The 72,089-nt window shown below is 40.7% G+C and overlaps 2 protein-coding genes across 3 annotated transcripts; both read left to right on the forward strand.

The window, feature by feature from the left end:
* The first annotated feature begins 5,686 nt into the window (after nucleotides 1-5,686).
* On the forward strand, nucleotides 5,687-16,528 carry LOC118839285 (orthopedia homeobox). 2 transcript variants are annotated; one of them, XM_036746745.1, is made up of 3 exons: nucleotides 5,687-5,857; nucleotides 7,210-7,619; nucleotides 14,056-16,528. In XM_036746745.1, the coding sequence occupies exons 1-3, from the start codon at nucleotides 5,821-5,823 to the stop codon at nucleotides 14,584-14,586; spliced, it is 978 nt and encodes a 325-aa protein (XP_036602640.1). In that variant the 5' UTR covers nucleotides 5,687-5,820; the 3' UTR covers nucleotides 14,587-16,528. The 2 variants fall into 2 exon arrangements, with proteins under 2 accessions (XP_036602640.1, XP_036602650.1); XM_036746755.1 differs by lacking the exon at nucleotides 5,687-5,857 and adding an exon at nucleotides 6,362-6,768 and having other exon boundaries at nucleotides 14,056-16,524.
* A 36,807-nt stretch (nucleotides 16,529-53,335) lies between these two features.
* LOC118834930 (60S ribosomal protein L38-like) lies at nucleotides 53,336-53,590 on the forward strand. Its single transcript, XM_036742365.1, has one exon. The coding sequence runs from the start codon at nucleotides 53,378-53,380 to the stop codon at nucleotides 53,588-53,590; it is 213 nt and encodes a 70-aa protein (XP_036598260.1). The 5' UTR covers nucleotides 53,336-53,377.
* Nucleotides 53,591-72,089: the final 18,499 nt, after the last annotated feature.

Here is a 72,089-nt window from a genome sequence, read left to right on the forward strand (position 1 = left end):
CTTTGCCTTTGGATCGGTAGACGTTTAGGGTCACCCGTTCCCTTGCTAAAATAGCTTCCCCCCTCCCCCCAAAAAAAGACTGGTTTCATCGCTCTGATGGGAATTAATTGAAAGCAGCCTGAGCCTTCCATCTAAGGTAACCGATTCGGCAGCGAAGGTTTCCACACACAGCCTGTCAGCCATCAGACAGTTTGAAGAGTTGCCACAGACTTGACCGGGAATATTTCCTGAATCAAGCTGGGAGATGGGCATGTGGGGAGGATGTAGGTATTTGGGATAGGGGATGGGATTTAAACTCGTCTTTCCAAATGTCCTCAACCAAACTGGACCAGGGCGTCTGTGCAGTTCCGGTGGGTGCCTTAAAGGAGCCCTGCGGCAAAAAAAAAGAAACAAAATCCAACACACGACTTCACCCTCTATTTGCCTAGCAAAGTTCGTAAAGTTGCTTTTATGGGAAGTGGGTATTGGTAACTAAACCCCCCCTTCAAGCGCATCAGTATCTGCCCCCAAGCTCTCCCACCACTCCCACATCCCAAACCCTGTAAACAAACAAACAAAACAAAACCCACTATCCCTACAGCAAGCTGTCTCTAGCTTCCTAACAAGAAGAGAAGAAAAGAGTATGCTAGTTAGAGACACTAACCCCAGCAACAATTCTCGTTGACACCCTACGATGAGACTTTTTTTTTAAAGAAAAGTCATATTTTCCAAAGTGTGGTATGTTGGCATACCACTGTGGGGTTGGCATGGGGAGGTTCTGTTCATTTCCTCCACCCCTTTTTACGTTTCTTCTCCTCTCTCCATCCAAAATATGTCTCCTCAGAAAAGGAGAGAGCCTGACTGGCCGTGTGGGCTTAGGTTAGTGTAGATCTTGAAAAGTAAACAGTAACGCGCACGCTACTTGATTTGTTTTCTGTAAGCAAATAACACCCAAAAGCATGGCTGTAATTTACAACGAATTAAAATTGATTCTTTTCATCAGGCAAGAAAATAGGAAAATGTGAGATCGTTAATTATTGAGGGAGGCGCTCCTCATTAAAGGGAACAATGTTACAATTCAGCATTTAATAGCAGGAATGTGAATAATAATGCACCATATTTCAGCCTGTTGTCTGCAAATAGGAGAAAGCAGTTTACAAACAACTCAAGCAGCCGAAAGTTACATTTAATAAACATCCCAGGCTTCTGTAAGTGTAAAAAGCAATTAGAGCGCTGAGCACACAGCCCATTTCTTTCCCAAGCCTATTTTTTTTCTTGACAAAGGATGCGCAATGAACGCATAAATACAATTAGAAGGAAATTTAGAATTACAAACCTATCTCAGTAATTAGTATAAATCCATCTTTATGACATTAGGAGCTCAGCCCCTCTCTCCCCGTACACCCCCATAACGTTTTTAGGTCCAGTTCCTAAACGGAAAGGCTGAGCTCAGCCTTTGCTGAGTATGCTTTACTTATTTAAGTACAGGCAGTGGCTGCCTGTACTAATCTATTATCGCACCATCCATCTAAACTTTGATCTAAAAATAACGTACATAAAGCCCAGAATCCCCCAAACGCTTAAGTTCTCCACCTTTGCTCAGGCACCCAAGTCCCAGCAGGAGGGGAAGCAGGTTGTTTCGCCTTTAACCACTCCGTGAGCTTCGTTAAAAAGGAGAGGTGGGGGGGGGGGGGAAGAGGGAGAAAAAATGATTTCCCTGTGCCTAGCCCCTTGACAGGCTCTTGTACAAAATTCAATCTCTATTTTTTATGAGAAGTAAACTGTCTAAATAAATTTTATTAGGGCAACCAATATATTTTCTGGTAGTTCCCTTTGTTCCACTTTTACGTGTGTGTAACAATCTAAAACCTATTTATTGAGGAAAAATCACTGGATCCGTCATAGAAAATCCTTTTACTTTGCTTTGAAGTGATTTCTGAAGACATTCTTGTCATTCTGAAGATTTTGGGGCCATTGCGCTAAAGCCTTGCCTTGTTAGGGGCTTCAGCTCCCATGATCATGTGGGAAATGCCTTCAATTATCTACGAAAATAGGCCTGACTGGCTCTTTTCTGGCTGCCCCGAGAACGTAGAAAGATGACGGGGAATAAAATTCTTGTAAATACATCTCAGCCACAGCACAGGTGGATGCAGACATTTGACAAAACGAGTGGAGGAGAGGGAAACAGCGCGGGAACGCAGTTTTACACCTAGACTATTGTCATATTCTTCTGACGTGCCTCCTGTCAGCTCCTTTTCTTTTCCTTCTCTGCTCCTCCTTTCCCTCCCCCATCCAACCTCCACCCTTAGCGTGCCCACCCCCACGCCCGCCACTTACACACCAGTAGACTTCCCTTCCTTCCCCCCCCCCCTTGTCTTTTTCCCCTCCCTGAGACGATTGTTCTCTGAAGTCTTGGAAGAAATGATTTAGTTTGTTTATACTGCTATAAAAATCAAGAGCAGTTGAAAAGTCATAAAATGAAGCGGGCTATCAATCACGCCGCAACATTGTTATTCAGCAGTTACTAACAGAGATGGATAATCCTTAGATTTCGTCCCATTGTTATGACTCTGATGTGTCTTCACATTAACTATTACACATTTATTTATCGACCTGAAAGATACAACAAAGCAGAATATATGAGCGAGTGCAGGAGCGGGTGTGTGTCTGCGTGGCTGGAAACTTGTTCGAGACTATGGAATTCGTGCAATACACAATATCTACCCATCTGTACACACACTTGTGGAGATGGTGTGATCCTCTCTCCTTTTCCCAACCGAGTGAAGCCCGGTCCTACTTCCCTCCCTCCCCACCTGCTCCTGGGTCACAGAACCCCTTTCCTCAGCTCATTTTCCCAGCCGAACACGTCTTCCTATTCTTTGCGAAAACAAACAAAAAATAGGGGTAAGGCCATTCTTCCTCTTCTTCCTTTTTACCCTCCCTGTAGCTTGCTCACCCTCGCGACACCCAGCTTAAGATCTACCTCTTAAGAGTTGTAAATGACCAGCAAGCTTCACATTTAACGAAAGAGAAAAGACTGGAGCCCAGAGGCACTGGGAGGCGCACTACAGCCTAGACGCCACTGTACCCCCCCCCTCCTCCCAGGGCTAGCGTGGGGCTGGGCCCAGCTTTCCGCCTTGGCACCTCCACCTCAGGGCAATGCAGGGCACTTCTCTGGATTCTGCTTGGCTGGGGCTCCTACCGTGCTGGTGCCCGCAGATACGGCTCCCTGATCCTTTCTCTCCTTTTTCTTCCTATTTATTGGGGAAGGGCGGGGCAAGAGGAGGTAAAAATCGAGGCCAGTTTTTTTTTTTTAAGTGGGAGACTGGGGAGGGACACTGAGCTACTTGGGGGGAACTCGGCGATTCTCTAACCGGGCGAGCTGATCTTTCTCTAAAAGTACTCACAGGCACACATTCCAAGAGGGGAGGTTGTTGAAACTAAAACAATAAGAGAAGAGCAGCCACCCAAATAAACAGCTGATAGGCACTGTTACTCAGCGACCAGCTCGGGTTCGAGTTCTATATCTGTGTGTGTGCGCGTGTGTATATGTGCTTCCCTCTCGGTCTCCCCAGCTTTATAAAAAGAAGCAGCGGCAGCAGGGTGGCCGCGGCCCTGCCGTCTGGTTCAGGGGAACCGCCTGCCATCTCTGTAAGCTGGAAATGAATCAATGTGGTTGAGGCCCTGAACACTCCTATGCTACGAGTGAGTGCGTGAGCGCGCGCGCGCCTCCGAGGCTGGGGGTGGGGTGGGCAAAGTGTAAAGACCTGGGGGGGGGGGGGGGGTGGTGGCGGATAAGGGAACAAAACTGCCCCAGAGTTCGCTCTGTCGCCTCCTTTGTCTCCTCGATCAGTCTCTGTCGAAACACATAGTGGAGGAGATACACACACGCGTACGCGCAACACACACACACACACACACACACACACACACACACTTCCTCTCGCATCTGGTGGAAGGCAGCATTTTCAATGTTTTGTGTAAGTCAATTGGACGGCGAACAAAAAAAAAGCCATTTGCTCGGTATTATTTAAAACAGACTTCATAGGACCACCCTTTTGTGGAAGCTTTATTTGCACTAAATGAATAATCTTAATTGCATCACTTTCGAATTAAAAATCAATGTTAATCAAGTTGGGAGTAGTAAATATCCGTTTTCATTGGGCCTGGGTAGAGGGCATTTTTCTTGTTTTGCAAATAAAAATACAAGTCAAATAACTTTAAAGGGGCATTATGTTCTGCTACAAATACAATTGAAACGGATTGTTTAGGAGCGGATCAGAAATGGTACAGAATTTTGCACTTAATTTCCTCAGTTATCATTTACAATAAGACCCTCTTGGCTTGACAGCCAAGTCTAAACAGTAGTAAATTAGTACAAATTTATACTGATTTTACTCTAATAATCGTAATAAAAGCTTATAGATTTGGCACTAATTACATAAATGCCTAATGATCTTGAAAATTACTCTGGTTAGAAATATATTACTAATCTAAACTTTGTTGTTGGCTGGCTTTGAAAAATCAGAACATTAGAAATGGTTCGCTTCACTTGTGCAAAGCACTTTAAATTGTTCAAGTAGTTTAACATATTCAAGAGGAAAATAAAAAGCCTTTAACTTTATTTACGGCCTTAAATCGAGTTTGGAAACAAGCTGAACTTGAAAACTTTGACCAAAAAGACCCCTACTCCAATCCTGGGAGGGGTGGCTGGAGTAGGGGCGGTGTTAAAATTTCAGTCAGGGCCAGGGGAAGAATTGGGGAGGCGGAAGGAGGGGGGAAGAGAGGGCTAGTGGGAAGGCTTGTGTTAGCTCAGCGCTGACCCTTGGAGGCCCTACGAGCTGAGTCTGGGAGCACCCGAGGAGCATAAAGACTGAAAAGCAGCGTGCCAGCTCGGCTCACTGAGGAGGAGGGGGCTGGGCTGGACCTAGAGTTCTGTAAGCTGGGGGAGAGTAGGCGCATCCTCGCCACCTTTCTCCCCCGACCTCGGAGTCCCGACCTCAGGCACAAGCTTAGGGATCGAGCAAGGAAAAGTTGCGGCTCGAGTCTCTGGGGAACTCCGAGTGTCTTCCCTCCGACCTCCCCACCTCTCCAAGTTCCCGTCCAAAAAGTGCGTTTGGACTCAGGCCCCTGGCGTCCGAAAGTCCCCCCACCTCCTGCCCCAAACACCGCGGTTTCCGAATCTCCTCCAGTTTATTACGTTGGATTTGTCAAGTCATTGAAGGGTCATTCCCGACAGGATCTCCTTCCCCAGCACCTCATTCACACATCCCCTGGTCTTTCCTCCCCACCCCCACCCCCACTAAAAAAAAAGGAGGGGGATAAAGACAAGAAAAAAGGAGCAGGGATGGGGGGGGGATCTTGGAGGGAGGGTGCAAGGGAAAAGAAGATGGTATCAGAGAACGTGTTGGGAAGGAAAAAAAGATAAAAAGCGCAGGCCAGCAGCCCTGAGATGATGCCGTTGTCGCTGCAACTGCAGCTGCTGAGTTGCTGTTGTTCGTCAGTGTTGCTGCCGCCGCCGCCGCCGCCGGCGCTCCGGGCTGCGGGCGGGCGGGCGGGCGGAGTGGGGGACTCTCCGGGCTCTGACATTTGCAGGCTGCCCTCCTGATTGGTCCCCTCGCAGAGCTGCTCACGGGTTCATTCAACTGTTAAGCACCTCCCCGTCTCTCTAAAGGACATTATAATGCAAGAAGCCCCCTTTTTAACCACAAACCGAATTTTCTTTCATTTAGGTGATCTATATATATCTATATCTTATAGCTTATATCTTATATCTATTTTAAATAACTTAAAGCCGCTAAAATTTGGGGGGGAACAGCTTTCGCCCTGGAGCGGTGCGCGATGCTATCTCACGCCGACCTCCTGGACGCCAGGCTAGGTGAGTGTGTTCCTCTCGCCCCGGCAACCAGGAGAAGCCAGGGCAGGAAATTGTCAATTTGTTCCTTATTTTACCTTAATGCGCCCTAAATGGGCTAATTTCTTTAAAAGTAATTGTGCTGCATTAAAGTTTAATTTGATTTAACATCGTCTTTAAAAAAATCTATGGAATATGTAGATTCAAAAAAGGAGTTGGAGAATGTTGCTACTTTTTCTTTTCTTCCTTTTTCTTTTTTCTTCTTTTTCTTTCTTTTTGCTTTTCATTTTTTTCTTTTTGGGGAAGGGGAGATCTACACCACTGATAATTTGTTTGGGGCTTTTCCCTCCTTTTCTGTTTGTTTTAATTTGAGTCAGTCTCTCTGTCTCTCTCTCTCTCTCTCTCTCTCTCTCTCTCTCTCTCTCTCTCTCTCTCTCTCCATCTCTCTTCTCTTTCTCTTGCTCTCTCCCATCTCCCTCCTCCCCTCCCAACCTTAAAGAATAAGGTTAGGTTTGTCAAAAATCTGGCAAGAAGGAGAAGGCAATGAAGTGGAGGCAGATTTGTTTAGTCTATGCCTTCGGAAAAGTAAAGATAAAATTTACTTTCACAGGCTGGCTCTTCCACTTTCTGGAAGGGACTCCGAGATCCTGCTGGCTAGGAGATTCCTGCCTGTCTTTTCACTGAAGAGAAAAGTTGAATTCTTTAAAGTTTGATTCACTGTCCTAGAAGCCTTGTCAACTTCGGTTGTTATACTCGTTGGAGGGTTCCTGGCTTTTACTATATTTTCCATTATTGCTTAGGTTTTGTTGTATGTGGCTCCAATTTCCAAACCCATTCTCATATCTGGGAGGAGATAAGATTAGTTGGGGTTGAGGTTAGGGCTGGGGTCTCAATTTGTTCCCGAGATGGAAAGGTTTGGAGAGTTTCGTCAGAAGGTGAGAAGTGTATTGGCCGTGGGGGAGAGTTTGCTGCTCTTTGGAAATGCAGGTGGGAAGAGCGATGGAGTTATGTTTGGTTTACTGTTGCACTGGGGATGCGGTTTATCAAAAGGGCCTGGGACATGTTTTATTGCAGGGGATGGGAGTGTATTTTATTACAGGAGATACGGAGGTATGTGCTGTTTATCACGGGAGATGGATCTAGGGAGTGGGGAAGGGGACATGAGGTATTAATCCAGCTTGGGTTTCCAGATAGTGGACAAGGCAAAGCTGTTGAGAACTTTGATGGGCTGGCTGGAGCTGATGCTGGTAGTAATCAGGCCTTTAATGGGAGGAGAGGATGGGGGGTTACGCTAACTGGGGTGAGAGAGGCAGGAGAGGGGTCCCTGTCTCTGCCTCTCTGGGAAGGTAGTGATGCCATTTCCTTTACTTCCTCAGGTATGAAAGATGCCGCCGAGCTATTGGGACACCGGGAGGCGGTGAAGTGTCGGCTGGGCGTGGGGGGCTCCGACCCTGGGGGTCATCCGGGAGACCTGGCCCCCAACTCGGACACGGTAGAGGGAGCAACACTTCTCCCGGGAGAGGACATCACCACGGTGGGCTCTAACACGGCCTCACTGGCGGTCAGCGCCAAGGACCCGGACAAACAGCCGGGGCCACAGGGCGGGCAGAACCCCAGTCAGGCTGGACAGCAGCAAGGGCAGCAGAAACAGAAGCGCCACCGCACTCGTTTCACCCCCGCGCAGCTCAACGAGCTGGAGAGGAGCTTCGCGAAGACTCACTACCCGGATATCTTCATGAGGGAGGAGCTGGCCCTGCGAATTGGCCTCACCGAGTCCCGAGTACAGGTATGTGGGGCCTTGGGGATTGCGCTGCCTTTTCCTACTGGGGAAGTCAAAGGGGGCAGAAAGTAGAGAAAGGCGGTCTCTTGTTCTTTCTCCTCCTCCCTCGTCCCTGGCTGCTAGCTAAACGGCTTACGGGATTTTAGGTCGGATTCCTCCCTCATCTACTCCGTCCCAAGCTCAGGGTCACCACCTTAGCTTCCCAACAGGCACAAAAACAGGAATTCACTCACAACCTGCCCTCGGCCCTTTATCGTACGTCCAAAGCACACGCGTGACACTTTAATGTCTGAAGACAGAAGTGCGAGTCTTTCTGAATTCAGTTCCATCTCGCTCCTGTGGAGAGAAAAATCCAGATATTTTCCTTCAGGCTAAATCAGCTGGCAAAGTCTTACTCTAGCTCCAATTATATACACATATGTCCCGTCCTTCCTTCCCCCATCCCCACAGACAATATCAAAGGTTTGTTTCTCTCTTTGTGTGTTTCCAGATTGATGCAACAATAAATATGGTAAACATAGACACATAGGAAAGGAAAAATATTTGGCCCAGAATTAATTCCTTGTCAACAAATAATACCCCGGCTTACATGGAGTGTGTATTTCTCCTTAGTGAACTACACAAATACATAAGGACACATAAACCCCAGCTTTGATTCTTCATCGAATTTTTACTTTGATAGTTTACAGGGATCATGGTGGCAACTGGAAAATGGACCTCCAGACCCTCCATAAGGGCTTAGGTTTCTCTCCTCAACATTCATCCTCTCTTTTTTGAACAACAGCACTTTGTAAGTGATCAGAGACCTGAAGGGTCTTGGCGGTAGGCTGTGTGTGGTCAAGAAATAATGTTCACTTTTGAAAATATTGGCAGTGGAGATCACTACTAACCACCAGGCCAACGGAAAAGCATAAATAACCTAGATTATGTTTATAAGATTCCTAAAATGTTTGAAATAAAATAAAAGCCTAAAAGCAGTGTTAGTTCCCAAACCCCGTAAAGGATATCGTGAAACTCAACTCCCTTATCTTATTCACGAGCTCTCCAGGGTGCTGAAAAGCTACACTAAGCCGGGGTGTCTTCCTTAGGGTAAATTGGGGTGGTGAGCATCAAATCTTCCAGGCATTTTTCAAACAATCTAAATGGTTCGTTAAACCAAGGTCAGCTGCTTTGAGAAATCTAATTTTAAAAGGTCTCGATTGTTTCAGATGTGGATGTTGTCCAGTAATAGAAGAGGGAGGACGAAGGCAGTCATAACATCGATATACCTTATGTGTATATGTAGGTATATGTGTATGTTCATATATACATATATATACATACACACACACACACACACCTATTACCGTATTTTTTTAATTGCCCACAGAAGGTATTCTAAAATACAGCAAATAAATGTCGTCAGAGGCCTGAATTGGACACAATTAATAAGATAGTGTAAAGGACACAACATAATGACAATTTTTTTTTGGATACTCAAATAAATCTAAGTAGTTTTCCTTCTAAACTCTCACAGGCCTGAACCTACCCTCATTAAAATTACACATTCAAAACCCTTTAATTTCATTGTTCGGTGACATTACTAATGCGATTTGAATTTTTTACATTGGACCAACTTCTTCCTAAATCTAAGTTTGAGTATTCACAAATATGATTTTAATATTTCCATTAACGCGAAGATAATAATAGCCAGCTAAATCGCTATCTTGATGTTTCACAATGACAAAGTTTGGCGGTTATTTTCCCTCAAGAGAAACAGTAACTATATATTAATTTTTGTTTTTAAAAGTAAGATACTTTTGCTTAACCTAGCCACGTTGACGATTAGTTTAAATTAAAATACAGATTAGAATCACAAATAAAATATAATTGGACAAGTGACTTTATGAAAAAAGAAAACGAGGTCTATTAAACTTTATTGGGTCTTCCAAAGGTTAATGACAGCGATTTCTATATTAGGAAAGTTATAAGTGAAATAAAATATAAAATATGTAATGGAAACAGTTATTTTCCAAAAGTACACAAAAGAAGTACGTAGGAAGAAAGAGACAAAGTACTCTAATTGTCTCAGCATAATCTTAAACCAAAGATAATAGCTTGCAACTGCTGATAAAAACAATTTAATAGAGTGGCAATTTCAATATTTTTTAAAAATAATGTTCTGTAGTTTAAAAAGTAATCAGATCAACATAACCTTCTTAATTAACATTTCAAAATGATTAACATTATGTAATGTAATGCAGAAATAATTTATGTGAAACGTATTTACTTCACAATTCACTGTACCATTGCTCCTTGACCAAATTCAAATTAAATAGTAATTGGTTTATGTTCTTATATGATGAGTACTTTATAGTTTTCTTTATAGTTAACAGATTGCTAGTGTTCTTTCAGTATGTGGGCCACCACACTGATTAAAGAAGGATCTAAACATTTAATTTATTGCCATTGTATATGTTTTAAAATGCTTCTGATTCCTGAGCAAATTGTTCCGAATACTATATTTCAACCTACATTTAATTTATATTACACTTCTAGGCAATTATTAAATAGACTTCTACTCATATGGAGACCAATTCCATGTCTGATATCTCTCCCCTTTTCAGGCTGGTGTAATAAAACCATTCCTTTTATAGCATGCCATTATTAGAAACCAATTTCAGAATTATTTATAACCTGGAATGGCTTATTAAGCAGCAATGCGAGAATCATGCAAATTACGCGATCGAATGCAATATAATAAGCATAATCATTAGTCTCTAGCACGGATTAATTAACTTTCAATATTTTATTTACATAAAAACCAAATCAGTGAAATAACTTCAGCACAGTCAGGCTTGCCTTTCAATATTTTATACGAACCAAAATAATGTGCTGTAATTCCATTGACCGTGTCCCCCAGAATGGCCCCTGTCACCTGCCACATCTTAATAGGGGACAAGCTGAGAGTATTTTCTAGTTTTCTAATGGAATGAGAAATTGCATTTTCTTCCTCTCCCAGCACTATTAAAGTGTAATGAATTCGGCCCAGAGTTCACGGCTGGCTGATCGAAATGAACCTGAGATCTGAGCTTTAATACAGCTCTCCAGATTTCCTACCAAATCTTCACATTAATCATTCGCTGGATTCCAATGAGATCTTCATAAAGCTTTCGCTTCTGGAAAAAAAAAGTAATATCCAACCCCCCCCTCCCCCCATTTCTGAGCCATTTATAGCTAGGGAATTAAACGGGCTATATATTTTAAAATACATTTACAGTATGTCTATATTACTGTAACAGCAGATATCATGAAAATAGATTTTTAGATTCCAACCTCCATTAGACCCTCACTGTTGTATTAAGCATTTTCAGGGAATAGTTGCATTTCCAACAGAGTACAAAGTTGGCCAAGGCTTACGGTTAATATATGTTCTAGACTTGTCATCTGTGCATTGTCAAAAATCTCCCTCAGGTTTTCTCTGCATTTTAATGTCATGCACTAGTTTTCAACTGGAAACATTCATATTTTTTAAAACATATGCGCCATAGCTTTGAACTGAGGCGATCAAATCTGATGGAGATTCTTTCCAACCTCAGTAAGCCGTGAAACCATAATAGATCTTGCAGCCGCCATTTAACTGTTAACCCTAAAACATAATTGAACACGATTTTTAGATTATTTATATAATATTTAGTTCCTTAACAGCTGTTCATTTTGCTAATGGCTGATCTTATTTGCTGATCTGCATATATGGCAGTCAGTGACAGACCACTGCAGATTTCGAATCAGAACCCAGCAGTGTAAATTCCCCCTCCCTCCCCCAGCTTCTGGACTTTTAAAAATATTTCGGGATCCTCTAGTCGAAGCCAAGACGAATTTGTAGAGCGTGAGGAATTCATCTTCCATTTATGTATTCTCGGAAGAACTGTGAGGAGCAGGACCATGTATTTGTGTAGTGTGAGTGTGTGTACATGCACAGAGAGGGAGATGCAATCACCTTGAAACCAAACACCAGTTCATCCTTGTCTCATTCTCTCCCTCCTTCCCCTTGCCTCCGCCTCCCCCAAGTTGGGGTTAGAATTCAATTCCCAGAGCCAAATGTTTCGCACCGGTTTGTTACGGTTTGGAAGTCGACCTTGGGGAACTAGGTCGGCAGGATCCTGCCCAGTTGTCAGAAACTCGGGAATGAATGAAACACGAGGGGTTTCCAGGCTTGCTACGAGTCCCTGAAAAGGAACCCTCCAGTCCCCCGCGGCTTCCCCTGTAACCTACTTCCTCTGAGTAACAGGCCACAGACAGCTCAATTCTAGGCCGGCCACATTGATCCCTTTTACTATCAAAGTTTCTGCAGCTTCATTAATCCGTCACACCGCCAACTATCGGGGCTGCAGCACGGAAGAAAAAGACCCTCTCCAAGGAGGGTAAGCAGTCATCATAGTAAATGGGACAGAGATGAGAGAAAAGTAACAAAGGATGGTCTGGCTACCAGACCCCATCCAAAAGGCAGTTTTCTGAAACGATCGTCCCTTATCTAAATTGTATGAGCTCTAGGAACTCCAGATTGCAAAACAGTTCAGTAGTGGAACTTCAGAGCATGTTTACATGCAGATCAGGGGCCCTGTGTCCATGTCACCTACTTCAGGTAGAACAAAGACAAGTAAGGCTTTATGGAGGGTAATCCATAAGTGGATGAGGGTAGACTTCTATGAATACAATTGCTAAATTATGTTTCTTAAATTCTAAAGTAAACTCATTCAATCCTACAACCCTATCCCACAGATTTTTTAAATTTCTACATGGTTAAAAGTGTCCAGATGACACCTATGCATAAGCAAAGTCTACCAAGCATCAGTTGACCTTTGGATTAAATAAATGTAAACCAAGTTAGTAAATCCCAAAATAAATATCCTAAAATAGAAAGATGATAATTAGTATGATGATGATTCCCTACAGAATCCTGGTGCCATTTTAGTGACTTTGGCATCTGCACATCAGTATAACTGATTAAAAGCTGAAATTCTAGGACCTACTAAGAAGAAACAAAACAAAAGTCCGCCACTTTTGTTTGGGGTATTATTTTCACTAATCAAATGTTCTTCATTGGAAAGAAGGAGGCGTTTGTCAAAACAAAATCACACACTACTGACAACTAGTTCAAGATTGGATCACAACCTTCTTTTATTTGCAATACTGGAGAGATAAATTTACTTTCATCCGATGACAAAGGAGTGACTTTAATGAACTGAAGCCAGGCCTTAGCTTTTGGAACCCCTACCTAGCTCAAGAAAAGAGTAGAGACCTGAAGGCAAATCAGTTCAAAAGCTCTGAAAATAGATTATAGGGCTCTAGAGGACCCTGAGAAAAGGTGCAGCAGAAGTGGTTTTTTAGACACAGATGTAGACTAGGTGGAAAAGCTTGGGGCAGTGGCAACAAACATTATTGGGGCAACTTGGGGACACTGGAGGTCACAGTGGTTACACAAAGAATAATGTGAATCAATGGCACTTACTTTCCCACACTAAACCTTGCATTAACCTATCCATCCGTTCACTCCACGGTTAGACTATAAGGGTTTTTCTTTTGTCTTTTGTATCTGGCCATTGTAACCTCAGCTACCTTTTTTCTTCAAATTTTAAATTTCTGAGCTTTCCGGAAATGTTATACTATGTATAACCATAACTTTTTTATCGTGTTAGAAATGTATAGCTGCAATCCTCTATTGCTTTAGAAACATTGCATGAATATAGGTTTACATATGGTTTTCAATATATGTACAACTAAGGAATATATACATGTTCGTACAATATGCTCTCTTTTTCTATGTAGACCTATCTAACACAGGGCTGCTCCGTTCAAGCATGTATTTTCTGGGTCATGATAGATATACTTTGTGCATACGTTTGCACAGAACATATATAAAGCCACTACACCCATCCCCATAAGGCAGGGTACAGTGGTAGGTATTTATTTTACTTACGGAATATCGGCAGGATTAGTACCAACAGAAACATGCCTGCATGGATAATGTGGAGTCGTGTCTAGTAGAGAACCTATACTCTGTGTAAGTATAGTGTCAACATTGCACAAAAATGAGGGGGAGTGAAGATAAGGGAGAGAGAGAATCAGAAATAGTGTTCTGTGTGGCTCTACGTATTTTTAGTTAAATGCCCCCTTGCCTTTCTTTGTATCCTCACGCTTAGCAAGGTGCTTGGTACAGAAAGGCTCTTGATAAATATTTATTGACTGACCGACCCTTGAGCCCGTGACTGCCACTCACCCAGTCTCATCTCTCCGAATTGGGCTGCGGGACGCCCGTCTGGTCTGTCTCTTCCTGCCCTGCTGGCGGCCTCGCTAACTTTGGCCTCTGTCTCTGTGTCTACCTGTCCGTCTCCCTTCCCTCCCGCGTTGTGCACTTGTCTTCCCCTACCCAAATCACTCCCCGAACCCGGCCCCCTTGCAGGTATGGTTCCAGAACCGCCGCGCCAAGTGGAAGAAGCGCAAGAAGACGACGAACGTTTTCCGGGCTCCCGGGACGCTGCTGCCCACACCGGGCCTGCCACAGTTCCCCTCGGCCGCCGCGGCCGCCGCAGCCGCAATGGGGGACAGCCTGTGCTCCTTCCACGCCAATGACACCCGCTGGGCAGCGGCTGCTATGCCGGGCGTGTCGCAGCTGCCGCTGCCGCCCGCGCTAGGTAGGCAACAGGCCATGGCGCAGTCTCTGTCTCAGTGCAGTCTGGCGGCCGGGCCCCCGCCCAACTCGATGGGCCTGTCCAACAGCCTGGCGGGTTCCAACGGCGCCGGGCTGCAGTCTCACCTCTACCAGCCCGCCTTTCCCGGTATGGTGCCCGCCTCCTTACCCGGCCCGAGCAATGTCACGGGCTCGCCCCAGCTCTGCAGCTCCCCGGACAGCAGCGACGTGTGGCGGGGCACGAGCATCGCGTCCCTTCGCCGCAAAGCACTAGAGCACACAGTGTCCATGAGCTTCACCTAATGCCCCCTCTCCCGGACCCCGGGCCCAAATCCCGACCCTGCTCTCCTCCTCTTCCCCGATGGCCCAGCAGCACCTCACCCATCTCCTTTCCATTCCTCTGGCCTCCCCCCCGATCCCACAGCAGCTCTCCTACCCCCATCCCTGCGCCTCTTTCCTAGATCTCCCCAATCCCCTCTCCTGCTTCTGCTCCCCCCAGTCCCCCGACTTTTCGGTCTCTCCCCGCCTCCTTCCCTTGCCTATCCTTGCTCTCCAGTCCCCTCTGCTCACGAGGCCTCCTCGTCCTCCTCTTCCATAAGCTCATCTCTCTCCTTGACTTCTTCTTACTCCCTGACTTCTAACTCCCTTCCTCCCTCTCCATGCCGCATCACCCTAATCCCCCACCCCCGCTAGAAGCCAGTTTCTTTATCCTTACCGTCTTCCCTCCTACACTTGACCCTCCAAATCAAATCCCTCTGTTCTTTCTCCACTCCAGAATGGTCACCCTCTTTTGGGCAACTTCTTTCCCCCATCAGCCTCTCCAAGCCTTTGCCCTTTTTTTCAGTTACGCCTTCTCTTCTTGAAGGAGTGTTACCACCGTCCACATTTCCTATTCTCACTATCATGCCTTACCTCCTTGTCTCTTTCTGGTTTTTCTACCCACATCCCCTATACCTTCTCATTACTCCCCCTAAGTTCCCTCTTCACTGCCCTCCTCCTCTTCACATTCTCCTCCTTCATTTCCCCTTTTACTCTTCCCTGCCTCACTCACCTCCCGCTACCCTTCTCCTAGCACCCCGAGAAATGCATTATTCCCGCCATTTTACTTACCAGGGAGTCGACTCAGGATCTGAAAACAGACACCAATGGACTGGTTTGTGGGCAGAAATACACACACACAAACGCAAACACAAACATACACACACAAAACACCTAAGTCACACAACGACATGCTCAAGGGACAACACAATATTAGGGACTTTTGTCTTAAAGGAGGACAAGTGTCTGCTACCGTCTGCCTCATCTAAGGGCCTAATTGATCTAATTTAATTTTTTTCTGTCTTCTTCTTCTTCTTCTTCTTCTTCTTCTTCTTCTTCTTCTTCTTCTTCTTCTTCTTCTTCTTCTTCTTCTTTTTCTTCTTCTTCTCTCTATTCACCTGCTACCCCACCTTTCCACCCAACTACCTACCCAGCCATTTCTTTGGCTTGCTGCGGAATATTGTTTTCTTGTCTTTTTCTTTTTTCTTTTTAAGCACAACAATGTGGGAGTATAATTAGGAAGTTTCTTAACAGGAAATTGCCACTTGGCTAGGAGGCTGGAGCAGACTAAGAAAGTTACATGATGCATATAGGGGAGGTGATCTCACCCATTTTGATAAGTATTTATAAGGAAGAATTAAAAAAAAAAGTCCAAGTAATATTTCCTTTTGTAAAAGCAAAAGCCACATCCCTTTTCTGGGTCTTTCAGGTTTGGCTTTCTGTTGGTTTTGTTTGACTTTTCTATCTTTGTTCTTTGCCAGTCTGTCTGTCCCTCTTGGTTGTTTTGTTTGCTGTTGCTGTTGTCCCCACTGCACCTAGGCTAAGGCCACTGGCCCCTGCTGAGGGAGCAGGTCCATGACCAGGCTGGGTGCCTGCACATGGACACCTCCAACCCTGCAACTTTGTACAGAGAAACACAATCAGCTTTTTCTGCATGTGCTGGTCAAATCCAACCCCAGAGAACAGAAGCTATTTCTAAGAATGAACAAACATGTGAAATAGGATGTTTTGTGTAGATAAAGCATTCTTGTTACATACTGGTCAATTTGTGATATGTTTTAACTTATTGTCTGTGCTAATTTATTGAATTTGGTTTTCTTAATAAATGTTTGAGCTAATATAAAGCATATTATTTGACTTTTCCGGACAACTTTATATCGAGTTAAATGTAAATGGATAAAATAAAATCATTTTCAGTATGTGATATGGAGAATTATGGTTTTTGGTTTCGCGTATGAGTAAGTGGTGTTTGGTGGCCAGGGAAGGACTTCTGGTGTGAATCTCATTCAGATTCTGTGGCCAGAAATTTATCAGTTTTGCTTTGCTTGACCTTCGCATTTGGGGCATTTTATTTAGGACAATCACGATATTCATTGTCAATACACTTTGTTTAAGCTTTCTAGTTTCTAGGCTGGAGCATAAATCAAAGGAGATTTGCATGGGAGCAAAGAGATCGATTAGTTAGGAGGAGCCTGGAAACAACAGATAGATTCCTACGAAGAATGGAGCCTCTAGCTCTACCCTTGCCAGATTCAGAATTAGGGGTGGGGGTTGGGGGAACAGGATGGTCAGACTAGGGACTCAAAAGAGTTTCTTCAAGGTGAAGAAGTCAGTCTGTTATCTTAGGCTCAATGATCAGGGTGGCAGCAGGTGTGTGTGTGTGTGTGTGTGTGTGTGTGTGTGTGTGTGAGAGAGAGAGAGAGAGAGAGGGAGAGAGAGAAAGAGAGAGAGAGAGAGAAACACGGAGACACATGAAGACAGAGACAGAGAAAAAGAGACAGAGAAATGTAGGGGAGGGCAGGAAGGAAATGGTAATAAAAGAGAGCTTTAATGAATGGATGGAGACAAAAGAAAGGAGCTTTGAGATCTCTGATCTTCAAGGGTGGTAGCCGGCAAAAGACACTCCTTGCCTTTAGCAGACTCTGTTTCATTCAGGGTCAGAAGGGAAATGCCTAAGCTACTTAATTCTTCAGGGTTTTGACCACATCCAAGTTAGTCCTTGAGAGCCCAGCTCAGGGGCTCAGGTTTCCCTTTGCCCTTCCCAAGGCCCCAAGTCCTGCTTCCTGCCACTGGTACCTGCTAAGTATAAATTCTCTGTGTAAAGGGTGCCACTGTAACAGCCTTCGATACTGGTGCCTGGGAGGGGCAAAGGGCTCCTGGCTCAGAGATCTGCCCCTCTTTAATAAAACTACCAACCTAGGCAATATTTCACCACAGGGCGCTAAGTGCCTAGCCTTTTGTGTAACCCAGTTTTGCACATGGTCTCTTGCCTAGGGACTGGTTACAATTCTGACCATCCAGCAGTAAATAAACACCATTGGTTATAGCCTCAAACGATGGCAGGCTGTAGTGGGAGGGAGAGGGATGAGTTGGTTTAAAAATGGAACTTCCTAGCAGGCTGTGTCTGTGAGGCCAGGCTATCCAGAGAGGTCTATGTCACCTAAGAGAACTATACCTTAAGCTAAATCAAATTCTTGCCTTGAAATGTGTAAGAATTCAGAAGAGGTTCTTTTTCTCACAGAAAATTTCTTTATTTGGCCACCATAATGGTAAATCCTGAAAAATGTTGCTGTTTCTGAATGCTTTTCTCCCATTTATACTAATGAACTACCTGTGAGTATAAAGGACTTCTTCATTATTACTTAGTTAAGAACCTCAACTAGTGAAATCTACTCATTTTTTTCTTAAAACAACCACATCCATTAATGTTATATTACACTTGGAGGTGGGGGGGGGGCAGGAAGGTTGTCTTTGGAAGTTAAATTGATAGATAAGTGTCACAATATTTCAATTCTCCACTTTCTGAAACATTCTTGATTTGTGTTTCATTAGGAAAAGAGACTTGTTTGCATAATAGGGGGATCACACCAATTTGGCACTTATTCCACAATCTTTAATTCTTCAGTGGGTGAAGTATTGTTTTCTTATTTTTACATTTCAGCTTACTACCTAATGTCTTCCACCTGTGCCAGCACTTGGCAGTTGTAGTTTTTAGTTGGAAATGATGTGCAGTGTGATCTCAAATCACATTTTAAAGATCAGTACAAATCACAGATTGCTTCATCCAGGGAGCATGGAAGATTGTTTACAGGAATGCTAATTTTACAGCTTCTTTATGCTGCTGTAAAGCATAACTTTATGATGTCGGAGTGCAATAAAGAATGGTAAATGGGATCTTTGAAAACATTGGATTTCTCCAAGGCAGGGAAAGTGACATCTCTGATTGGGAAAAAGGTTCCAACTTATGACACTGATGAGAAGCTGCAAATCAACAAAAGTGATAGATGTTTCAAAAGAGCTTTATATTTTGAAAAATAGTAATTATTTCATCAATGTTTTAATGAAAGTTCACAGCACTTTTGGCTTGACCCAACTTTGAAATAATCTCTGTTTCCATGGTGATAGATTTTCATGTTATGGATCTTGAGCATTTCTAAAGATGTGTGTTTAAGTATGTATATATACATATACATACATACAAACATAGATACATACATACATATATAGTTAAGGCCTTCTAACCTAAACTCTCCAAGTTGATTGAACTGCTCCTGTTTAACAAAGATCAAAAGCTGAAGAATGAAAATTTCAATCATATATTACAGGTTAAATGGGAACAGTTTAAGTATGAAAGGTCTCTGCCTTTGAAGAAAAAAACCCATCAGACAATAGAATGATGTTTTGCCCTATTTTTATTCCTCACTAACCATTCTGACTCAATACTATTAAAGTTGTATAAATAAGTGATTACATTACATAAGAGAATAAAGGCAAAAGCATGAGGAAGAATAATTGAAATGAAGCAGGTAAATAGAACTTAAAGGTGTCCTACCCTTAGTGAATTGTACTTTTTTTTCATGCTGCACAGTCCATTTGGATATCGAATGGTGTTACTAAAGCACTGGCTCTGTAAAGGCCCATTTAGGAATAGCTATATGATGACTGGCTTATTTGAATGTAAATGTTGATCCTAGAATCTCTGTTTCCTTACACATAGATTCGGTAAACATCATATACATGGCATGCAAGCAGACTCTAGCAATGACGTTGAACTTGTTGCTTTGAGGGGAGGTAGAAAAGAGAGGATGTAATAAAGCAATGTACCCCACCAAAGATGGCAGTTGCTGACTAAAAAACCAGGAGCTGAGCAACTAAGCTCAGGAAGGTAGGAGCTCAGAAGATACAAGATCGTCTGGCTTTGCTACAATATATTCTATGCCCTCAATGATTGCTTTCCCTGAAAATGAAAATGTGTTTTAATTTGTATTGTGGACTTTAAATTTTCATTTTTAGGGTAAAAAAAATTAGCCCATGAAGATGTGTCTTGTAGTAATGGAGGTAGTTAACCTGTCAGTTGAAAGTATGTAACCTTCCTTTTCTCCTTTTCATGACACAAAGGTAATCTCATCTGAGGGCATTTATGTGAAGAAATAACAGCATGGCATGGTGAAACTACTGGCTCATTAATCCTGGCATCTACTTCCTACAGGGTTCCTTGATTAGTTAAATTCATTCATTGGATATTTCAGAGTTTTTGATTTGTCACCATTGGCTAGGTTCACTGAGTTCAGGCTAAATTGAGCCAGAAGCAATGTTTATTAGTAATTTTGTAGTACAGACTACCCTAATAATTCAGCACAAATATCTCATCTGAAAAATATCCATTCACCCTAGCATCTAATGTGGGTTGCAGCTGTGTTCATAAGGAATTGAAAGAACACAAGTGATTGGGCATGTATTTTCTAAATTATTAATATGATAGCTAATAGCTGTAAACCCATCTTCATATCCGAAGCAGAAATTAAGATCCATTTTAAGCGAGAAAGCACTGGCAAAGGGGTATACCTCCTGCCTGGCTGTCTGCTAACTATCACCAGCCCAGATGACTCAGTACAGGGACTATGGCCTGTTTAGCATGCTGCCATTAAAAAAGGAAAGTAGACAAGGCTCTTGTTTTTTCCTTACATGTGCTTGGCTAGATTAGCAGCACATGCTGAAGGATGCTTCAAAGGGATTATAGATATGAGCTTTGCTCAAAGGCCTTCCTCTATGTCACATAGAAGTCATCACTAGCCATGGAGAAGGCATCATTAGAGGGTTTGCACAGGTAACTGCAGCTTTCGTTGGAATCAACCAATACATAGGAGCCTTACCTTTAAAGCTGCTATGGATTTTCAGCACACTCATGCAGCTATACCAGCCTCTCTGTTTGTTCTGAGCTGAACTAGTTCTCAGTTACCAGGAAAATACTTATTTAATCCTGTGCAACACACACAGTAAGGGCAGCTAGGTGGCACAATGGATACAGTTCCGGGCCCAGAATTAGGAAGACTCATCTTTCTGAGTTCAAATCTGGCCTCAGACACTAGTCATGTGGCCCTGGGTGAGTCATTGTTTGCCTCATTTCTGGAAAATGAGCTGGAGAAGGAAATGTCAAACCACTCCAGTATCTTTGCCAAGAAAACTTAAAATAGGTCACAAAAAGTTGGACATTACTGAAAAAGGACAAAAACAAAACAAAACTACAAGGTTTAAACATTCACAATCTTTATTGAAATTTCAGAAACTCTAAATACTTTTAATTACTAGTCCTTAGAGAATCAAATTAAGATCACCTCAGAATGACTGAACAGAACATCCCAAGGTGACTTGCTTTACCCCAATGCCTCCCAGGAGGGTTGTACCTAAACCAGTTATGAAAGATGGGAATCAATTCTATTCTCAAAAAGATTTCTAGGAAAAGAGGTCAAACAAAAACATGAAATTTTTAAAAAATCTCTAACTTAAATCCTTCCCAGAGTAGTTTAAGCAGGATGGCTCCTTATGAAGCAAAGAGATGCCAAGGCAATATCCCTATAAAAGTTTTCCCAGTTTCCAAGATGCCAAATAGGATTTCTCTATTATCCTACTGAGAAGGGAAGTTTCCTGAAAATTCAAGCATTGGGAAAGACAAACAGCAGAAGGGTCAGTCACTTACTTTCTCATAGTATTCCCAGCTCCGTAAGTTGTTTTGCCTTCATTTCAAAGAGGACCAATGCCATCATAGGGTAATGTCTTGATTCTTGAGTGAACTGGGTTTAAGTGAGGCAAAATCGCACAGTCGTCAGCCTCACTCTCTCTTCCAGAGTCTTCGAAGTCCAGTGACAAAACAAAAGTCAGGATGACAGCTTTGTATAGCATCATGCTTGGCAATGAGCTCTTTGGGGGCACTTGAATGAGAATGGAGGGAATACTTTGTTTTCAGTGACAAGGAATTTTCATCAGTCCAGATAGATTCCATGTGTTCTCCCACAGATCTTACAAGAAACAGGTTCTCGTGTGACTTCTGTGGCCCATCATGAAGCTCTCAGCTCACTGTGAGCCCACTCTTTTACTTCTGCCCTGCAGACATGGCCCACCACTATATCATTATGTTCTGCATACTTCCACACAATTATTATCACAGAATAATCGAATCTTAGAGTTGAAAGGGACCTTAGATGTTCTGCAGGTATTTTAAATTCAGTATATTCAAAATTACACCATCATCTTTTCTTTAAAAAATTGCTTCTTCTGTCATTCTTCCCATTTCTCTCTTTTACATAATATTTTATTTTCCCCCAATTACGTTTAAACAGTTTTTAACATTATGAAAATGTTTTGAGTTCCAGTTCTATCCTCTCCCTCCCTCTTTTCTCCCCTCCCTTAGATGGTAAGCAATCTGATCCTCTCAGTCATTCAGAATCAACACATTTTTCATCCTCCCACCCGTGCTCCCCATCTAGTCATCAAGTCAATTCTACCTCTTTACCATCTCTTTAGCTCCCCATGACCTCTTGATTTCCAGAACTCTACCCTATTTTAGACCCTTATTACTTTTCTTAATTAATCATTCAATAAACATTTGTCAAGTGTCTACTATGTGCCAGGCACTGTGCTAAGCTCTAGGTCATTAGCTGTCTTTTGGAGCTCCACGTCTCCAATCTCTGCCTTCTCCAACCTGATCTATGTACTGCTGCTACAGAAATAATCCTGATATATTGTTCTAATCATACAATTTGGCCTTTTCAAAACCTGCTAACCTACAAAATAAAATCCAAACTCATTAGCATGGCATTCCAGATTCTCCATGATCTGTCCCCAGTTTATCTTTTGAGTAATTTCTTATACAATCTTCCTTTGTACATACATCCTTCAAACTACCCATTGTTCCCTGAACTAGTTCTGTTGTTTCTCATTTCTGTGTTTTGTTTGAACTGCATCCCCCAACTCCATCCAATTGAACTGCATCCCCCATCTTTATTAGTCCAATTTCTACTCATTCAAAACCTAGCTTAAATGCTACTTCATACACAAAACCTTCTCTGATCCTCCAAACCAGAAGTGATTCTCTCTCCCTCCCTCGCTTCCTCCCCTCCTCTCTCTCTTTCTCTCCCTCTCTCTCTCTCTCTCTGTCTCTCTCCATCTCTCTCTTTCTCTCTCTCTCCCCCACCCCAACTCCAATACTACTTTGTATTTGGCCAGTACTGTGTGGACATCAAGTTTGTGGGAGTCACAGAAAGAGTGTGACATCTTTCAACCTGCATAGCAAATGAGATTGCTGTGCTTAGTCAGCCAGCATTTCTTCCTTACACTGAGATTACATGCATTTTGTTTAAAAAAAAAGAAAGTCAATATAGTCATTATTTGTGCATATGAGACTAGTTCCCGATAACCTTTCTGATTATGACATTAAGTGTGGTTGTGGTTACCTTGGATCCACAGGCATCTGCCTTTTCTGTGTGGATCATTATGTTCTGCTGGTTTGCTGACCACTGTGAGAAGGCACACAGGGAATAGAATGGTATGTCTGTTCTCTCTCTGAATGTCTCAAGTCTGGCCAAGTAGATTGGACATAGTATGGAGTAGCCCATGATGATCCTGTGTCTTTAGGCTGAACAGAAACTATGCTGCCATCTCAGACAACTCCTACCGTTAGTGTACACAGTAGGTCCAAAAATACAATACACTCATTGCCTTTTCACCTCCTATCTTGGGTTATCATTATTCTTATCCTTCCTATCATCCTTTACAATCTTGTTTTACAAGACTGATACTGTGTTTTATTCGTTTTTGCAAAGCCCCCCCCATGTTCCCCACTCCCTGCAAAGCACCCACCACAGATACTTTGCGCAGCTGGAACTCAATGAACATTTGTGGACTTTGTTCAAAGAATTGAGTTCAATCCACCAACCTACCAGAAACCACTAGCATACGACCATCCAGATTCTTCTGGGGAGCTCTTTTTGGTGGCCAGGAAGTCACTATATTAAGGGCCAGCTTCAGTTGTTGGAAAGGTCTTTCTTATAACTTCCATTAATTTGCCCTCTTGTTCCTGAGCCAACAGAGAATGAGTATACTTATTTTTCTACAGGACAGCCTTTCAAATATTTGGAGACAGTTATAGTGTTCTTCCTAAGACTTCTTTTTCCCTTGTGAATATTTCCACTTTTTTAAACCATTCCTCGTATGATATAGTTTTTGGATGACTCAATCAACAAATATTTATTGGTTTCCTTTTGAAGAGAGGCTATGGTGGATAGCAGAGAAAGGTAAGGCACTGATCTGCCCTTGAGGAGCTTACAGTATAATTGAGAATATGACCAGCACCCATGAAACAGAAAACAATGAAAGACTATATATTTTGGAATTCTAAATGGTGCAGTCCAGACAATTAAAGTAAAAATTCAGAGAAATGAAAGGTAAAGGGAGGTTGAGATAATCATAGAAGACTTCATTTAGAAGTTGGGTTCAGGTTGGACCTTAAAGGTCCAATAACATCACTTCTTCAGACTTTTCTCCCTTAATCTTATTTTCCTTACTCATGGACCTTATTTTCCACATCCCTAAAGTGTCTTTTATAGTCTTACCTGAGTCATCTCTAAAACAGGACCAAGATCCCATTTTTAACACTAAAATAATATTGTATCTATTCTTCAAATGGAGAAATTGTCCCAATGGGAAGATGGCACTCCTTCAAGATCAGATACCTTATATATTTGATTATACACACCAGGAGTCCTGGTTCTCAGTTTACTTCTATTGTCATGCCACCAGTATTTCTGTTCTCATGCTGAAGGGAATTGGTTAGTTTTTGTTTCTGAGATTCTGAGTATAAAGGGGCTTCTGTGACTGTTAAGTGAAAAAATGAAAAGGGAGGATGAGCCAGGCAATATTTTTATTCCCACACAAGAGAGCATGGGAAGATCTAGTGGTGAGTAAACTATTCATTCAGAGTAAACTAGTCACCTGTGAGAGTCTAATTACCCATTCCAAGGAACTGGGGTACCATTTAGTATCCTGAATATGGTAATTTTCTCAATGGTGCCCTGGTGTCCTGGAAGAGTTAATTCACCACTCTCAGAAACTCTGGTGACTTGCTAGTTTCCCACAGTAGAGAAAGGAGCACACACTTTGCTGGGAAGCCAGGGCTAGCTCAGATTTCCCTGTTGGAAGCCTGAAGAGCTTCATTTTCCTGTTACCCATGGTAGTGCCTCTGAAAACTGGTTGTATTCCAGGAGATATCTCAGAATTGAAGAGATGTGATGGGAATTCCTTCCTCAGGCAGAGAGACTCCAAGATAGAGATTAGAGATCGCATTGCTTCTGCAGAAGGCTGACAGCCCCAGTATAATGTAGAGGACTCCTACCCATTTCAGAGAGAGAGATGTTTTAGATGTTTAGACATATAGAGAAACAAACTCAGTCCACTTTTTGTCTTTTTTAATATGAAGTTATGTATACAGTTATATATAACATCAACAAATATGAATATTTCAATAGTCAAAAAGCAAAAAAGAGGATTGCATAACCTATGAAATTCTATTATATACAATTTTTAAAAGTGCGTATTAAATTTAACCCCACCCCTATTTCTACTCAGTTACAATTACAGATGATCAGGAAAGGTGTCATTGAATTGAGTGAGGGAGATTTTCCATGGGGGTTAAGACAACCTGTGAGGGGCTCCATTATTGAGAAAATGTTGATCCCCGATTGGTCATCTTCCATTTTAGTTCTCCCAAGTGAGTAATCCCTCTGACTTCTTTGGGGGCTGGGGAAATCTACATCAGAGAAACAGTCAGTCAGCCGTTAGGCTTGTGCAATGGTGCAGGCCTGTGGAATTTGACACAAGTACCCTTCTGTAGTTGTGTTGGGTGTTGAGGCCATTCATTGTTAGCTTCTTCTCTTTGGGTTAGACCCCACCTGAAGGAGGGGGCCTGGATTGTGTTGCCTACCCCAGCAAAAAAGGTCACAGCTGTACCTGCAGGGGACTGCCAGAGAATATTATTCACGGTAGCAGAGAGGTATGTAAAGTGTGCAAGAAAAAAGCTTTTTCATGGATAAATATGGTAGTTTCAAAACAATCAGGTCCATGGGGGCAAGTGAGTGATCTAATAACATATACGTGGTCCATTTGGCAGGAAGAGAAGAAATAGAGATGTAATTCATAACTCAGATATTCCAGAAAGCCAAAAATTCCTACTTGTAAAGTTGGCAAGGCAATACCATCATTTCAGGATACTGTAAAGGAATAGAATTGAAAGAGCAGGAACAGGGGGCCTGGAGATGGGGATAGGGAACAGCAGGAAGTGGACATGCTACTCAAAGACCCCCTTGGATCAGCCATGGGAGGGAAGTGATGGAATATGAGTGTATGGCTAAAGTACAGAAAAGCTTGGGGAGTAGGGGTGGGGGTGTGAAGGAGGTACAGGTTGGAAGACAAGGAAATCCCAGGAGTTTGGGGTATTGTGTCTGGGCTTGATTGGGTGTTGATGGTGATGATTAGAATGATAAGTGATATTATGAAAAAATCGTCGAAATTAATACTGATTATAAATCCTGTAGAACTTACAAAGTGACTGGTATAGTGAAAAGAGTACTGGATCAGGAATTAGGAAGAGTCAGGTAGAGCAGTGGGTAGAGCATTGGCTCTGGAGTCAAGAAGACCTGAGTAAGATCCTGATTTAGATACATAGACTAAATATGTCACTCTGGGCAACTTATTTCACTTCTGTCTGCTTTGTTCTCCTGATCTATAAAGTGGGGATAATAATAGCATCTACCTTCCAGGGCTGTTGTGAGAATAAAATGAGATAATATTTGTAAAGTACTTCACAAACCTTAAAATGCTACAAAAATGCTAGTTATTATTATCTTACCACTAGTGCAAACTAATGTTGGGACTGAGGGCAAATCACTGAGCCTTTCTAACTCTTAGTATCCTCATCTATAAAATGAGGCAGCGTATATATGTTTGTACATATATGTATACATGTATGTATGTATACACACAAACTATACATATCTGTCTATATGTATATATGAAATATGTAATATATTTTATTTATGATCTCATATATACATACACAATACATATACAATATATTTTATTACATGATATGTAATATTGTCACTGTGCCATCTTGTGTATGTATATATTGGAGAAGGAAATGGCAAACCACTCCAGCATCTTTGCCAAGAAAACTCCAAATGGGGTCATGAAGAGTCAAGCATGATTGAAAAATGACTGAACCACAACAATAAAATGTATATACATATATTACATATGTACAACATAATGCAATAGTATTACATATACTATAATTAAAAGCAATCTTATTGTGTATATATTTTATGTATAATATGTATATCCATACATAATTTGATTATCTTCACAACCCTAAGATAGATACTGCAGATATTATTACCTTCATTTTACATATATATATATGTATATACACATACCAACATATATGTACATACAAGTATACACAAACATATGCATATATAACATGTAATCATTTACAAAATGTTTTATGAATGTTAGCCATTTATATTAATAAACTAGAATTTGACTCTATATAAAAGTCATAATAATTACTATTATTTATGTGAGATGCACACCATGCAAGACTATGATTAAATTTGTATGATCACTATGTGGCAGATAGACTTGGTTTTAAGTTTCATTTGATTCTAGCAGTAGATTCTCTACTGGTCTGCTTGGTCTTGGTCACTGTTCATTTAGTATATGGGCATCTATTCACAGCATAAAACAATTAGAGGAAATATAGAAGAACTAACAATGATTCCTCTTCACTTGAAGTTCATTTAGAATGAAGGCCATAGCAAGGGAACATTCCTTCTTGCCTCCTTTCATTGACCAATATCTTTGAATACCCAGATCCATTGGCAGGAGATTACAAATACAAAGGCAGGTTCACTATTTTTCATGGGTATGAAGACTCAATTCAATTCAACAAACATTAATTAAGCACCTACTAAGTGCAAGGGATAGTCCTAGCTGCTGGAGATATAAAGACAAAAAACCCCATCCCAACCCTCATGGAGTTTGCATTGTGTGTGTGTGTGTATTTGTATATGCGTGTGTGTATGTGTGTGTGTATTTATATGTATGTATATGTATATATGTACGTATATATGTGTATATACACACACATATAAATTATATTTACTTTAGGTATTGATACATATATGAGATTGTATAGTCAAGATATTGCATATTATATAATAAAATATACTGTATATGTAATACATACGTATATATGAGATTATAAATAAAATAGACTCATATATATCATATGTACATGTATGTATAGATAGTATATCTGTGTGTATGGGTTTTTGTAACATGAGTGAGTAAATGTAAGACAATCATTTTTGGAAGGGAGCACTAAGCTAGGGATGAAGCAAAGCTTCAGGTAAAAGGAAGTAACACCTGAGCTGAGCCTTGAAAAAAGATCTAGGCATTGTAAGAGGGGACATCACAAGAGGAGAAAATGAATTCTTGGCCAGTCATTCAATCGACAAGCATTTATTAAGTATTCACTGTGTGCCAGTCACTCTCTTAAATGCTGAGGAAACAAAGAAAGGCAAAAATCGCAAACCTTACCCTCAGGGAGCTTCCATTCTAACAGAGGAGACAACACACAAATAATTGTGTACTATGAGATGCACAATGTGAATTGGAGGTGATGTCACAGGACTAAAAGGGGGAGGCTTCCTGGAGAAGGGGGATTTGAGCTGAGTGTTAAAGGAAGACAGGATAGAGAAGGAAGGAAGAAGATCCAGGCATGGGAGATGAGAGAAAATGCCCAAAGCCAAGAGATGGAATATCTCCTTCTTGAAATAGCAAGGAGACCAAATGCGAAAGGATCAGTGAGGACATGGGGGAAAGTAAGGTGTAAGAAGACTGGAAAGGTAGAAGGGGGCTAGCTTAGGAAGGTGCAAAGCCTTGCATAGCTTTGCAAAGCTTTGCATACTAAACAGGAAATTTTGTATTTGTTCCTGGAGGCAATAGGGAGCCACTGGGATTTATCTAGGGGGAAACTGAGCTTTAGAAAAATCACTCAATGAAGGATGGATTGGAGTGGGAAGACTTTAAGGCGGGCAGACCCACCAGCAGCCATTGCAGTAATCCAGGCATAAGGTGGTGAAGGCCTTTGCTAAAGCAGTGTCAGAAGTGAGAAGGCAGCACATTCAAGAAATGTTGCAAAGCTGAAATCGACAAACCTTGGAAAAGAATAAATGATCTGTTTTTGCCAAAGCATTTCACAGCATGGTCAGAGAATTCACTGGAATCCCCTCAATTCACACACATCAAGCCTTCACCCTCCTATTCTCATAGGCCTATTGTAGCTTTCCAGCTGTTGGAAACCAGAGCAGAGGAATTAGAGAGTGAGAGCTTTCCTCCCCAGAGCTAACCCTTGTGAATTGTGTGGACTATGTACAGAGCAGGGGATTCACTTCCTCCTTCTTTCCCCTGGAGCTCTTTATATTCATGGCTTTGTTTCCTTGTTTCTTTTTTTGTCATCATATTTTAGGACTCTTCTTTCCTTCATTTTCCTATTTACTTTTGTCCCAGACAGCCAGTCATAGATCTTTATGATGTTACCACATTCCCTATCAAAAAAGGGATAGAGAAGATAAAGCAGAAGAATATTCACAATTTTCCTTAAGTCACCAAATACATTATCAGAGTTCTTGGATCTGAGTTCATTCTTGTAAAAGCCTGCCACATATATAATGGGCCTAAATTTTATTTCTTCATTCTCTTACCTTCCTGGTATCATTATCATCAACAACATCATCATCATCACTATCATCACCACTACCATCACCACCATCACCACCACCACCACCACCACCACCATCATCATCACCATCATCTCCACCACCATCACCATCACCATCTCCACCTTCATTTCCATCACTATCACCACCACCACCACCACCACCACCATCATCATCACCATCATCACCATCATCACCACCACCATCACCACCATCATCACCACCACCATCACCACCATCATCACCATCACCATCTCCACATTCATTTCCATCACCATTACCATTACTATCTCCATTTCCACCTTCATTTCCATCACTATCACCACCACCACCACCACCACCACCACCACCACCACCATCATCATCACCATCACCACCACCACCATCACCACCATCATCACCATCACCATCTCCACATTCATTTCCATCACCATTACCATCTCCATTTCCACCTTCATTTCCATCACTATCACCACCCCCACCCCCACCACCATCATCATCATCACCATCATCACCACCACCATCACCACCATCACCATCACCATCTCCACATTCATTTCTATCACCATTACCATCTCCATCACCATCTCCATTTCCACCTTCATTTCCATCGCTATCACCACCACCACCACCATCATAATGATCACCATCATCACCACTACCACCATCACCATCACCATCTCCACATTCATTTCCATCACCATTATCATTACCATCTCTGTCACCATCTCCATTTCCACCTTCATTTCCATTACTATCACCACCACCATCTCTGTCTCCATCTTCATCTTCATCTCCATCACCATCTTCATTGCTATCACCATCAAAATTGACATCTCCATCACCATTGCTATCACCATTAGAGGCAGTATGGTTTAGATTAAAGACTGATAGTAATGAAATCAGAAGACCTGGGTTCCTAACCCATCTCTGATACTTACTACCTGTTTGACTTTGGGCAAGAGTGTTCTTATGGTTGACATGAAGTGGCTGAAGTAAATGATCTCTGAGGTTCCTTCTAGCTTTAGATCTTTAATTATTATCATTTTCACTATGTACTGAGTACACAGCATACTTTACTACTACTTTTTATTGAGGTTCAGATCTGTGATTTCCTCTATATAGGGAATTCCCTACTGAGGAATTTCCCTTCTGATTTGGTGCTCATCACAAACTGTTCTTCAGCTCATAGTCTTAGAAAGTTGCCTGAGTCATCATGAATTTAAGTGACTTGCTCAGGGTTACACAACTAGAATATGTCAGAAATGGGACTGACACCTTCATTAACCTAACACTGAGATTGGGTCTCTATCTACAAGATTAAACTGTGCTCTCTTTAAGTATCTTTAAGTTTAAGAAGAATGTAGATGTTATTACTATATCTATTTTAAATTTTTTAAAAAGGTAAAATATAATGGAAAGCTGCTGTGTGTGTATGTGTCTATGCATAAAATTTAGAGTTTATTTTTATTGTTTTCCTTTTCTTGAATTCAATGCACTTGAGCTTGGAGTCAGAGATGATTAGGAGGGGAGAACATAAAAAAGACTGGAAGAAAAGGAGAGGGGCATCACATAGGAGAGGAGAGGACAAGAATAGAATAACGGGAGGAGAAGAAAAAAAGAAGAGATAAACACAAAGAAGGAAAATGAGAATAGCTGCTTGGAGGAAGACAGATGGAGGGAGAGGCAAGAGGATTTTAAAATTACTAATTCAGTTTTTTTCATTATTTTATTTCTTTTCAAAAATAAATTTCAATGATATTTATTTTTATATGACCTACTTATTCTAATGTATTCCTCTTCTTTCTTCCTCCTAGAGGAGGAGGCTCAGTAAAACTAATCGATATATTGGGAAAAAATGCTGTTATGTGCAGTGTGTTTATGGAAATAGACATCCATAGTCCCCTATCTCTGCAAAAAGTTGTTGAAGGGAGGCAACTAGGTGGTGCAGTGAGTAGAGCACCTGCCTTGGAGTCAGGAGGACCTGAGTTCAAATCTGACCTCAGACACTTTGACACATATACTAGCTGTGTGACCTTGGGCAAGTTACTTAACCCCAATTGCCCTGCCAACCAAAAAAAAGTTGTTGGAGGTTCATTCTTTGGGAGCATATCATAAGGATTCCATTTATTCAGTAGTGTGTAGTGGAAGGGGGAGTTTGTTTCCTCTCCCAGAAGCCAAGTTACAAGGGACCAGACAATAAAGTGTTTACATGTTAAACAAAGTTCTAAGGCAAGTCTATGCCTTATCAATTCACAAAAAGTGAGAAAGTTTCCCTGATAGAATTGGAAAAGCAACTTGACATTGGCTGGCCAAAGACTGGCTATGGCCCTGGTGTTCTTTAAAAAGCTAACCTTGCCAGTCCTGGAGTTAGTCAACAGAGTCCAAGCAGGAAGCAGCTGTGTGAAGTGTGACCCCTGAACCTCTATCAGGGACCAATAGAGAGGGGATATACCTTTCCTCTCTCCCCTCCCAGTATGGTATCTTGCAGTAGAGCCATCCACTCAGTAAGACACTGAATCCAGCAGGTAAGAGAGTTGGGGTAGGAAGCAAATTCATGGGATATGACCTCTGGCAGCAAAGAAAAGAGCCAAGGGAGAATTATCCCTGTCACTTGGGAGCTGAGGTGAAGAAATGAGCAGACGCAGGAAGCCTAGCTCAGTGACCCTCCTACAAAAGATGCTTTACCTGGGAGTGAGGGGTGGGGGTGGGGGAGCAGCATGAATGTACCACAGGAAGACAAAGGACTTCTGGTACTAGTAGCATGAGTTGCCTTGGCAACATGTCTGTTACATGTGCCTCACTATCAGAGTGTTCTATGTATATACAAATTCTTCCCAACCATGCTGTGTATATTTATGGGAAAGTGCACCCCTGGTTTATTTGGAAAATGTTTGTAATTTCTATTCTTAATATCCCATCTTAGAAAATGACTTTGCTTTGAGCTCATTTTGTCTACTGTGTGTCTATTAAAGGTAAATGAGGGCTGATGAGCTATATGTTCAGGGGTGGAGACCCCAAGTACCTTGGAACCTGCAATAGCAGTCTTCCCTTAAGAACCTAACCTGAGAGTTTAAATTCAAGTTGGAGTAGATAGGTCTGTAGGCACCATTATAGATGTAGAATATTATTTTGTAGTGAAATAAAGAAATGGTATGAAGCAGTTTTCCTTCTCATTTTTCAGACTTAGTTCCTCCAGTTGTCCCTGTTACTGGTCCAGTTTCTGTATGTGTATGTGCCTGTCTGGAGGGAGAGGAAGGAGTGGGATGAGACCAGTGATCTAAGCCGCTCAATATTCTAGGAGGGGAAATCATATAGTTTCTAGCCAGTACACTGCTATGATTACTACCATCAGACTCTCTGCTTACTTATTTCCTTCTTTATTAGGTGAATCTTCTATGATTTGGTTTTTCGGAGCCAGCAAGGGAATATGAGGTTTGGTGGGAAACCCTGGGGAAGATTAAGCTCTTAAAATCTAAGATCTGAGTTCTTTTCCTTATAGTTGTATATGTCACAACCATCTCATAAGAAAGTCTATCCAGCCGCTTACTGCTTCAAATGACAGGTTTGTAAGTAGCCTTACTTTCTCTCGCTAGATTGCCTGGACCATGTCACAAGAGTGGATCTGAATAGTGGATCTGGATGATGTGGTGAGAGCTGCTATTACATTAATCACAATGCAGAAGGGGAGAGTGGTGAATAGGAAGCCCCGTATCTGTGTGTCTCAGACCACAAACTAACTGTACTGGAGAATACTTATGTAGCCTTTACTTGTTCACCTAGCAGCAACCATGGTTTGGTGAGATAGTCACCAAATGTGGATATATTTACTTCACCCCCTGTGTATCAAGGCATGTGATGAATGAGGAGGTTGATTTTATAAACACACACACACACACACACATACCACAAAAAAAAACAAATCCATTTGATGGGCTGATAATTTCTTCTTTAATTCTCTGGAAGGGTAGTTTCAAAGCATCAGATGAGTTGTATATTCACATATCAGATGAGCAGTGAACTTGCAATGATCCAAAGATCATTTAAAAACAACCCAGTCTGCTTAAAATAATCATCTGGGTGGGGAGAGGTGTCTGATTAGTGCAATAAGTCCCAGCAATGAGATGTTCTCGTAGCTTTGTCTCTAAGATGGTGTTAGAGTGGACGTTGTGTTGTCACTTAAAGTAGAAAGGAACCTGGAAGTTATCTAGTCTAACTTCTATCCAAATCATGCAAGTCTTGAGTAGGATCAAAACAAACAAGTTTTACCTTCTCTTCCCACTCCCTCTCTGTCCCCTCCCCAACCCTAACTCCTTTCTAGGCCACTATAATGGCATCATTTCCACAGGCTCCTTCCAAACCTTGGAATCAGCTTTGCCTCCAAAACCCAATGTATCATTAAGCCTTGTGGGCCCTTTATTCACATTCTTTCTCTTTTTAAAATCGATAATTTGTTTTTATTTTTTTTTAATCAAATGGTATAGCAGATAGAGGGCTGGTCATAGACGTCCTGAGTTCAAGTCCTGAATTTCACATGGCCCACTCATGTGATTATAGGCAAGTCACTTAATCTCTTGGTGACTTAAGCAACTAAGTTACAGATGATTCTTCCATCTACATTAGTAGAGGGAGTATCTTCACAAGAGTTTCCTGGAAGGACGGAAGGGAAAGCAATAAGCATTCATATAGTGCCTACTATGTGCTAGGCGCTGTGGTAAATGCTGTACAAATATTATGTCATTTGATTCTCATGATAACCCTGCCAGGTGGGTGGTGATGTCACCCCCATTTCACAGTTGAGAAAACAGAGGCAAACAGAGGTTAAGTGACTTTCTCAGGGTTGTACAGCCAGTAACTTTCTGAGGCTGGATTTGAACTCAGGTCTTTCTGACTCCAGGCCCAGCACTCCATCTGCTTCACCACTGAGCTGCTGGTATAGTTTCAAAATCACAGGTCTGGACCAAAAAGAAGAAAATTATTTTAACTTCCAGTGACACATAGAGAGGTTTTCATATTCTCTCAAATACATGATTTCATTTTCATTTCCAGTGTCATTATCCTAGTCACTTCTCATCTGGATGGCTGCAATTAGCTTCATATTGAGCCTAATTTCAACCTTTCCTACTTCCAGTCCATCTTATGCACTATTGCTCACAGGTATAGCTAGGGATTTTCCCCTGGTGTAAAAAATAGTTGAGGAGACAGAAGAGAGGAGTACAAAGCATGGTCTGGGAAGGGGGCAATGGGGGTAGTGTCAAGGGTAATCAGATCAATTTCCCTCCCATTTCTCCCCCAACCTTCATTAAGCCCAAACTCCAATCCTTTGCCCTGTCTCTTTCCCAGGGCCTCTCTTCTCCCACAGGGGCTTGGATCAGGAGCGATCTGTGAGGGTTAAGTCACGGGCATGGATAGAATGAGGCTTTGTCCCCTAGATGTTTGCACCTGTGACCCTAGCCGCCCCTCCTTAGTTACACCTCTGACATTGCTGCATTAATATTCTTAAAGTGCCACTTTGGTCACATGACTCCCCTATTCAAAACCCTTTAATTAGCTCCTCATTGCCATTTGAATTAAGTTCCAAATCCTCAACGTTGTAGAAACCAATCCCATTTACCTTCTAATTTTCTCTCTTCCTCTTCCACAAAAAAGAGTCTTTGCTCTGGTCTGGTTGATCTGTCCCCCTAGTGAAGCAAGTATATTCCCACTTGTTTCTGCTACCTAGAGTGGCCCACCCCTCTCCGCTGTGCCTTCAAGTGCCATCTATACCTAAGCTTTTCCTCTTCCATAAAGACTTCCCTGACCCTTTCTGTTCACAAGAACCTCAGAGGCCATCTAGTTCACCACCACCCCCCTTAATAGATAAGGGCAGAAGCCTACTGAGGTTCAGGGACTTAGCCAAAGTTAGAGAGAAGAAGAGCCAGCTTTTAAAACCAGATTCTCTGACTTCAGATCCAGTGATCTTGTCACTGAGAGATCACTGGGCTCTTCTTCAGGCAAGGTCCCACAACATTTACTGGCTGTCTCACCTACTGAGCACTTCATCACATACACCCTCAAAGTTATTGTGTCCTTCTTGCCTCCCCAGCTAGATCTTTAAGCTTCTTAAAGGCAGGCATTGTTTGTGGATCCTGGGTTGGGATGGCTCTTCTCTCTGGTCTGATGTGAATGGAACCCCTGGCTCCACATCTGTGATCAAGGAGGTTGTTATTATTGAATTTGGTTTCCAAGGCCAGCTCTGTAATCCTGGGGGAACTATCCATAGTTGTTCTGTTTAGTTCTAGGAGTGGATGAGGCAGCCCATAACTGTTCCCCTGAAAGGCCCCTTCCCTTTCAATAAAGGCCAATGCTTGCACCTATAGTAGTAATTTGGATTTGAAGATCTCTCCCACCCACTAATAGGCCATGTGACCTGCTTACATCACAGGAAGGCTAAGACATGTGTGTTGGGAGGAGCTTCCTGACAGTAGAAGGAAGTTATATCACAGGAAATGCTGAGAAAGAGAGAGCGAGAGAGAGAGAGAGAGAGAGAGAGAGAGAGCAAGAGAGAGATAGATGTTATGGCTGTTAATGGCTGCTAATGGCCACCCTCATGATGGTTAGAACTGGACAGGCTGACTTAGCTGTACTGTGAGTTTGTCTTTGGGAAGACCCCAGCAAGGGGTCAGAGAGGTTTTGGGATGGTGAGGCTGCAGGCTGTGATATGGTGTTTTAAGTTCCTTGCTGTTATGATAAAGTGGGCTCACTGGCTATGGGAGCTGAACATTTGGTTATGAAATATGATTTTCTGGTGTTTGAATAAATGTTACACTTCTTTTACCTTCTTTATGGAGAGTCTCTCATACCTTGTGACACAGAACTACATGGGCATTTTGACAATTATCATCTACATTGTTTTATTGCCTTACTGTTTCAGCACCCCAGATCGAAGAGGACTAAAATGACATCTCTATGTTGTAGTCAAGGTATAGCATGTCTGACTGTGGCTGATCAGAGCAATATGAGTTCAGAAGGTTCTACCACAAGTTGGGCACAAATAGTCCACATGAGCATTTGGAGCAGGGATGGCTCTAAATTTGCACATGCCACATTCCTTTTGAGCTACGGCAATTGTGCTTTGTTCATATGGCACAGAGCCTTCTTTGCGGCAGGCATGCCTTGCTGGGTGGTCTTGTGTCAGTGTCTCCCATATCTTGGCCAGTTCCATTTATATCAAAAGTCTTTAATCAACATGTGTTGATGAGGCTCCAGTGTCCTCAGCCTTTGACATCATGAAACAGGATCATAGGGTTTTAAACTAGAAGAGACCTAGAGCTCATGCAATTTACCTTCTAATTTTTACAAAGGAGAAAAATCTGCCTCAGAGAAGTCAGGAGAATGGGTGTGAATTCTGTCTGTGGTATTCACTTGCTATGTGACCATGAGAAAATAAGTCACTTTACCACTTAGCCTAATTTCTTCACCTGTAAAATAGGCTAATAATATTTTCCCTGCCTGCCTCATTACCCCATGTCTGGCAGAGTGCAATAACCTGTGGGTTGGACTCATTACTACAAATCTCTCTCCTCATTCAAATGCACTTTCCACTCAGCTGTTAAAGCAATCTCCTTAAAGTGAAGATCTGGCCCATCACTCCCCTTCCCCATCCCCACTTATAAACTCCAGTGAATCCCTATCACTTCCAGGTTCAAATATAAAATCCTCTGAAGGCCTTCTGGCCTTCACAGCCTGCCCCCTCCTACCTTTCCGGTATTCTTGTACCTTTTTCACCCCACATACTCTTCCATGCAGTGACCACTGGTCTCCTTGTTGTTCCTCACACAAAACACTCCATCTTCAGACTCCAGACATTTTCACTGGCCATTGCCCATGCTGGAAAACTCTCTCTCCTTATCTTCATCTCCTGGTTTCCCCAGCTTCTTTCAAGCTTCACCTGAAATCTTATCTTCTATGAGAAGCCTTTCCTGATTCCCCTTCACATTTCTTTCTCTCTATTGGTTGCCTCCAGTTAATTCTGGATATTGTTAATTTATAGTTTTTTCATGTTCTCTCCTCCATTCAAAGGTGAGCTCCTTGAGAGCAGGGTCTGGTTTTTTGCCTTTCATCGTATCACCAGTCCTTAGCATAGTGACACTGGCACAGAGTAGAAACTGCGTGACTGACTGATGCATATAAAGTTTTTGTACATTTACTTAAAAGGAGCACAACAATTTAGTTGCCAGAGAAAGGAGAAGAGGAAATAAGATAAAGGTTGTCAGCTTTACCATACCCACCTAGCCCTTTTTCAGTCTAGCTTCAGAGGTAATTTACATGGGTTCAGGTGAGGGAGAGTATAATGAGAGGTTGAAAGATATTTCCTTACCACCATGTCACCTAGTTCAGCTTCATAGATATAGAGTTGGGAGGCACCTTAGAAGTCATTTAGTCTAATTCCATCATTTTTCAGATAGGGAAAATAAGCTAATAGATGTAAAGTGCTTTACAAACACTAAAGTTCTAAATTAATGGTAGCTATTATTCATTAATGGAAATTAAATGAAATGGCAAACCACTCCAGTATCTTTGCCAAGAAAAACCCCCAGTGGGGTCACAAAGAGTCAGACATGGCTGAAACAACTGAACAACAACAACAAATTATTTATTAATATAGCAGGATATTTTTAACTCTAGGGAGATTATTAAGATTCCATCCTCAGACTGACACTTGTTTCTCCCCATTTCCCAGATTACAAAGAGATGCTTCTGATGAAGGCTAGCCCTAGGAAATATTATGAAAATTATATTCAATTTCATTACTTCCCCCTTCCTTCTGGCAATTTCTTCACTGTGTTATTTTGTAGTCTCCTTTCATGCCCCAACCCTCATCATTCCCTTCTATCCTAGGTGCCCAAGTCCTTCATGCCTCTATAATAATCTGTCCTAGCTGCTCTCCTTTTCTCCACATTTGGCCTATTCCCTGGATTGCAATTTCTCTTCTTTCCTTCCTTCCTTCTTTCCTTCCTTCCTTCCTTCCTTCCTTCCTTCCTTCCTTCCTTCCGAGAAAAGGGGAATAGTTGGTATGGACATATTTTGGGGAGTCTTGAGCAGGAAGAGGGATACACGAGGATGCTAGGCATCTAGTGTGTGTGTGGGGGATTTTATGGAGGGGAAATAAAAAGCACCATAATCAGGGTAAAGAAGGAAGGAGAGGAAAAATTAATGGGTGCTAAATACAAGCTTCATTTTGTCTAGGATTATCCTGGGTTAAGAGAAAAAAGGAGTGAGGCTGGATTCTTGATAATCTTTCCAAGAGAAAGATATACTCTAGTGCAGCTGTATGTCCAGGAAGCAAAACAAGATAGACTATTTTTCTCTTTATTTCACTCCCAAACCCTAATGGGAAATGAGCATACAGAGAGCTAATTTAGAAGAATCTTACTCTTACTCCTAACTTACATGGGGAAAGAGAGAGGACAGTAGGAGAAGAGATTGTTTAGAAGGGGCAGAGCCTTCTGTCCTTCCTTACTGTCAAGCTCTTCTCTCTAAGGCTGTCCTCATCTCATTCCTTCATCCTGCTTCTCCCCTGGATTCCAAACCCAAACTCTGTGTAAGAACAATAGGTACAAAATATTCCTTGTGTAAGTTCTGTGTAAGAACAATAGCTACAAAATGTTCCCTGTGTAATTTCTGTGTAAGAAAAATAGCTACAAAATATTCCCTGTGTAAGTTCTGTGTAAGAACAATAGTTACAAAATGTTTCCTGTGTAAGTTCTGTTTAAGAACAATAGCTACAAAATGTTCCCTGTGTAATTTCTTTGTAAGAACAATAGCTACAAAATGTTTCCTGTGTAAGTTCTGTGTAAGAACAATAGCTACAAAATGTTCTCTATATAATTTCTGTGTAAGAACAATGGCTACAAAATATTCCCTGTGTAAGTTAGCTACAAAATGTTCCCTGTGTAATTTCTGTGTAAGAACAATAGCCACAAAATGTTTCCTAAGTTCTGTGTAAGAACAATAGCTACAAAATATTCCCTGTGTAAGTTCTGCATAAGAACAATAGCTACAAAATATTCCTGTGTAAGTTAGTTACAAAATATTCCCTGTGTAATTTCTGTGTCAGAACAATAGCTACAAAATATTCCTGTGTAAGTTAGCTACAGAATGTTCCCTGTGTAATTTCTGTGTAAGAACAATAGCCACAAAATGTTTCCTAAGTTCTGTGTAAGAACAATAGCTACAAAATATTCCCTGTGTAAGTTCTGTGTAAGAACAATAGCCACAAAATATTCCCTGTGTAATTTCTGTGTAAGAACAATAGCTACAATTCCCTGTGTAAGTTAGCTACAAAATATTCCCTGTGTAATTTCTGTGTCAGAACAATAGCTACAAAATATTCCTGTGTAAGTTAGCTACAGAATGTTCCCTGTGTAATTTCTGTGTAAGAACAATAGCTGCAAAATATTCCCTGTGTAAGTTCTGCATAAGAACAATAGCTACAAAATATTCCCTGTGTAATTTCTGTGTAAGAACAATAGCTGCAAAATATTCCCTGTGTAAGTTCTGCATAAGAACAATAGCTACAAAATATTCCCTGTGTAATTTCTGTGTAAGAACAATAGCTACAAAATATTCCCTGTGTAAGTTCTGCACAATAACAATAGCTACAAAATATTCCCTGTGTAAGTTCTGTGCAAGAACAATAGCTACAAAATGTTCCCTGTGTAATTTCTGTGTAAGAACAATAGCTACAAAATATCCCCCTACAAATGTAGGATGCATTCGCCCACAAATATACAAAGCATCAGTTGGAAGAGTGGGCACAACCTTAGAGCGTATTAGTAGAGAGGCACATGGAAAGGGAACAGATGTGGTCAGTAAGGCAGAGTCTTGGTGCTATAAGGCCCCATGTCCTTTCTCTTTTTTGTGATATTCTAATGGTTTTCTTCCCCAGATACAGAGTTTCTGCTGGAAGGGTCTCTCTGCTAGGGCTCCTGCAGCAAGACTTTTGATTTACATGGCTAATTTCTTTTGAATCCATAGTTGGGAGGTCACCCTCCTCATTCCCATAAGGTCAACGTCCTTAAAACTGTTCCCTGCCTAGAATGCTCTTCTGACTTGTGTCTGTGACTCTGTAGAGAGTGTGTCTGTCCCTTGCTGGATGTGTCTCAACCCTGTCTCAAGCTCTCAAATTGTTCAGCTGCCAGCTGGTGGGTCTCCTACTGGATGAATAGTCTAATTGTTAGAAACAATGGTCTATTAAGGCTTAAGGAGAGAATTCCCCCTATCGAGGGGTGGGAGGGAGGGAGGGAGGGAGAGAGAGAGAGAGAGAGAGAGAGAGAGAGAGAGAGAGAGAGAGAGAGAGAGAGAGAGAGAGAGAGAGAGAACCAGCACCAGAACAGCATGTGGATATAGGAGAGGCGCAGTAACAACCTCTCCTGAGGCAATAGTGTTAGCTGCAAAAGGAAACAACACCAAATTTGCCACTCTCAGTGCCAGACTCTCCAGGGCAGGATCTGTGTAGACAGATCGTGCATGAATGAAATGGACCAGATCAACGTCATTTCCCTTCATACCTCCTACACTGAAGTGCAGTGTATCCTCCATTTGTTTGGTGACATAATGTGTAAACTCTGAATTAGGAGTCTAGAAGGCTTGAGTCCCAAGGCCTGAGCCATTTTCTAGATGTATTATTCTGGGCAAATCACTTCATTTCTCTGTGCCTCAGTTTCTTCCTCTGTAAAATGAGGGCATTGAACCCAGTGTCCTCTAGGGTCCCTTTGAGCTCCGAGTCTCTTGTTAGCTAGCATTTCTATAATGCTTTAAAGTCTGCAAAGCACTTTATGTATATTTTTTCATCTGATCTTCCCAAGAACCCTATGAGGTAAGGTGCTATTATCATCTCCATTTTACAATTGAGGAAACTGAGGCAGAGAGGTAAATGACTTGCCCAGAGTCACACAGCTAGTAAGGTTTGGGGCAGGGTTTGAACTCACATTTTCCTGGTCCCAAGTCCAGGACTCTGTCCTGTGTCACTTAGCTGCCTCCAAGTCACTTAATCTACCCATGCTTCATTTCTCCTATTTATAAAATGGGAATAGCACCTAACTCCCAAGGTGGTTGAGATGATAAAATGAGGTAATATTTGTAAAGCATTTTGCAAACCGTAACATGCCACGAAATGCCAGCTGTCATTATTATTATTATTATACTTGCCACACAGTGGAAAAGGACAGTAAGGGAAGACGTGGTAGAGGAGAGGGGTAGATTATAATCAGTGCAGAATTTTGCTATAATAGTTCTCTGGCAGGGGGCTTAGAGCTAAAGAAAAGAGAATCATTGATTCACATCTTATGATCCTTCATCACAGAGAGAATACTTATTCCTATTTCTCTGAATCAGCAGTCTGGCTGGCATGGGGTGGTAAGGTCACTGTAACTGGCTGGGCTGGCATTGGAGGTGGGGCCTTTGTCACTTCATTTTCATGGTTTCCTATGGCTTGATTTGAAAGGAGAACTACTCCTCCAGAGAGGAGCTAAGGCAGTGGCTGGAAAGAGCAGCTCAGTCCACACAAAGACATGGAATGAATAAGAGTGACTGGTGGATTGACAGCTCTGCTTATCAACACAGGGCCATGAGTTCTTCAGCTTCAGGTAATTTTTTCCAGACAAGATGATTCCAGCCACACCTGCCCCCATCTTGTACTTGCAAAGTTGATTTTTTAATCCAAGTATAAAGACTTTCATTTATCTCTATTAAATTTCATCTCATTAGCTTTGTCTCAATGTTCTAGTTTGTCAATAGATTTTTTGATTCCTAATATTAAGTGTTTTAGCTGTCCCTCCCTAGTTTTATGTAATTTGTAAATTTAAAAACTTTCCCTTTTTTTGTCTTCAGTGGCTGTGACTTTGGAGGAGACAGCTGCAGCACCCACAGAAGCAACTGCCAGGCCAAATCTCTGCAAGGGTGGTTTGCCTAGTTCATGGCTTTAGGAGCTGGACTGAAAGCAGATCTAGTGGTCTGGGAGGTGCTGCTATTCCCAGGGCTCTTGGACTCAGGACCATTGACCATCTCCATTAAGGAGACTGTTAAATATCCATAGTCCTCTATGTCTTTAAAGTAGGAGGAAGGGAAGAGTATCTTTTCTCAATGTTTCATGAGGGCTATTCTTAGTCACTGTATTAAGTTTGGGGATTCCATCTGTTCATTCATCCAAACCACTGATAGCAACATTCAATAGGAGACAGGTGGCACAGTAGATAGAAAGCTGGACATGGAGTCAGGAAGACCTAAGTTCAGATCAGACACTGAGCTCAGCGTCAACTTGGAGGGGCACCAGTAGAATGTCTCAGGGATCTGTCTTTGGCCTTTGTTTAATGGTAATAATGGCTAGCACTTACACATTGTTTTAAGGTTTGCAAAGTACACTTTAGCCAAGAGATTATAAAAACATATATGTGTGTATGTATATATATACACACATGTATGTATATATACATGTATGTATATATGTATATGTATACATATACACATAGACATACATACATATATGTATATATAATAAAACATAGATAATATTACATTTTAGGCAGCTGGGTGGTACAGTGGATAGAGCACCAGGCTTGGAGTCAGAAAGACTCATCTCCATGAGTTCAAATCTGACCTACGACACTGACAAGCTATGTGACCCTGGGCAAGTCACTTCACCCTGTTTGCCTCAGTTCCTCATCTATAAAATGAGCTAGAGAAGGAAATGGCAAACCACTCCAATATCTCCGCCAAGAAAACCTTCAAATGAGGTCACAAAGAGTCAGACATGACTAAAATGATTGTACAACAAATATTACATTTTAAAACTAAGTCGATATTAAAAACATTGTCTTATTTTATCCTCGCGATGACCCCGTGAGGTAGGTAGTGTTATTACTTCCATTTTAAAGATGAAGACCCTAAAGCAGACAGAGGTTAAGTGATTTTCCCATAGTCATGCCCCCAGTAACAGTCAGAGGTGGAATCGGAGCCCGATGCTGCAGATTGCCGAGGCCATGCTTTGCCTTGTTAGAGGATAATAATGTCTAACACTTACATAGCCCTTACTATGTCCCCGGCACTGTGCTAAGCACTTTACAATTATTATTTCACTTGATCCTCACAACAACCCTGGAAGGTAGGTGCTGTAACTATCTCCATTTTACAGATGAGGAAACTGAGGCAAACAGATTTTTTTTTCAAGTGACTTGCCCAGGATCACACAGCTATTAAGTATCTAAGGCCAGATTTGAGTTCAAGTCTTCCTGAGCTTGGTCCCTGAACTCCTTTCACCGTACCACTTAGCTACCTCATATCACACCAGAAGTCATCCTGATTAAGTCTTGCATTCATATAGTGAAACTGTCATAGAAATCTCAAAACATCGAGTCTCCAGATTAAGAAGACCTTCCTCATATGGTCTAACAGCAAGTAAAGAACTGAGGCAACCGATTCATTCAAAGCTCAAAGTAAACCAAACATAAAAAGTAATAACTATAATACTTGTGTTGCAATTGTCTTGCTTAATTTCTTGTTTTCTTTTTAATTTTCCTGTACTTTTAGTTTTTGCCCTGTGGTCACTTCTGGATTTTCCCACATAAACAGATTCCTCCCTTTATAATAAAGAGAAACAGTTAATGAAAACCAGCTGCCACAACTTTAATCTGTTAGCTAGCGTTCAGGAATCCCCATCAGTAGGCCGTCATCTACCTACAAAGAAAAAAAAATGAACGTATTTCATACTCAATTCTCTAGAACCAAGATGATTGGTCACTTCCTGTAATCTAAGTTCAGCTGCTTTTTGATGATTTCATTCATGGTGAAGGTGTCAAACACACAGCTCTGTGGGCTGCCACATGCAGCCCACAACACACTTGAGCATGTCCCAAACCAGAGTAAAATGTCATTTGGAAATATTTAGCAAAAAGTAAAAATACAATGAAGCATATTACATTTTAAAACTGAGTTAATATGTACTCCACAGGGATCCTTAAGTATGAATTGATCCCCATTTCTTTTTGAGTTTGATGCCTGTGATTTAGTGTAGGATGTAGTGATTGTGCTCATCATTTTCCTGGTTCTGTATTTATCATCCAGCCTAGCAGGCTATGAAGATTTTCCCATGTTTCTCAGACTTCCTCACATTTATCAATTTTTATTATAATTTTGTAATACTCCAATGGAGCAGTGATCTGCTTGGTATGTGTATTCCCTCCAGGTTAGCAATTTGGTGTGAGGGTTTGCCAAGCCCTTTTCAGGGCTACTCATCTACCCTTGGTGTCCACCTGCCAGACAGCTCTCACCTGTGGCTCCAAGAAGCTGTAGCATGTGCAGTGGACCCACCCCAGTAAAAAAAAAGTCTGTCTTCAAAGACAGGCTAAACCAGAGCGAGAGTAACCAATAGTCTTCAAACTCACTGGTGAGTTAGGGGGTTGTCTACCCTAAGTATGTGAAGACTTCCCCTGGCAGAATGGGAAGATGAAAACATTTTGTTCCAATAGCCATGAACGTGGCTAAAGCAGGCAGTCTGGAGTGCTTAGAGTTAGGTCAAACATAGAAGACACCAAGGTCGTCAACTGCATTAAGGGCCATCATCAGTCATCATGACTTTCGTCTTGCCACTGAATTTTGATGACCCTTGAAGAGAGAGTGAGGCTGAGGACTTTGTGTAACTCTGCCCCCATTTAAATCCAATTCATGTGCAAGTCAAGATATCATCCTGTGATGTCACTAACCCTCTTTGAAAACAAAGGATGAGCAATAACAACTGCAATGGATCAGTGATCTCCCTGGTATGTGTGTTCTCTCCAACAATGCAAATTGTAACCCATTTATGGCTGCCTATTTAATGTAACTCTTGTCCATTTCCTTCCATAAGTGTGGTACAGGTAATGAAATCTCAAGTTCCTCAAGCTATCTTGGAATTGTGAGAACACTAGTGAAACATAAGAGCTGACAATCAGCTGGCAATCTTGCTAGATGACCAGTCCATCTTCTACGCAAAAATAATCCACTGCATGAACACACGTGATAGGAGTAAAAATGCTAACCTGTCTGCCCATGCAGGTTAAGCTAGGTTTTCCTTGAAAGGTATTGAGACATTCCTTGAGACTTGATTGGCGCAGAGGACTACAGGCTTTGGGTATTGACATCATTGCCTCATTACTGGAGGAGCTTGCGAGCCCCTTGGCTAATGGATCATGATGGTAGCTTCGCTCACCTGAATCAGCTCAAAGATTCTTGATGCCTATCCTTGTTAAACATCCTTTCCTGTTATGGCTAAGTAAATCTCCTTTTGTTAACTATTGAATGACTTAAGTGTAGCTCATTTTATTCCAATATCAAACCAAAACTACCAAGCAACTAGCCTGATCAAAGTCAAGTCCAAAGCAATGTAGCTATCACAATTTGTTCAGTCATTCCCCAATTATTAGATACCTAATTTGTTTCCAGGTTCTTGCTATCACAAAAAGTCACTAGTATTTTATTTTAGTGCACAACTAGATATATATGCATATTGTTATTATTATACATACATTACTGTATATGAAATCTTTCTTAAAGTCATTAATATTTTTGGATGGATGGATCAAAATAGACTCAACCGATCAAGGCTATGAAGAGTTTCATATTTTTTCTCACAAAATTTCAAATTATTTTCTAAAATAGTTGGACTAATTTACAGCTCGTCCAAAGGTATATCAGTATCCCTATCTTCCCACAGCTCCAACATTGACTTTTTTCGTCTTTGCCAATTTACTCCATGTGGTGGAAAACCTCAAAGGTGTTTGAATTTGCATTTTCACACTAACCATGTGGAGACATTTTTCATATGGTTGTTGATTGTTTATATTTCTTCTTTTAAAAACCATCCATATCTTATGATAACTTATCTATTAGGGAGTTATTTATTTTTACATATTTGTACCCATTACCTATATATCTTTAATATCAACTTGGGAAGAGATGCTTGATATAAAAAAATCTCCCCCTCAATTCCTTCTCATCTTTCTGCGTTGATTTGTTTTCACAAAAACTTTTACAATTTATGTAATCAAAATTGGCAGTTTTATATTTTGTAATCACCTCTATTCTTTGTTTGGTTATGAATTCTTCTGCAACCATTACTGTGAAAGACAATTTTTTCCACTTTATCCTTTTTTAATGTGAAGTTTTACATGTAAGTCACTTATCCATTTGGAAATTGTATATAGTGTAAGAGGCTGGTATAAAATCATTTTATGCCAAACTATTTTCCAGTTTCCCCAGAAGTTGTTAAAGAACAAAGAGTCTCTCCCTGAGTAATTTGTGTTCTTGGATGTATTTAACACTAAAGCACTGTGTTCATTTGTTTCAAGGTCCTACTTGACTGGTCTGTTTTATTACATAGATTATTTTCACTGAAAGCTTTTTCCCCCCATATATTTATACAGGTTTTTCCCCTTTAAGCTAGGTATATGGAAAGGGTAAAGAGAGGGCAGAGGGGGATAAGCAGGGCAGAGGAAGAAGTCTTTTTTCTCAATCTCCTTAGCACAGCAAAAAAAAAAATACTTAGCCACTTAGAGATTTTTCTATGTACTTGCTTCAGGGACAGGATGGTAGGGGAGAAACTTGGATGCTGTAATGTGTTCTGCAATGGACCAGAAAAGAAATGAAACCTTGGTCCAAACAGCAGGTGGTGACCACAGAAAGGGAAATAGGTAGGTGAAAGGAAGAAAATAAATAAGGAATAAGCCTGAGGCCAAGTATCCTTACAGGTTTACATCATCAGAAAGTCTCAAACCCTGGATCCCCTATTTCTTCTCCTTCTCCAAGCCCCTATTCGACTGTAAATATTCTAGGTCTCAGTAGTTTAGATCTCTATAGTTGAAAGAGGAAAATGTGTTGTTGGCACCCTAATGTTGAAAATTGAAAAGCATTTTCCTATACAAATATTAAAATTAGGATCTATAATCCTCTTCGTACCGTACTAGTCTCAACAAATATTAGCTCACGTTTATATGAATCTCAAGACTTGCAGAATATTTTTCTCATAATAACCCTTCAGGTACACTGTGGATAAAAAGACTTTGGGAAGGCTTCTTGAAAATGAACTTTCAGATATTTCTGTGGGAAAATGCTTTCCAAATTCCAAACAACCAACTTATAAACAAATTTTAGGAATATACCTCTTGCATAGATTGGGGGACTGCTGGTCATTTCTATTCTGCTGTGATGTTTAATGGAGATCAGGATCATATTACTGCAAGTATTAGAAGCATTAGTGATGCTATTCAAATGGTTAGAGGAGAGAGAAGTGTCTACAATTGTCCCCCGTGTGGCCTGACAGAACTGAGTACATAGGCTATGGGATCTGGGCCACCAGCTGAACTACCTAAACATCACAAATGTGATGGTATCTAGGACCAATGAGCTTCCCATAGACTTTCCCAAATGCCATCCTGTACTTCAGGACCCCTGGCACCAGAAGTCAAAATAAACATCCCACCAAAACCATTTTTCTAGTTAAACTGAAGTCCTGTTACTGTAGCTAAGTTGTAATTTTGAGGACACCATGGATGAAAGAGAAAAAAAATGACTACCACTAGTAACAGATGTGAAATTACATTAGATAAATATAATCATTAGTTTCAGTCTCACCCTGGTTAATTTGTTTGTGGAAATGTGCAACCCATTATTCATTAGATAATTTTTCACACATTGATTAGAAAGCCATGTCGAATGGTGACCCCGCACATTTGGGCTTACCTAGCCTGCAGTAAGCTATCCCGCTTACAATAGTGGAAATGGGGGACAAAATGTTTATCTCAGCCTGATTTTGTGCCAATAAATAAAGTAAATCAATAGCCAGTGAAGTGTGAACGACATTTCTCTGCTGTATAATATGGTTTTGGGGGCAATTTGACATGCTACAAGGGGAAACAAGGGTCTTGAACAGAAAGGTAATAAAAGCAAACCATGCTGGTAACTGTTATTGAAGTCCTATATTTTTCTATCCTTGGGCAGCTTTAAGATGTGAAAAATAATGCACATAAAATTATAACAATATTGAGGCAACTTGCCCCCCTATTTACAAACACACTTTCTCGTGGCTGAGCCTGATTACGTTGGTCATGCACTCTCCACCTGTGACAAATTTCTTCTATTTTATATTTGATCTAATTTTGTACACAAATTCCAGCAACTTAAAAGTGCTTCTATCAAATAAAGCAGAACAGTCTTAAACTCTGAGCTTATTTTTATTAGCATGCAGCAAGCAGCCTCTTGAATCTTATCTCCCGACAAATGATTGCTTGAAGCAATTAAAAAAATATTCCAGCTTTCCTTTTCCTCTCCCAGACAAAGCTTCATTTCTCCAACCAGGGTCTCTCTTCCCACTCCCATCTTGCAAAACCATGGTGGGGGAGGCCCACACCCTCCTTCCCATGCCCAGGTCTGGGGAGTCTTTCCTCCAATCCCCAGAAGGGGAATAATGATATAAATGCACGCATTTATAAAGTGCATCCACTTGTTAGTTTCAGCCTCAGATGTCGTCTTTTAAATTAAGATGAAAATAACTTGAGTTTTTCCACATAATGCAGGCTGCATTCAAGTAATTAATGGTTAATTAAAAGCAGGTTTCCTTTAGCAGGTCAGATGGTGAAGGGCTTAGTTATGTTGCCATAGAAAGTGGGAGGTTGGGCTATTTGGTTTCCAGTGAAGGAGCAGCTGTATTCTGGCCCTTGTGGGCTGAAATCACACTTAGGGAAACTCACAGATTCAAAGGAGAAAAGGTTGCCAGTGTCGCAGAGACCATGTTTTATTGCCCAAGAATGTTATATCCTCCACAAATACGGTGTATTATTGTCGGACTTTAGTTTTTAATTGACTCAGACAAAGACGTTTGTAACACGTACTGACTGGAAATTTAACCATTTATCTCCTGGGATCATTCTAAATTGTGTGATGAGCACTGTACCCATTATTTATTTTGAAATGAACAAAAGAAAGTTACTCATTTATTTTTTAATGTTTCCTCTTGATTATTTTGATTTTTCACTCTTTGTTGGGATTGCTATAAGTCCCTTTAAAATGCAGTTGTCTGAATATATACATCTGTAATGAGGTACCAATTCTTAAAAAATATCTCTAATTTCCTACTCTATCTCCATCTCTAATTTGAACACTCCATTACATTCACATTTTTTTCACTCATTTCTCAATGGGAACCTGCTTTACTTTCCATTTCTTTTCTTTTCTTCCAATTTTAATTCTCACTTCAGGATCAGGAAACTGTTTTTCTTATGACTATCCCCTTCCCAGTCTACTATTCCTTTAAAAGTCCTTCCCCCACCCCTTCCCCATAGGATCATATTCAGCTTTGCAAAGTAAGTTATTCTTGGTCTAAAGCCTTGTAGAATATTGTGTTTTAACATCTCCCCTCCTTTATTGTAGATGCTATAAAGTCTTCTGTAATTCTGACTGTAGGGGCTTAGGAATCCACCTGCCTCTTTCTGGATGCTTACATTGTTTTACCTTTGATGGAGGAGTTCTAGATTTTGGCTATGGTATCCTGGGTTTGCTTTTGATTTGGAGTTTCTTCCAAAAGACGATTAATAGATTCTTTTATCTTTACCTTCAATTTTTGTTATCATTCTTAAAAAAATATTGTGCCCAGGCTTTTAAAATCATGGTTTTCATGGAGCCTAATGATTCTTAAATTAGTTCTATCCTTGACATATCTTCCATTTCATAGCATTTACCTATCTTTTGATTTCATCCTAATACTTCTTATTCTGTCATGAAGTCATTGATTTCAATTTGGTCTAGTCTAATTTTTAGGGAGTCCATTATTTGGATAAGGTTTGCCACTTTTTCTTCTAAAGCTCTTTATTCTCTTTCCTCCAAAGTCTTTCTCTTTTTCTTCCTTCCTTCCCTCTCTCTTTCCTTCTTTCTTCCCTTCTTTCTTTCTTTCTTTCCTTCCTCCTTTCTTTCTTTCTTTCTTTCGTTCTTTCTTCCCTTCTTTCTTTCTTTCTTTCCTTCCTCCTTTCTTTCTTTCTTTCTTTCGTTCTTTCTTTCCTTCCCTGTGCTGACTTCCACTTCCACTTCTGGAATTAGAGCATTGGACTATGACTCTGTACCATGCACTTTTGGGTGAGGAGGGCATCCCTGCTTTGTCCACACATTCTTGCTTCCAAAGTCCACACTATGGGTTTCTGCTCGTGCTATCTCTGGATACAGAGCTTTGTAGTCTATTGGTATTTCTGGTTTAGCTAGGAGGCTTCCTTTTTTCTTTTCTTTCTTTTTTCGTTTTTGCTAGCATACTCTCCCTCTTCTCCCAAGCCCCACTCCCCCCTCCCCATTTTGCCCATGAGCTTCTGACTGACTGACTTTTAGTGTAGTTCTGGGGTGGAGTCATTGTAGTTTCTCTTTGGATTTCTAGACTATTATTTGATCTGGTACAATATTTAAGTTTTTTAGTGTAATAGATAGATGTCTGTTTAGGCAGACATCTTCAAGCAATTTGTTTTTAATTAATTGTCTACTTACTTTTTCTTTCTCTTCTTCTTAGTCATTCTTAGAATGTAGATTTTGTAGGGCAGTACAGTGTTCTAGTATCACTCTAGGCTATGACGAAATGCCCCCTGGGAATCAGAGAACAGCTTGTGCCTGTGAACTCTCAAACCACTGGCCAAAGTGTTTTTTTCTTTCTCTTGCTCTTACCAATTCTCTTCTGGCCTCTGAGGGAACTTGAGCTCCCCTTCCCCAATCTCATGACAAGATGTGAGCAAAACTTTCTTTCTTTAATTTAACCGGGACACAGTTGGTGTTTTTTTTTTTTTAAAAAAGCTTTTCTCAGAAATTAAAGGGAAAAGAAAAACAAATCAAAACAAGGCACAAAAGCATAGACTTGTTGACTTAATTGATAGAAGAGATATGTTCTGTTAATTCCCATCTAATTATGCCCCTGCTTCTCTCTAGTTCCCATGACCAAGCTGTTTGCTCAGGCCAGTAGCTGAGCATTTTTACTTACTGTTATTTAAGATTGTGGGTTAAGAGGGTGGGTCCTCCTTTGGGTGGTACATCTCTTGTTCTAACAAGAATCTGGGGCCTCAGCCTCACTAACTGATTAGATCACTTGTCTTGAAGTCAGGGTCACCTATGTTGAAATTTCTATCAATGATATTAACTATCTGGAACATTGTGAACAAGTCACAACCTCGATGAGCTACAGTTTACTCATTTGAAAAATGGGATAATAATAATATCTATAGGACCTACCTGTCAGGGTTATAACGAGATAATGTACATAATTGCTTCGTAATTCTTAGAGGGCTATATAAATACTGCCTATCTTTAACTTAGGCCCATCCCACTTGGCTCTTGATGACTCCCCTACATGAAATCCATGAGATCTTCCTTACATTTGGTTCTCTTATCTAATACCCCAGATTTTCTTTTCATGATTACCTCTGATACTGACTTGTGGACCTCATACAAGAACAGGTGTTCTATTCCTGGACATATTAAATTTCAGTTCATTCACTAGAGGTCAGTCCTTCTCTGTATTGTGCCTCACTATCTACAATATGATGCTTGGATTCTGTGTCAACTGGATACATTCCTTGATGTTTTTATTTTCATTTTTTATCACTTTTTCCTCTATTTTGAAAAAATGGTCTTGCTCATAAGAGTAAAACCTCAGGAAAACTGTTCAATGTAATTGGTGTAAAGAAGATTTTGTACTAAAAACATGGTTTCCAATCAATCAATAATTATTTGTAGTGAGGGCAAAAAGTGAACCCCACCTGACCTATGGGATCCTCCCTAGACTGTGAGCTCCTCGAGAGCAAGGAATTATTTTTGCCTTTCTTTGTATTCCTCAGTGTCTTAGTACAGCATTAGAATTGGTCATTGCCCCTAAGTGACAGCTAAATCAAGGCCTCAGCTAGGTGAGCTTGAGCCCATGCCTCTGGCTGTCTCCTCTGCTTTGCATTTCTGTCCCTGAGCTTAGGTGACTGAACAGTGACCCTGAAGACGGATGTTTCCAGCCTCAAAGGCAGCTCTTGTGAGTTTAAGAGGTCTGAGGCTCCCGATTTCTTTGGTTTATGTAACAAACAGCTGCACTATACGCTCTTACTGTCTTTCTAAGAGGAAGAACCACATCTTGGAAGAAGAGTCTAAACCCAGACTAAGCATGAAAGAAGACAGTATAGGGAGACAGGGAGACTGTGCAAATCACAGCCAAAGGTGAAAGCCCGACCTAGCAGTCCTTCTAGCTGCTTTGTGCTCAGATGTTTTAAGAATCAGTTTCCCAGAAGAGTTATTTTTATAGTAATTAGAGGTTACTGCTTCATGTTTAATTTTTTTGTGTGTGTATCTTTTGTTTGTAGCATGTTTTTTTTGTGTAGAGAAAATAAATAACTCCTGCACTTCATCTCTACATCGTACCTTTTCGTTCCCATAAGCCAAGTCTGAGTTTTAAGTGGTTCTCCCCAGTCCCCCTGGGTTCAGCCCTCCTGGGTCCCAGCCTTCCTAGGTCCTACAGTTGTGTTTGTTACTGTTATACTTTACTTATTGCTTACCATGTATCAGTCACTTGTTATACTTTACTTATTGCTTACCATGTATCAGTCACTTTGCAAAGACAAAAATAGTATAGTTCCTGTCTTCAAGGATCTTACAATCAAGGGAGGGAAGATGACAAGTACATGTGTTGGCATATATCAAAGAGATGTAAGATAGTTCTGGGAAGATGGCAGTAACAGCTATGGAGATGTAGAAGGTTGTACCTGGGTGGAGCCTCGAAGGAAGCCAGGGCTTCTAAAGGGGAAGATGAGGAGGTAGTGCGTTCTACTGTCTTTAAGAACCATCTGCTTTTTTCCGTCTTCCTCGGCCACTTAGCAGTTGCGCGACTTCTCGGGCCACACGCCGCCCCTCGTCCCGCCGCCGCCGCCATGCCCCGAAAAATCGAGGAAATAAAAGACTTCCTGCTCACTGCCAGGAGAAAAGATGCCAAATCTGTCAAGATCAAGAAAAACAAGGACAATGTGAAGTTTAAAGCTCGATGCAGCAGGTACCTGTACACATTGGTCATCACAGACAAAGAGAAGGCAGAGAAACTTAAACAGTCCCTGCCTCCTGGTTTGACTGTGAAGGAGCTGAAATGAAGGAATCATTCAATGTTCCACCTGCATTAAAACGTAGGGGGAAAAAGAAAAAAAAAAGAACCATCTGCATCCTCAAATGCAAAGAATATATTTTGAAGTGTTTCCTCCTTACCTCCACCTGTTTCTCAATACAAAAATTGGTTATTTGGTACTTTCTTAAGCTTGTTTTTTTTTTGGAGGGGGGAATGGGGTTGGGCTCCCTTGAGATATAATCGTTTTCTAACTTGGGTTATTTCCAAAAGGAAAAGTTATGGTTGGTGAGAAAACAACACAGCCAAGCCACTTTGGGGGGCCTTGGGATTTTGTGCTCAGATAGGTGAGCTTTCAGCTATCTGGCCTATAACCTGGCCTCTGTGCCACTTCCAAGCCATCTGCGTACCATTCTGTCTGTCTTCGGGCCATTATCCTCATCTCCCCCCACTCCTCACTCCACTAGAGTTTTGGATTCTACCTTTGGTATTCTGAGCTGTGGTAGATGACATTTTGTCTTATCTTGCCTGAAATAAGGCTTCCACATTGATTTTCTCTGATCTCCCAACCATATTGCCACACATTCTTTTTCCTACTTCCAGCTCATTAGATTATAAGGTCCTTGAGGCAGGGACTAACTTGCTTGTATTTGTATTTCCAGTGGTTTGTACACTGCCTAGCATATAGTAAGTGCTTAATAAATGCTCTATCTGTCTATCTATCTATCTATCTGTCCCAAAGTGATTCAATCAATAAAAATACCATGGGCTAGAGGTACTGATTATCTGAAATATTGCAATAGCATCTTCATAGATTTCCTGGCTTCAGTGCTCTTCTCTCTCCAATGCATCTTACACAAAGCTGCCGAAGTTAGATTCCTACTTCCAAATATTTTTTCCAATTACATGAAAAACATCTTTTAACATTTGCTTTTTAAAATTTTGAATTCCATATTCTCTCTCTTCCTTCCCTCCCCCCTCAATGAAAAGGCAAACAATTTGATATAGGTTATACATGTGGAGTCATGCAAAACATGTCCATATTAGTCACGATGTGAAAGAAAACACAGATCAAAAGAGAAAAAAAACAAGAAAAGTAAAGAAAGTAAAGAAAAAGTATGCTTTGATCCACATTCAGACTCCATCAGTTCTTTCTCTGGAGGCGGATAGTATTTTTCATCCTAAGTCCTTCAGAATTGTCTTGGATCTTTGTATAGCTGAGAATAGGTATGTCATTTGCAGTTGATTATCATACAATATTACTATTCAAAGTCATATCCCTAAAGCATATTTCAGACCTTGTCACTCCCAGCTCAAAAGTTCCAGTGGCTCCATATTACCCCTAGGACAAAATAAAATTCCTTTCTTCCTCATTTAAAGCCCTCCACAATCTGGTTCTAGTCTGGTTTTCCAGGTTTATCACACATTTCTCTCCTTCACACATTCCAGGTTGCAGCCAAAATGGCTCACCTGCTAAACATAACATTCCATCTTCTATCACCATGCACAGGTTGTCCCCTATGCCTGCAAAATTCTCCTTCTCTAGTTTCCTTCTAAGGTCAGGTTAAAGATCACCCCTAAAATGGCATTTCCCCTGATTCCCCTAGTTGCTAGTCCTCTCCACTCCCTCATAAAAATACTTTGTATTTATTTTATAAATTTCTTATATTTATTTAACTGTATTCATATTGTTTTCCCTGGCAAAACATAAGTTCCTTGAGGGCAGGGAATATATGACTTTACTATTTCTCTCACCAGTTTCCAGCATAGTTCCTGGGACCTAGTAGATGCTTTGTAAATGTGGGTTAATTAATTTTCTGATATGTAGTGCAATTACATTGGTGTTTACAAATTCCATGGCATATAATAGGAATTGTAGTATAGACAGAGCAGTGGTGTCAAACTCAAGTAGAAACAAAACCATTGATCAGGATCCCTGTCAACCACATATTGACTCAGAATACAACATATTAATATTATTCATATTCAATTATATTTTTTATCCATTTTGTTAAATACTTCCCAATTACATTTTAATCTGGTTGTGTGCACTTCAGAGGTAATTCTGCTGTGGACTATGTCTGGTACCTCTGGTGTACAGAAAAGAACTCAGAAAACAAAAAAAAACCAAAAAAGAATGAAAACTATCCTTTAATTTACACTCAGAGTTCATCAGTTCTCTCTCTGAAGGTGGATAGCATCTTTTCATCATGAATCATTTGGGATTGTCTTGGATCACTGTATCTATTAGAGTAGTCAAGTCTTTCTCAGTTGATCACAACATTGCTTTTACTGTGCACAATGATCTCCTGGTTCTTCTTTCTTCACTTTGTATCAGTTCATATAGGTCTTGCCATGTTTTTCTGAAACTACCTGCCTTGTCATTCCTTATAGCTCAATGGTACTACACCGCAATCATGTGCCACAACCTGTTCAGCCATTCCCCAATTGATGAACATCCCCTCAATAACCCATTCTTTGCCACCACAAAAAGAGATGCTATATTTTTGTACATATAGTTTCTGGAACTCAAAATTTAAAAAGAAAAGAATGTTAAAATGAATAAAAAGAATACAAAAAACCACCAAGGTTTTCAAGTGGTTAATTTTTAGTTTCCATTACATATATGTATATACATATATAATTTATACATGCATATTTGGCTCCATGTAGTGAAACTGTATGAAATTTAAATGGAGAACAATCACTATATGACTAGTCTCTCTGCAATTACAAACAAAAGTTGCTAGAAGGGAAGACTTTGGCAAGTCTGTTTTAAATTGCAAGAAGGAGGGAAAAATGCAAGAAATGCGTTATGCAGGAAAATGTTGAGTTGTATGGAATATTGTGTTTTAAACCTACTGTAGATCTATGTCGGTGTCTGAGGGAGAGAGGATAATTAGTGCCTGTACTCTCAGTCATATCAGACTAAAGGTAATGGGGTGTAAGAAATGGTTCATTAGGCTCTCTCAAGTACTTTTACTGTGTCCATACTATTTATGCCAGCAGAAAAAATTCAATGTCTTTAAAATCAAGTCAAAGCATTTGACTTAGTTTCCTTGGTTTGAGAAATAACATGGAGTAATGATCTCTTAAAGTCAAATAAAAAAATGTACATTAACACCCACAATTTTTATGCTTTTTTTGTATCACCCACATGATAAGCACATATACATCTCCAAATTCCTCCTTCTTTCAGCTGGGCTTTTTGGTTCCCCACCACATCCTGTGGGTAGGAGGCCAGCTTGCTAACTACTGGTATTTTCCATGCGGGAATTGGATTTGAAAAAAAGTTTGTGGTGAATCATCTTCCTTTCATCTGATTTCTCTCTCTCTCTCTCTCTCTCCTCTCTCTCCTCTCTCTCTCTCTCACACACACACACACACACACACACACACAGAGACAATAATGAGACTACATCATTCTCTCCTGGAATCGCTGAATCACAGAAGCCTGGTCACAGAACCAGCTCCATCAACAGAAGCAGCGATGTCTGCCCATGAGTTAATCAGAGGCCACTCCTTTCCAAGACGTAACTGTGGCAGTAGTATTAGGAAGGAGGAGTAAAGTGTTTAGTATCTCATTCCACAGATTCACTTCAGTGTCCAAGTTGGTAAAGGTTTCTCTGGTTGGTCCCTTTTACTCCTGATTCTTGACCTTACTACAAAGATGCAGTTTTGAACTTGGGAGAAAATATTGTCCAAGAACCAGGGACATGGCTAGAAATACTGGGTCTCCCTCTAGCTAAAAAATTCAGAAAGGATGCCCTAATAATAGATAAACAACAAAATAAACAGGTCTCCTGATTTAATGCATGTAATTCAGGGACAAATGGGGTTGTCCCTATCTGTGGAAAGGTGCCTAGAAAACAGGCAACTAGGTGGCACAGTGGATAGAGCACTGGGACTGGAGTCAGGAGGACCTGAATTCCAATCCAGCACTCATATATTTATTGGCTATGTGATCCTGGGCAAGTCACTTATCCTCTGTTTACCTCAGTTTCCTCAATTGTAAAATGGGGATAATAGCACCTACCTCGCAGGTCATTTTGAGGACCAAATGAGATCATGTTTGTTAAGTGCTTAGCACAGTTCCTGGAACATAGCAGGCACAATAAATTCTTATTCCCCTCCCCCTTCCCTTTCCCCTACTTTTAGGATCTTAGGACAAGCTATTCAACCTCTCTGAGCCTTAGTTTCTTCATCCATCAAATGAGGGCACTGATTACAGTAGAAAGAACAGTGACACTGAAGTCAGAGGACCTGGATTCAAGTTCCCCAGCTGATACTTATGACATTGGTAGGTTAGGCAAGTCACTTAACCTAGGGAGGTGCCCCAGTTTCCTTATCTATAAAATGAGCAGATTGGATTAGATTGGTTCTGAGAACCCTTCCATGGTTCTCAAAGGACACTTTTACTCTTATTAGGATCTAAACAATTCATCTCTATATAGTCCTTTCCAAGTGACTAATGTTTCTCTTGACTCCTACATTTGCATTTCAAAACTTCTACTAAATTCTGGCCTTTTCATTAGGAATTTTGGAAGTCCTCTATTTCACTAGAGGTTCGTTTTTTTTTTCCTGCTGTAGAACTATACTCAGTTTTGTCAGATATGTCATTCTTGGTTGTATGCCTTTATATTTTGCCTTTTGGAATATTGTATTCCAAGATTTCCTCTACTTTCAAGTGGCAGCTGTTAAGTCTTGTCTGATCTAGTCTGTGGCTCCTTAGTACCTGAACACATTCTTTTAGCTGCTTACAGTATTTTTACTTTGATTTGGAAAGTCTGGGTTTTGTTTATGGCAGTCTTAGACATTTTCATTTTGACATTTCAATAGGTCGCTGGTAGATTTTTAAAAAAAAAATTCACTTTGCCTTCTAGTTCTAAAAAAACTGGGCTTTTTCCACTTATGATTTCTTAAAATATGATTTCCAGACTTTTTTGAGGGGTGTGTGTGTCATGATTTTCAGGTAGTATAATAATTTTTATATTGTCTCTCCTTGACTAGTTTTATAAGCCAGTTGTTTTTGACTGTGGATACCTTACATTTTATACTGTTTTTCCCCAAAGATTTTAATTTTGTTTTAATACTTCTTATTGTCTCATGGAGTTATTGCTTTCATTTGATGAATTCTAATTTTCAGGGAGTTAAATTCTTATATCAGGTTTACCACCTTCTGTTCTAAGCAGTTATTGATTCTTCTAGTCATTCATTCCTCCCTCGCTGCTACTTCCTTCACATTTGGTATCTCTTATTTAACTTTTTCAGGTGCTCTTAAAGTCTTTGTGATCAGAATTTTCTTTTCTCTGTAGATTTACTTGGACTTACCGTGAAGTTACTCTCTTTCTAGGTTGACTTCTGGGCCTCTTTCTTCATTATCTTTGGCATTTTTTTCCATTTTCTCATATCTGTGGTTAGGCAGATTGGTGGTGCAGTGGATAGAGTGCTGGAAATGGAACCAAGAAGAACCAAGTTTCAAGTTCCAAATCCAGACTAGACATTTACTAGCTATGTGAACTGGTCAAGAAACTGAACCTCTGTGAACCTCAGTTTCCTCATATGCAAATTGGGAATAATAGCATGTACCCTCACAGTTATGAGGATCAATGAGACAATATTTGTAAAGCATTTTGCAAACTTCAAAGCACCCTATGTTAGCCATATTATTGTCATAATAAGTACTATTATTATTATACCAGTGTCATCATCATCTATAAACTCAATCTCTGGATTGGGGTTTTGGGTGTTTAGATGAGATTCCAAGTACGCTCTTGGACGGCATGACTGGGCCCTGCTTGGGCCTGGATGAAGTGGTTAAGGCTAAATCTGCCTTTTAAAGAGTTTGGCTCAGTGTCCTATTTGATTCCTGTTAGGTTTTGGTCTTGGCTCCTGTGCTGTATCCTTCTCCTTATAAAGCCTTGAACCTAAAGTTGACTCTATGTCTCCCTGTAATCTCAACAGTCCCCAACCAAATATTGATGACTATCCCAGTAGCAGACCTCTGATAAGATCCAAGGTGCTCCCCTGACATTTTCTTCTACTGTGGCTGCTCTGTGACTTGGGTTTGGGCTATCTGAGCACTAGGCTGTCCAGGCACTGATCTGGTTTTGTCTTCTCCTTGTTCAGCCAGCGTGCCTAGACTTTTGTTGGGCATGGGGCTAACTGGGTACTGGTCTGTTGTCTCTCCCCTGGTGGAGCTTTGGAAGGTAAGCCCTGATCTGGGTGCGGGTCTCCCTCTATCTCCTGAGGAGGCTCAGGAGTCCCTCTCCTGAGCTCTGATCTGTCCCTGCTGTGGGTGCTGGCACAGGCCTTACACTGGAGACTGGTGTGATTCTGCCTCCTACAGAGGCTGGGGCACAGGTCGCTGGGTGCAGTGCATTGGTCAGGCCCTGTCTCTCCTGGTGTCTGACTCTCAGCCATTAGGCTGTGGGACCCAGTTGCATGTGTGCTTTGCCTTCCAACTATCCTGATTTATCTTTTCTCTGAATTTCTACAGGATTCTCAGTCTTTTTGGCCAAGATAGAAGAATATGTAGTTGTTTTTCTTTGGTTTTCTTTATCTTAGTTCCTTTTGGTGCATTTTAAGAGCTTTACTGGGGTGCCTGTTGGGGATCTAGGCTCCTCTGGGTCCTAAAATGTCACCATTTTCCAATTGCCTATAATCTTTGAGCCAAATCTGGCTTGGTCTCCACTATTGTTTGCACTTTACTCATACATAGCAGAACCATGCAAATAATTAGCCTTCAACAAGACAAGTACTTGATGCTTTGGTGATCGGGTGCTTCCTGCAAGTTTAGACAGTTTCACTGAACAGCGTGGTCAGCAAAGGCAATAGTTAATGGAACTTAAGAGAGATCCAACAATATTTGAAAGCATCCCTTGTTGAAACTAAACTCTTCAACTAAGAATCAGGCAGCCTAGATACTTGACATCTGGGGTGGTTTCTTGGGGCTCCCTTAGCTTCTCAGCTCTTGATTCTTTGAGGTATTAGTAAGCTAAAAAAACAAAGCCCTGACTGACATCAGAAAAAAGAATTTCTAGCAATGTTAGTTCCTTAAACTGAAAACTTTGAACAATGCCTAATGTTGGCAAATTCATGGTCACAAATACATTTGGGTAGATAGAGAAGGATTAGTATAGAACTGAAGAGAAGGCTTAGGAGCTATAATAGTATAAACTATTCACACCATTTTCACTTACACCTGATACTGTTTTTACACAGACTGCTGGAGACACTTTAGTATCTTACTGCTTAGGTACCATGCTTGGCAATATTGTGAATTATGAACTACTACCCAGTAACCTTCTAGTTATTTGGAAGGGGGGGGGGAGTGGGTAGAATAGAACTCAGCCCATTCTTACCTAACATCTAATCAGGAAAGTGAACTCCAATGAGTCATATCTACTAGATAGAGGAGGCAGCCTTCTGTTATGAATAAGACAATACCCCCAGATTAAAAACTGACTTGTTCATTGCAAAAAGTGGTTGGGGATGTCCACAAACCTTCAGAGCTGGCAGAATTTAGAAAGTAGAATGAAGGGCATTGTTTCCAGCACTCAAGCAGCCAAAGACAAACAGGGCTGGATACAGGAGAATGACTCTACAGAAAAAAAGCAGTAGTGTTTGAGACACAGGTATCCTGTAGTCTTCCTTTTTTTACTTTAATCTTGTTCCTTCCCATTGGAGAGGAAGAAGATATTTCACTCTGTTCTTCACTATCTGCCATCCAGATAATAAAATAGATTTGGCTTTACTCTGCCCTAACTCTTCTCTTCTGGAAGACAGAGTAATAGGGAACATCCTATCTCTTCTCCTGATCTATTGACAGTAGTGACTAGAAGACTGCTCTTCTGGTGGGCAGAACAGTAATGAGTAGGATTTCTCTCACCTTTCTTTGCCTTTTCTCTTTCCCTGCTAGAAGTTGGGAAGTCCATGTGGGAAGTCATATCAAGGTAGACCCACACAGGCTGAGACATAGCCTTTGCTATTCTCCTTTCAGAAGTCATGATATAGCATCCTTTGAGAGCTACTATTAAGGATTCCATTCTCATATGTTTTTACTAAAATAGGAATTTCCCCAAATAGTCTGTTCTTAATAGCTCTCAACTTATACCGGGTTTTTATGTTCATTATTAAGTTCAAAATTTCCCCTATAGTCTATGTTCCTGGTAGGTCTCAATAAATACCTCTCTGTCCGTCTATCTGTCTGTCTCTGTCCATCTCTCTCTCTCTCTCTCTCTATCTCTCTCTCTCTCTCTCTCTCTCTCTCTCAGTCTCTGTCTGTCTCTGTCTTTCTGTATCTCTTTCCCTCTTTCTCATCACTCTCACTCTCATTCTCACTATAGCTCTTGATCTCACTCTCAAAGGCCATCTCTTTCAAAATTGTATCTTGAAGTAGTGGTTTCCAGTTGGCCAGGTACCCTACTGGCCAGTGCCTAGGTCCTAAGATTGCTGGTTCTCAACAAATTTGGAGCATATCGGGTTTGCAAAGAGATGGATTGACCTACCGGCCCCGTGAAGCCCAACAAAAAACTGAATATTTACCTGAGAGTGTTGCATGACATCCACATAGCTGGTTGAAGGAATTGAGAATGTTTAACCTGTAGAAGACAAGACAGCTACCTTTAAATATCTGAAGGACTGTCATGTGAAAAGGGGATTGGAGTTACTCTATGTGGCTCAAGAGGGCAGGATTTAGGACCAATGCATGGAAGTTATAGGGAGGTAGATTGTGGCTCAATATGAGGAAGAACTTCTTAACAACCCAGAGCTATCTAAAAATGAAATGAACATGTTGCTTTAGCAGGAAGTGGGTTTCCAGTTATAGGAGGTATTTAAACAGAAGACAAATAAAAATGTTTCTGGGTTGTTGAGGGCATTTATGTTTTAAAATTTGATAAGCTCTGAGATCTGCTCAGATTTTCAGACTATATGATTCTATGATTCCATTTGAAAGATTAAAAATATCTCAGTCTCCCAGCAGAAGATTTGATCTGCCTCATAGCTAATACCTTGTTTGACTACTGTGTCATGGAATTTGGCTGATTTCTTAAACTGAATAAATAGGTGTTGAGTTGTCACATGACTATGTGTTATGACTATGATTATCTCCCACTAGTCAGCAGGCAATCAAGAAAGCTTAATCAGCCCTATGTCCAAAGGGAAAGAATCCCTGGGAACTGTTATAAAAATCAAGAAGTCATCAAGGTTCCATTTTGACCTTCTCCCATCCTGGCATTGTCTTGTATTAATTGTGTGAGCTGGGGGAAATTAGTTTCTGTTTCCTCACCTGTAAGAGGAGGGAATTAGATAATTTCAAAGACCAGGATGTGCTGATAAATGTTTAACAATCAGCTTTCCCTAAAAAAGCATGCCCTACACATTTTTAAGTTTAATTTCATTATTAACATTTTCTCCACCACTTTCTTAAGTCTAAAGTGCCAGGGCTGTCCAAAATGTGGCCGGGGGCTGCATGCAACCGGCAGTGTGATTTACTCGACCCTCCTACATGCATAGAAATTTACATTAATGCTTTAGTAAAGGAAGCTCAGCTACTGCAGAGCTCTCAGTAAAATGGAAAATCAAAATATATTATCTATTGTTTCAATAAAAACCTAAGGTTGGACAGCCCTAGTCTAAACAATCATCAAAACAATAATCAAGCCCTGATTTGCAGTGATCGCCATTTTCCAGGGTATAAATTCTCATGCTGAAAATTTAACAATGGATTATCCTAAAGGTTGGTACCAGCACATTCCTGTACCTTTTCTAGTTCTGAAATTCTGTCATTCTATTTCTCTTTTTAGCAATACTTTTCTAATTCTTGACAATCTGTTATACACCCAGTATAACAGTTCACATTTATTTAGTGAGTTAACATCTACAAAACACCTTCTCAAAACAACTCTGTATGGTAAGAAGGATTATTTCCATTTTATAATTGAAAGTCAAAGAAGTGAAAGTAAGACTGGTAGTGAGGATGGCATCCAGTATTTGAACACGGGTCTGTCAGGAACCAGCTCTACTCACCATCCCTATTTTGGCTCCCTATTTGGTCTTATTTTGAGTTCCTTCATGCTTCACCCTTCCTTCTAACTCAACTTCCTCCTCAAATCCTATTCTTCTCAATACAGTGAGATAGAAAGCAACATGATACGCTAATCCCTCAATTGAGTGTCACCACCTGTTTCTTATGTGAGCACATATTCTTATATCTTCAGGGATATTTGCATTTTTAACAGAGAGGTCCAGGAAATGCAAAGCCTTAATTCAGAGGAATTTATTCTCAATAAATGAGTGTATGTTGCGGGGGAAGGAGGGGAAAATTTGGGGATGAGCAGGTTTTTTCAGAACTCAAATCTCTACTTAGGCAACTACTTATTTATTCTGTCTATAAGGTAGACCGGTTTTGTCCTCACTTTCTGTAAGGAAATAGGAAATACCAAGTAAAATGTGTCTCTGGGAATTTTCTAGACACCTGGCAGCAGGAGTCTAGCATTAGCATTAAATTTTTGTACATGTAGGAGAAATGGGGGAAAATCCTTAAAATCATAGATTAGATTGGTACGTACAGAATCGATAGTCACTGGACACTCACTGGAAAGTGAAGCTCAGAGAGGTGGTTACTTGTGAAGCCAGGCCTGGCTTGTGGTCCGATGCTATTTCCAGTATGCTGCACTTCTTCTAACAAAAGTTCTTTTCAAAAATATTCATACACGAGGGGACAGAGCCAAGATGGCGGTTGGTAAGCAGGGACTACTGTGAGCTCCGTACGGAGTCCCTCCAAAAACCTATAAAAAATGGCTCTGAACCAATTCTAGAACGGCAGAACCCACAGAACAGCAGAGGGAAGCAGGGCTCCAGCCCAGGACAGCCTGGATGGTCTCTGGGTGAGGTCTATCCCACACGGAGCTGGGAGCTGGGAGCTGGGAGCTGGGAGCTGGGAGCTGGGAGCTGGGAGCTGGGAACGGAGTGGAGCAGAGCCCAGCCTGAGCGGCGCGGAACAACCAAACTTGGAGTCGGGTGGATGGGGCCCCTAGCGCCCTAATTATGTGAGCTGTGGCAGTTACCAGACTCCTCAACCCACAAACACCAAAGACTGCGGAGAAGGTTAGTGGGAAAAGCTGTGGGAGTGGAAGGAGTTCGAGGTTCAGCTTCCAGCCCCGGGGGCAGCGGAGGTGGGGCAGCTACAGTTGCTGCTGCTTCTGGCCCCACCTGGTGGGAGGAATTAAGTGGCGGATCAGAGCAGGAGTGCACAGCCTGCTAAAGATCTAAGCCCAGCCCGGGCTGGGGGTTCTTGGGGAAGGAGGAGTGCTGGTGTGACAGAGCTGGCACCTCCCCCCCAAACGTGGAACATAGAACTTGTTAGTCTACAAGCAGTCATACCCCACTGAAAAACTCAAGAGTCAAGTTAGTTGGTTGGGAATATGGCCAGGCAGCGAAAGCACACCCAGATTCAGTCTCAGACTTTGGATTCTTTCTTTGGTGACAAAGAAGACCAAAACATACAGCCTAAAAAAGACAACAAAGTCATAGAGCCTACAACAAAACCCTCCAAGAAAAATGTGAACTGGTCCCAGGCCATGGAAGAGCTCAGAAAGGATTTGGAAAAGCAAGTTAGAGAAGTAGAGGAAAAATTGGGAAGAGAAATGAGAAGGATGAGAGAAAACCATGAAAAACAAGTCAATGACTTGCTAAAGGAGACCCAAAAAAATACCAAAAAATACACTGAAGAAAACAACACCTTAAAAAATAGACTAACTCAAATGGCAAAAGAGCTCCAAAAAGCCAATGAGGAGAAGAATGCCTTGAAAGGCAGAATTAGCCAAATGGAAAAGGGGTCCAAAAGACCACTGAAGAAAATACTACTTTAAAAATTAGATTGGAGCAAGTGGAAGCTAGTGACTTTATGAGAAATCAGGATATTATAAAACAGAACCAAAGGAATGAAAAAATGGAAGACAATGTGAAATATCTCATTGGAAAAACCACTGACCTGGAAAATAGATCCAGGAGAGATAATTTAAAAATTATTGGACTACCTGAAATCCATGATCAAAAAAATAGCCTAGATACCATCTTTCAGGAAATTATCAAGGAGAACTGCCCTGATATTCTAGAGCCACAGGGCAAAATAGAAATTGAAAGAATCCATCGATCGCCTCCGCAAATAGATCCCAAAAAGAAATCTCCTAGGAATATTGTTGCCAAATTCCAGAGCTCCCAGATCAAGGAGAAAATATTGCAAGCAGCCAGAAAGAAACAATTTGAGTATTGTGGAAACCCAATCAGAATAACCCAAGATCTGGCAGCTTCTACATTAAGAGATTGAAGGGCTTAGAATGCGATATTCCGGAGGTCAATGGAGCTAGGATTAAAACCTAGAATCACCTACCCAGCAAAACTGAGTATCATGCTCCAAGGCAAAATATAGATTTTCAATAAAATAGAGGACTTTCAAGCTTTCTCAGTGAAAAGACCAGAACTGAATAGAAAATTTGACTTTCAAACACAAGAATCAAGAGAAGCATGAAAAGGTAATCAAGAAACAGAAATTGCAAGGGACTTACTAAAGTTGAACTGTTTTGTTACATTCCTACATGGAAAGATGACATGTATGATTCATGAGACCTCAGTATTAGGGTAGCTGAAGGGAATATGCATATATATATATATTTATGTATATATATATATATAGGTGAATGTGTATGTATGTATATAGCTATGTGTATATGTATGTATATATATGTGTGTGTATATATATATGTATATATGTAGAGAGAGAGAGGGAGAGAGCGGACACAATTAAGGGATGAGAGAGCAACATACTGAGAGAGGGAGATAGGGAGAGATAGAATGGGATGGATTATCTCGCATAAAGGTGGAAAAAGGAAGCAGTTCTGTGGGAGGAGGGGAGAGGGCAGGTGAGGGAGGAATGAGTGAACCTTGCTCTCATCAGATTTGGCCTGAGGAGGGAATACCATACATACCCTGTTGGGTATCTTACCCCACAGGAAAGAAGAGGGAGGAAGATAAAAAAAAATAAAAGGGGGGGATGAGGGAGGGGAAGGCAGATGGGGGTGGAGGTAATCAAAACAAACACTTTGGAAAGGGGATAGGGTCAAGGGAGAAAATTCAATAAAGCGGGATGGGTTGGGAAGGAGCAAAATGAAGTTAGTCTTTCACAACATGAGTAGTGTGGAAGGGTGATACATAATGATAACATGTGGCCTAGGTTGAAGTGCTCGACTTCTTAGGGAGGGTGGGTGGGAAGGGAAGAGGGAGAGAATTTGGAACTCAAAGTTTTAAAAACAGATGTTCAAAAAGAAAAAAAAAAGTTTTTGCATGCAACTAAAAAATAAGAGACACAGGCAATGGGGCATAGAAATTTATCTTGCCCTACAAGAAAGGAAGGGAAAAGGGGATGAGAGGGGAGGGGGTGATAGAGGGGAGGGCTGACTGGGGAACAGGGCAACCAGAGTATATGCCTATCTTGGAGTGGGGGGGAGGGTAGAAATGGGGAGAAAATTTGTAATTCAAACTGTTGTGAAAATCAATGCTGAAAACTAAATATGTTAAAAAATAAATTTAAATTAAAAAAAAAATATTCGTACACGGAAGAGGCTATCACTTTCATCTTATGTAATTTCTGTAAGATGATCTTTTCCTCCATCTTTAATATTCTCTTGCCCATTCCCTACCACCCTCCTGGCCATACACTCAGGCTTTAGTTTTTTATTTCATATCACTCATCAGCACTAAAGGATCATTAACCATTTGGGGTTTTAAATATAACTCATCTCAAAAATAGCCTTTTCTCTTTCTAATCCATCCTAGAAGCCATTGCCAGATTAATCTTCTTTTAGGAAGAGCCAATCACTCACTCACTCCTCGACTCAAAATCCAGCAGTGACTCCTCATTGACTACAGAATAAAGTACAGACTCCTCAGCCTTGACTTTCACATGTATAAATATATATACACATAACATACCTACATATACAAATATATTCCCCCCTAGATACTACATTACACCATTTTGCATTCTGACTCAATTGGAATATTTGCTCTTGAATCTGGTCGGAAGGTTTGGTTTTCTTTTTTGCAGTCATGCTGTTCTCTTCACCTGGAATGCCCATTCTAGTGAGCAAAGTACCTTTGTGCTTGTATTCCCATGACCTTTGCCCTTCCCCTTCCTGTATCCATTTGCTGAAATTTTCCTTATCCTTCAAGACCCAACTCAAGGTCTAGCTCTTCATGACACTTTTCTGATCTCTCAAGGTATAACTTTCCCTTCCTCTGATCCCCAGAGCACTTTATTTGTACCTTTTTATGGCAACTCTTAGAATCTATTTTGTAATGTAGCCCTCTGTATACTTGTTTTTGTCCCCCACCAATAGATTATAAACTCCTTGAAGGCAAGAGTGGTGTCTTATCATTCATCTTTGTATCCCAGCACTAGCATGGGCTTGTTTGTGGTGTATGTGCAAATGTTTACTGAACAGAATGGAGTCACCTTAAAAGAGAGCATTAGGTTAGAAAAAAAAAACCACATAGAAGCTTGATTGTCCAGCCTTCAAGGGCTGCTTATAAAATTGTGGAGCCGAAAAGCTTAGCAGTTTTGTAGCTCAGTCAGGCAATAAGAATGCAAATATTAGCCCAGTTTCTTCCATTGAAAAATCCTCCCCCTCCTCTTTTCCCTGAGAACTGGGACTGAAACACATTACCAGCAATTAGTTCTCGAGCCAAGAATTGAGGTTTTGATCAAAACTATGGTTGACATTTGCTCCTGGAAGAGAGAGTGAAAAATGGTCCATAAAGTTTCTATTAGCTTAAAAAGCAGCAACATCTGCTCCAGCCAGCATATGGAATGACACATAGTTTTCTAACCTGCAGTCGAAGGAGAATGAGAGAATGAGAGACAGATAAGGAGAGAAAGAGACAGAGATAGCAAAACAGAGACAGAGAGTTAGAATTCAGCAGGTGGTTGAGTTCATTTTTTTAACAGTTTGGTAGGATATCTTGGAAGTTCATTGTTTTACTTTATTTTATTATTTAATTTCTTATATGCTTTATAAATGCCTTTTGTCTTATACTACAGTCACAGCCATTTACCAACAACACCAGATTAAACTCTTCCTTGTGATAAAGAAAAACAATTAAGTTCAAACATCTCACATAGAGACTTCTGTGAGGGAAGAGGTATGTGTCATTATCTCTTTTCTGTGCTTTCACTGAGAGTCTTTTTCATTACTTTTCCATTACTTTGGGTTTGGCTTCCATTGGTAGCATCTTCATTTACCTTGTTAAAGTTTGGGTGTATATTGTTCTGTCTTGGTTCTGTTTATTTTTCCCTGTTTCAGTTCATTATTCCTGTGTCTCTCTGAATTCCTTATTCCTGATTTCTTAACATACCATGATATCCTATTAAGTTTATATGATCTGTGGTTTTATAATGAAGGTATTTGACAGAAACATGAATCTGTTTCATTCTCTCATTCATGGCCACCCACTTGGTTTCCTGAACTTAGATGCCACAGAGAGGCACTATGAATGTTTTGGGAGATGTTGAATTTTTGCTTCTGTCTTTGACTTCCTTGGGAGTATGATATGGTTGTTTGTTTGTTTGCTTTTTTTAACTTAGAAACATCAAATAAGCCAGATGATGAGCCCTAGATTTCACATCAAAGTATTTAAAATAAGCTAAGGAGATGCAGTTACCTGAACAGTGCTGGACCAATGTGCCATTTTACAAGTGTTATTTCCTTTCAGTTCTCTTTGTGACTCTCCTACTCTCCCTTCCCCACTGCAAACATCTACAATTAAAATTCAGGTATAGGAGGGGTGTGTTTTAAGTTTTAATGTCAACATTAGTAGAATGCTGAATATAATTTAAGTGTTCATTATGGGAATATAAATAATGCTTCCTCTAACTACTTTGTGGTTTTCTCCAGTTACATGATTTTTCCCCAAAATTCAGGGGAATTCCAGAACATTTTGCAATTAGTTAAGGATTATATTTCCTTATTTTTATTAATTTTATGTAAAGTGGGATTTATCAGTGGAGCATTCATTGACACTGACTTCAATTTATTCTGATGAAACTGACTGACATCTGTGTGTGCTGTTCATCAGTCATAATTTAAACCATTCTTAATTGCATTAAATGTAAATTAAGACATTCAATTTCAGCCATTATTTTTCATAAAACACTGTGAACTGAATTTTAGTGGGTCATGAGATCTTACATTCAAGATAAATAGGGTAAATTCCAAACTTACCACTGATGTTCATATTTCACCCTTTGTCGACCATTTCTTTTGGAGCTTGCTAGATTGAAACAATTAATTTGCTCTCCGGAGGGAACAAGGATAGCTAAGGAAGATGTAACTGAAATTTTTAACAAATGATTTTATCATTTTTAGAGCTTGCCTGTTTCCCAAATGTTTTAAATATGTGATTAAAAGTAAACGAAATTAATCATTTATCCAAACCAGATGATAAATTGAAATAGAGGTGCCATTATTAGAGAGAGTGTTCTCGGCTTTGGAATGCAAACCTTTGGGTCACTGGATTTCAAAATCTTATGATTCAATTTTCAAAACAAAGCAAAACATTTTATGCAATTAATTTTCAGATGGAAAGTCAGCTATTATTATCATATTCAAAATTAACAATAGTGGTATTATGGTGTAATATAACATAATATAATTAAAAACTGTCTTTCCTTCCATGATAAATGCAGAATTGTCTAAGTATCTTCTCCTGGCTACACATAGTCATTTTGCTTTCCATGTAAATGAGAGCCTTTGACTGTCCTGTGATAGTGATGAAGATAATAGTATTAATAATAAATAATAACAGATGTTTGTATAATAGCTTTCATGCTGAAAATATTGACATATTTTACTAGCATCCATAATAACCTGTGAAGGGTGATGGGTATTTTCAACTCTATTTCATAGCTGGGTAGCTGGAAGTTGCATTGAATGCGTGAGGTGACTTATTCAATGCTAAATCAGTCAATTGGTAGGAAGGTAGAACTAGAAACCAAGGGAACTGGTTGTTATATCATGAGAAGATCAGTTGAAGGAACTGGGTATATTTGGCTTGGCAAAGAGAATTCTTAGGAGGCAAGTCATATTTGTCTTCAAGTATTTGAAGGACTGTCATGTGGAAGATGCTTAGCCTTGGTTTTCTTGGTCTTGGAGGACAAAACTAGGAGCAATGGGTGGAAGAGCAAAATGGCATAGTGGATGGGGCTTAAAGTCAAGAATAAGAGTTCAAAATCTGCTTGTGACACTGTATGACCCTGGGCAAGTCACTAACTGTGTCTGTGCCTTAGTTGCCTCATTTGTAAAATTAGAGTGTTGGACTCGATGGCTAAGGTCCTTTCCAGGTCTAAATATACTATCCTATGATCCTAATGAAGTTGAAAAGAAGCAGATTTGGTTCAACATAAGGAAAGACTTCCTAACAATTAGAATTGTCTCAGAGTGGAAGGGACTGCCTTGGGTGGAAGAGGGCTCCCCTTCGCCTGAGGTTTTTACGCATAGGCTTCACTTCCCACCACTTGTCAGGTATGTTGTTATGGCTATTCTTGTTCAGATACAGCTTGAACTAGAAATTTAGGGCTTCTTAAAGTTTTTCCACTCGTGACCCACAGTTTAAGAAGCGTTGGACTAGATGATCTCCATCTCATTTTGGAGGTTCTGTGATTTACCTCTTGATTTTCACACCTAGAAAAACAAATATCCCAGGACCACAAGCAAAGGGCTGGAAAGAAATCAAGCTGTTAGAAAAGCTACATTTTAACACAAATTGAAAATTGTACCCATAGTATAGGGATTACACTTGACTGGGTTACTGTTTCTCACTTTCATGAAATGCTATAGATTTCTGAATTTTCCTGCAAGTCCATCCAGTAAGGTACCATAAGGGGGAAAAAAAGAAATTCCCTGTTTCTTGCTTTGGATCGACAATTTGCTAAGGTGTCATCACTCTGTGTAGTCATGATAAGATATGTTGATTTCTTTTAGGGTCACTGATACTGATGTTGTTCATCCCAGCTGACTGGATGGCATCTTCCTTCAATAACAGACTAGCTCAAACTTTGCCATGTCATTAAGCCCCTGATGCTTCCCAAATAAAAGTTGGTCAACAAAGAGAAGGAAACCATGCGCTCTTTCTTTAGTTACTTGAGCAGTAAAGTTTTACATGACTATTATATACGACATTTACATTCCCATGTCAGTTCAACTGATAGAGAATGAAGTGTTGCAGTAAGTCTGGAGATGGGTAGTGATGCAATCATCCTGCCCGTTTCTTGCTATTAATATATGTCTCTTACTCATTTTTAAAGATAGCATAAATGAGAGTACTGAATATAAATGGCTTTTGTAAGTCATTCAGGTCAGTGAAGCATGTCATTGTTTGCAACCTGAGTTCCCAAGAGCCCTGGCTGGTTGATAGGGACACCATATATTTTTCTCATAAATAAAAAACACAAACAATATTCACAGTGTTTA

Source organism: Trichosurus vulpecula, chromosome 1 (assembly GCF_011100635.1).
Source record: "Trichosurus vulpecula isolate mTriVul1 chromosome 1, mTriVul1.pri, whole genome shotgun sequence".
NCBI classification, from domain to species: domain Eukaryota; kingdom Metazoa; phylum Chordata; class Mammalia; order Diprotodontia; family Phalangeridae; genus Trichosurus; species Trichosurus vulpecula.

What these genes read in the sequence shown, in the direction of transcription:
- LOC118834930 (XM_036742365.1), top strand. Translation starts at nt 53,378, where the DNA reads ATGCCCCGAAAAATCGAGGAAATAAAAGACTTCCTGCTCACTGCCAGG.
- LOC118839285 (XM_036746745.1), top strand. Translation starts at nt 5,821, where the DNA reads ATGCTATCTCACGCCGACCTCCTGGACGCCAGGCTAG. An exon ending in CCTCCTGGACGCCAGGCTAG is followed by an intron (nt 5,858 to 7,209) that starts GTGAGTGTGTTC and finishes TTACTTCCTCAG; the next exon opens with GTATGAAAGATGCCGCCGAG. An exon ending in TCACCGAGTCCCGAGTACAG is followed by an intron (nt 7,620 to 14,055) that starts GTATGTGGGGCC and finishes GCCCCCTTGCAG; the next exon opens with GTATGGTTCCAGAACCGCCG.